At 36.9% G+C, this 72,089-nt stretch overlaps 4 protein-coding genes and 1 long non-coding RNA gene across 7 annotated transcripts in view; 2 read left to right on the plus strand and 3 right to left on the minus strand.

Annotated features, from left to right (window-relative positions):
• The first annotated feature begins 6,110 nt into the window (after nucleotides 1-6,110).
• LOC125870267 (uncharacterized) lies at nucleotides 6,111-29,920 on the plus strand. Of its 3 annotated transcripts, none has more exons than XM_049550659.1 (14): nucleotides 6,111-6,533; nucleotides 9,143-9,252; nucleotides 10,247-10,309; nucleotides 10,418-10,610; nucleotides 10,736-10,840; nucleotides 10,940-11,064; nucleotides 11,146-11,719; nucleotides 18,683-18,748; nucleotides 19,368-19,444; nucleotides 20,429-20,710; nucleotides 24,320-24,653; nucleotides 24,732-24,884; nucleotides 29,042-29,578; nucleotides 29,663-29,920. In XM_049550659.1, exons 1-14 carry the CDS (start codon nucleotides 6,273-6,275, stop codon nucleotides 29,840-29,842), a joined length of 3,060 nt encoding a protein of 1,019 aa, XP_049406616.1. In that variant the 5' UTR covers nucleotides 6,111-6,272; the 3' UTR covers nucleotides 29,843-29,920. The 3 variants fall into 3 exon arrangements, with proteins under 3 accessions (XP_049406616.1, XP_049406617.1, XP_049406618.1); XM_049550660.1 differs by having other exon boundaries at nucleotides 6,269-6,533; nucleotides 10,450-10,610; XM_049550661.1 differs by lacking the exon at nucleotides 6,111-6,533 and adding an exon at nucleotides 9,751-9,894.
• A 754-nt stretch (nucleotides 29,921-30,674) lies between these two features.
• On the minus strand, nucleotides 30,675-33,089 carry LOC125871699 (ras-related protein RABA5b). Its single transcript, XM_049552347.1, has 2 exons — nucleotides 32,601-33,089; nucleotides 30,675-31,254 (listed from the first exon to the last, which is right to left on the minus strand). The coding sequence occupies exons 1-2, from the start codon at nucleotides 32,920-32,922 to the stop codon at nucleotides 30,944-30,946; spliced, it is 633 nt and encodes a 210-aa protein (XP_049408304.1). The 5' UTR covers nucleotides 32,923-33,089; the 3' UTR covers nucleotides 30,675-30,943.
• Nucleotides 33,090-46,532: 13,443 nt separating this feature from the next.
• LOC125869678 (uncharacterized) lies at nucleotides 46,533-48,654 on the minus strand. The gene is made up of 4 exons (XM_049550134.1): nucleotides 48,589-48,654; nucleotides 48,265-48,516; nucleotides 47,490-47,708; nucleotides 46,533-46,616 (listed from the first exon to the last, which is right to left on the minus strand). Exons 1-4 carry the CDS (start codon nucleotides 48,652-48,654, stop codon nucleotides 46,533-46,535), a joined length of 621 nt encoding a protein of 206 aa, XP_049406091.1.
• Nucleotides 48,655-65,514: 16,860 nt separating this feature from the next.
• Nucleotides 65,515-67,559, plus strand: LOC125869679 (uncharacterized). Its single transcript, XM_049550135.1, has 5 exons — nucleotides 65,515-66,043; nucleotides 66,133-66,624; nucleotides 66,735-66,836; nucleotides 66,916-67,030; nucleotides 67,184-67,559. Exons 1-5 carry the CDS (start codon nucleotides 65,515-65,517, stop codon nucleotides 67,557-67,559), a joined length of 1,614 nt encoding a protein of 537 aa, XP_049406092.1.
• Nucleotides 67,560-71,063: 3,504 nt separating this feature from the next.
• LOC125871039 (uncharacterized) overlaps nucleotides 71,064-72,089 on the minus strand; it is a 2,316-nt gene continuing 1,290 nt past the window's right edge. The window contains exons 2-3 of the long non-coding RNA XR_007446967.1: nucleotides 71,296-71,386; nucleotides 71,064-71,104 (exon numbers count right to left, since the gene is read on the minus strand). This is a non-coding gene — a long non-coding RNA (uncharacterized LOC125871039). The remainder of the gene's footprint in view (nucleotides 71,105-71,295; nucleotides 71,387-72,089) is intronic.

Raw genomic sequence — 72,089 nt, forward strand, 5'->3', positions numbered from 1 at the left:
GGCACGCGAAATTACCATCAATGAAAATGCCACTGCATCCCGAGCGAAGGCAACAAAACTATCTGCAAATGGAGGCAAAAGCAAGGTCAAGGCGCCCGTGGTTGAGACACCGGAGGCAAGCTCCGATAGTGAGGGAGTATACGAGACACACCTCACTAGCTCTGACAATAGGAGTGACTTTCAAAGTGATTCTCCGGCTGCCATCTCTGAGCCGGAGGATGACCAACTATTACAGGCCCGAAAAGAGGAGTTACGCTCCAAGTCCTTAGATGATCTGACTAGGGTTCCGAAGCCTACTCCCCCAGCTCCCACAACTTTAGCTCCTCTTCCAGTACAACTAGTGGTCCAGGCACCACCAGTACATGGTCCTCCTCCCCAGTCACTAAACCGACTAAAGGCCGAGGGTTTGAGGACCATTTTAGAGGAGAAATGGTTATCTACCGATGGTGTGGTGTACAGATACCCAGAGGTGTGGAGAACTTTGAAATACCACAAGTTCTCTTCACAAAACCCCGGGGCCCCTACATTCCCAATTGGGTCCGGGAGTTTTATTCGGTCTATGGTGAGCTGGTCCCTAAGGGGAAGACGAAGGCTAGCATATTCATGTCGATTGACTTTGTGATGGTTAACAACAAGAAGGTTAAATGTCGTTGTTCAAACATAAATGTGGTACTGGGCTGCTCTTTGGATATTATGTATAGGTACATCGACTTGGTCTAAACGAAGACCTAGAAGGACTTTAAGGGGTGGTTGGATCCTCTTATATCCGATGCAGAGGTGGATACATGCAGGTGCCCCGATAGAGAAGAAGGACCTGAATGTTGCTGCCAAATACTGATTCAGGTTCATCAGTAGCACCATAATGCAGTCCCAGAATGAGTCCATACTTAGACACCCGAAAGAAGCCTGTCTAGGGTCTATCATTACTCGCCAGGAGCTGAATTTGGGGTAATTGATTGAGCAGGAGATGGCCATAAGGGCCAAGCAAAGACAGACCTCGCTCTCATTCCTGGTGTTATCACCGAGTTTTGCAGACGGGAACGTATTCCTAGATATAAAAAAATGGATGTGGAGGTGACACCCACCTCCTCTACTAACATCCGGTGTATTGAGGCGAGTATTTACGGGATGAGGCTGACATGAAGAGGGCAACATCGGTGAATACTTCCCCAGAGGTTGACGTTGACATGTTGTCGATAGAGGAAATTATGCCCCCTCAGGCTAGTGGGTTTTCAGGTACTTCTAGACATTTTGCTTTTAAGACTCCAAGTTCATTTGTTGCACCCTTTCCCCCTAGATCTTCTAATGCTCTTATTTCTGCTTCCCGACCCCTATCACCCAGGTCATGTTATATAAGATGGGCCATCTGGCTCATTCAACCGATGTGTGTGCCTCCCAGGTTGAGGCTTTTATGCCTGGGATGATAGAGAGGGTGATAGTTGCTGCATTGGCCCTACTAAGGAATGAGATGAGGGATCACAAGTTGGCACTGGATGCCCTTACGGTTAGAGTCGCAGCTTGTGAGAAGACCTGTGGTGCTATAGAGGAGGTGACATCCTTGAAAGCCAATATTACTAGGTTGAGGAAGGATGTGGACCAGCTGAAGTCCACTAATTTGACTATGTTGTTTGGGACGATGGAGATTCCCGACATGCCGAGTGTAGATATTCCAGCTTGTTCTGAGGTGCCTCCGGCTACTACCGCAGATGAGACTAGAGTTGATGATGTTGCTGCTGAGTCAGAGGCTGAGACATATGAGGAGCAGCTTGGTGTTCGTGAGGAGACAGTCTATGATGATTTGGTTGACTTGGAGGGTGCCATGTTTGAGACTGCTAGACAGGCATTGCTTCAGGACACACCTATGGTGGGCTCTAGTGGAGCCAATGATGCTGAGATACCAGGCACTAATACCCCGACAGAGGGAGCTATAGATATGTTGACTTCACCCTAGGCCTAGCTTGGCAGGATGATTTTCTTACCTCCTTCTCTGTTACTTTCTAAACTGTTTTTGTTTTTTGTTGCATTTGAGGACGACTACGTATTTTATTAGTGGGTTGAGGTATTTCCATACCTATCTTTTGTGGTTGTTTTATGAATATTGGTTTGCTTTTGATTGTGTTTTGTGAATATTGGAGTTTATTGGTTTATATTTATCTTGGTTGTTGGATTGTGGTTGTGGATAAATTGTGGCCCATTGTTTTAATTTGAAAATGATTTTGAACCAAGTTTTAAAATTTTGACACCTCTTTTGTGAGTGATTGTGGTTGTTCTTGTTCAAATTTGAGTGTCGATTGTGATCAATACTGATGACACAAATAGTGCTCTTAATTGAACAAAATGAATGTGCTGCTACTATGAGGCAAACTAAGTTACATAGGCAATATGTGAACTTTTAGCATCTCGTTGTGACTAGCCGGTTATCGAATGAGTCTCTTGTGATAAACATTGTATGCTAGCTAAAAAGTGTGGAGTCTTGTTTGATAATTGTATCAATGCCTTGTGTTGTGAGGTTACCTTGAATATTGTGCTTGATGACACCTAGAATTTGCCCCGTTGGTTCGATTGATTTGAGTGAAGCAAGCAATTGAAATGATCGTAGGCAAGAGTTTTGAAGAGTGAGTCAATTTGACAATATACCTCTTTGTGGCCAACCTTGTGAGAAGTGTGAACCTTGTTTGGCACCTTTTCAGCCTATCATTTTCTTTGGAAGAAACTTGAACAACTTTGACCTCTTTATCCCATCACCCATAACCTTCATGAAGTATTGGTTCGTTTGAATAGCCAACTTAGGCCAAAAGCCTAAGTTGGGGTTATGGTGAAAAAGAAGGAAAGTCAAGAAGTGTGAAAAGTCCCCCTTTGATGGATTGTTTTGAAAAAGATGGAACCCCTCCATTATAAAAAAGGAGAAAAAGAAGAAAGAAAAGCAAAAGACTGAAAAAAGAAAAAGTTGTGAAATAAAATGTGTGAAAATAGTGAAAGAAATGGGGTATCCAGTGATTCATGTTTAGTTGAATAATGGGGTGGATTATGAACATGTTTGAATGTGAAAGAGAAGGAGAAAAAGTAATTTTCAGTCCATACTTCATGAAGGTAGAAGCCACTAAGCCTAAATGACCATATATTTACACTCAGCCCCATTACAAGCCTTGAAAAAACCTTTGTGATTTTGAGTGAGCTGAAACGAATATTGATTGGAAAATAAGAGCAAGCCTATGGTTGGAGTCATGCATGTGTTCATCTTTGTGAGTGTGAGAGTTGTATGTGATTCCAGAACTTTAAATTGTTGAGAAATTTTGTGTGATTATGGAATCATCTTTGTTGTGAGGGCATTTGAGTACCTTTATTGAGCTTGAACTTGCATTTGAAGCAAGCATTTTGAGCTTGAGTACACTTGATAATGGTGAGTAACAATTTGAATCTTTGAGTGCACAATTGAGCATTGTATGTGTAGTTTGAACCTTTTGTGTGCATTCATGTTAAGTCTTAAGCAGCACTATTTGTAGACATCCTTGTTGAACCGATTAATCTTGAGTTTTACTTGAGGACAAGCAAAAGTTTAAGTTGGGGGTGTTGATGAGTCTGAGATTTGGACTCATTTAGGGCTTTGTTTTGATAGTTTTAGTGTCCTCAAATGCCTAATTTATGCTCTAAACTAATGTTAAAGTATTGATTTGCAGCTATGAAGGCTAAGGAGCAAGGCACGAACACTATCATACAAAAAGAGCAAACAAGCTGAGGAAGTGAAGAAAAGCGGGTGATCGCCAAGACCACTCGGCGAACCGTCGAGTGGCTTTTTAGCTCACCCAAAGTTACAGTGTGCCAGCCCTTGGGAAGAACCAATTTGGCGACAAAAGTGGGCAATCGGCGAATCGCTGAACGACTCCACGATGGCAACCTTGATCGCCTAAAGTCACAGAATCCTGAAGACAAAAGGCCAATGCAAACCGGCGATGGATTGGAACAAAGGGCGGAGCACCGACTGGTTCGGCAAGGCCCGACTTACTTCGCCCAATGGTCTTTTAGGACAAAAATGGGCAACTATAAATTGAAATTTTAAATGAAATTTTGGAAGTTCTTCCAGTTTTGATTCCCTGAGTTTGAGTTTTTCTCTGAGTTCTTGAGTTTTCATTGGAGTCTTTGAAGCTTTTGAAGCCTAAACTTGAAGATTTGCAAGTGGGTTTTGGAATTTATTCAATTTAGACCATTGTAAAGACTTGAGAACCTTTACCCAGATCATGGCTAATGTGTTTGGTAACCGTTTCTCTCTTTTTATGATGTGTAGCTAAAACCCAATTCTTGGGTGTGATCATGTGATTATTAGCTTAATTATCTTATGGATATTGTTGTTTAATGATTTAATTGCTGTTTTATTGTGTGTTTAATCATTAGTTGTGTTTTAATCCATGAATTGTAGTTGCAAATGCAATTCTAGCTTAGAGTTCTTGGCTTGCTTGAGAGAGAGGTTTTGGAACCAAAGCTTTAGATTAATGATTGTAGGTATTGGGTTGATATAGGTTCAGCTCGAGAGAGTGAATCCTAAACTCAATTCTACCTATCTAGCTTGAGAGAGTGGATACATTAAGGTTGTGGGCTTTTTATCTTGTTAAGCTTGTCGAGACCGAGAGAACTCGCCTGAACCGTAATAGTTGTTCGAGAGAAAACTATTGCACTTATAGCCTAGCCTACCCACAATGATTCAGTAAATTATTGTTAAATTTTAATTACCCATTTAGTGTAATTAGCTTATAATCGATCACATCCCAATAATTCCTCTTAATCTTGTTGAAACCCCTGTTTTAGTAATTGTCTTAGTTGTTACTTGACAAACCAAATCCCCTCAATCTGACATTTGTTGTCATCCCTTTCAATTTAATCGTATGTTTTTGATAATTTCTATTCCTACCACCAATTAGATTACATTCATAACTTTGTAACTGAATTCGAACTTGTACCTCTCCTTGTGGGTTCAACTCCAACTCTTCGTTTGATTTTATACTAGATAACAATCGCCCACACCTAATATTCGATGAGGTATGATTTAGCGTTCATCAAAAATGCATTGGAAGAACAAGTGATCAGTTGTTTCATCCTCTACCTCACATGGGGCACAATTCTTATTATGTATCACACCCCAAGTAGCTAGTTGATCCTTAGTATATAATTTTCCCAACATTGCTAATTGTTGTATGAATAACCATTTTGGACCGCCATCGTTGTTACATGTGAGTTTCCACCATTCCATTTTGGGAAGTCCCCTCTTAACTTGTGGTACATATGTTTAATTGAATAATGCTCCCGCCTAATAACGTCAACGTAGGAGAGTCCAACCCTTGGTTTCACCTTCAATATCTATTTTACTACCCATGATGCTTGTCTTGGGTTAGTATCCCATGTATTTCCCCCTTTGATGTAGTAGATGTAGAGACCCATTGGATCCATAATCTATTTTTTTTATTGCACAGGTTCCAAAGATGTTTTCCAATAGCCGCTTGATTACAAGTTTCTAAGTGCATAACATAACAATTGATGGACTATTTTAGAAATAAATGACAAGTAAAAGTGAATGAAAGGAGTAATAATTACAAATTATAATTTATATTATAATACTAATAATAAACGAACTTGATGGACTATTATGAATTATCCGAAACAAGATTCGTTTTTTGCTTATCCTACGACAAAAAGGAAAAATTACTTGGATGAGTACCTTTTAACAAAATAATTACTAATTTTAGCGATATTTTTTTATTTATTACCATTTATAGCAATACTATGTTAAATCTGCAATATGTATTAAAAGTGAATTATGTATGCAATATATGTGTATTATAGTTTATTTATTAAATATATTATGTTTATTTGGTAAGAAATTGACACATTGTATTTATAAGTATATTAAAATGTGTGATAAATATATTTTCCATCAATAAAACTTGTATTATATGTAAATTTTGTAATATGTATTAAAACTATATTATAAATGTATTAAAAGTGATCAAGTGAAAAAAAATATTTATTGCTATAAATGGTAAATATTTTTTTAATATAATATATTTATATAAGTTACCAAAAAAAAAAGAGGTTCCTTCTAGAAAAAAGAAAAAGAAAAGGTTTTTTAGTGTTGGGCATATGCGTTAACGATAACATTCTGATTCGGCATCACAATCGGGAGTTTACACGCAACTGGAAGCACATTCCGCCGCCGAGATATTCTTCAACAGAGACGCCATTGTCCTGGCGTTTAATTAAAGTGTGATTAGGGTTCCTGAACAATGGAGTCTTTACAACGCAGAGTTGAATCATGGATCAGAGGCAAAAAATCGAAGATGTTGAAAATCACTTGGCCACAGCAATGGAAGATGGTTGTGCGGTGGCCTTGGGTCGATGCCAGAGAGCAGAGGAAGCTGATGGAGGATGAATTCAAGAGGAGGAAGAAGCAACTTCAGGATCTCTGTCACGCTGTTAAAGCTGAATCTGTCGCTGACTTGCAAGATATCCTTTGTTGCATGGTGCTTTCTGAATGCGTATATAAGGTAAATTTGATTTCCTTTACTCGAATGTTCACTTTTGGCCTTTGAATTCTCATAACTAACCTGTTCTAATATAGTTACACTTCACTCTGACATGCCCAGATGATAGCAGCAGTATCAATATCATAAATAACTTAACCCTTAAGAGCAATCACTGTGGGAGAAAAGTTAAAAATTAAGACACTTTATCAGAAAAGTAAAACACTCACACTCTTTCCGCATGAAAGCTCACAACACATTAATATTGAAAGTATTCGAAGAACTTCCTCTTTGCTTACCTTCTAATTGAGCTCTAATAGATTGATATTCACATCAGAATGTCTCTTGTAAGAAATGGGACAATGAAGACAAGTAAGTTTAAATGAATAGTTGTAGTCATCACTTGGAGGGCACAACTTCGACAGAAGAAGTGATGCAGATGCAGTTATCTGCGAGAATTCTTAACCATATCTTACCATATCTTTGGAAATATCCGTTCATAGCACAATGGACACATCCAATTATAGAATGATGTGCTTTGCGGCTCCAGCTAGTGTTTCCCCGACTTAACAGGTGTCTCAAAGGCAAAAAGGATATAAAAGCTCCAATCGTATGCAGTGCTTTAAGTGTGAAGTACAATTAAAGAGTGATTTTAGTGAAGAAAGTGCTGATGAAGAAAAATAAAAAAGTATTCATATATAATGCAAAAAGAATTGTAAACACAAACAATGCTATATGAACCAAGGAAGTGATAAAATTCCAACTAAGTAGAATATATGAAGTAAAAACCATGCTAATCAAGTCCAGAACTATTGCAAATTTATGATTAGGATACATCTATGCAATTTAAGTTTTTAATTCAGATTAACGATTAGCTTTTTTGTACTAAATTCTTACTATCTTTTTTCTGATAAAGTAATAATCTTATTGATTTGGGACAAACTGTGTACAAGCGGTATAATACAAACTATGAAATTTTAAGTTTTAATTCAGATTAAAGATCTATTTCTTATACTTAATATCTGTTTTTACTTTTTGACAACAACAACATAGACCTTACCCTTGTGAGGTAGAGACTGTTTCCGATATATACAAACTCCATATACAATCAATAATTCAATATACTAAAAAACAGAGAACATGCACAAATTTGCAGTTCTCTAGGAGATTCCCAATTTATACAAACAAGCACTTCGTGCATGTAACAAAAATTAACCAACAGAAGGAGGGTATTCCCGAATGTACAAAGTTATTTCTACCCTTCAAAAGTTCTCATGTTCCTTTTCTTCCAAAGAACCCACATGAGAGCTAATGGGGCTACATTGATTCCCTGTATCTTCTTCTCTCCAGTTGTGTAGCAAGCCCTTCAAATTGAATCCAACATTGTCCACTCCATGCCAGATCAGTTCCAAGTTCCAACACAGTCTACCACAATTGGGTGCAACTTGCAGTGCACTAGTAAATGGTCCTTGTCTTCTCCCGATCATCTGGCACATGAAGCACCATTATTTTTCACTTTTCCATTTTATTTACCAACATATTCATAAATAGTGTGTCTGTAGCAATTAATATGTGCACTTTATTAGCATTACACTATTGAAGATAAAGCCTGTGTACCTTGGTGCTTCACAAATTGTCACCTAAGAGAGTAGAAGTATCTAGCTCTACACCTCTACTCAAAAGAAAAGTATCTAACCTACAATGCACCTAGTTTTAGGACTTAGCATTCATTAGGAAACTGTTGTAAGAAAAATAAAAGCTTCATACTTATCATGAAGGTATGCAAAGACAAGTGGATGCACACCTGAATCACATCAGCTGCTCAACATGTTCAAGGAGCTCCTTATTTTTCATGCTATCTGAGCTCCGATAAATTTGTAATCATGTTCTTTCTCATGCAAGATTTTCAAATATAAAAGGTTTTACGCTTCTCTTGGTTGGTGGCAAGAGAGTCATCTTCTAACCCAAGAGAATTTGACAAGAAAGGGTTTTCATTTATGCTCTAAATGCTGTCTATGTGGCTCAGAATCAGAATCCAATAGCCATTTATTTCTTCATTGTCCTTTTGTGGAAGCTGTTCCTTAACATTGTGGGTCTCAAATTGTCATAAAAAAAAAGAACATTGTGGGTCTCAAATGGCGTATGCTCTCTTAACACTTGTGACTTATTAAGGAGCTGGAATTATAATGGGGGGCATGGTCAGACAGAAGAAATGGTGTAAATTGGTTCCTGCTTGCATATGGTGGACAATACGGAAGGAGACAAACTCTAGAATTTTTTTGAAAACAGAGGCAGCTCCTTACAGAATCTTGAAATGAAGTGCTTTCTACTGTTTTACTTTTGGTGTATAGAAGGTTTTGTAGAGGAGGTTGAATCATTAGTAAATCGGATAGGCGCTCTGTAATTGTTAGATTACATTAACTGGTTATGCTCTCCTCTTTCCCTGTAAATATGGTTGTGTCACTACCCTAGTGCTTATTTTAATATAATGAATTCTAAAAAAAGAAACAGCAGATAGAGGCCACAATGGGGCAAACTGAAAAATATTTATCTTGATCAGTTTCAAATGAAAAATATTGAAGTAGTCGTAGACCATTTTTGTTGCTTAAAAATGTAACATCCTCTCATGACAGAGACCTGAAGCTGAAATGGTGCGGGCAGTGAATAAATTTAAGGCCGACTTCGGAGGAGAAGTTGTTTCCTTAGAGCGCATTCAACCTTCTTCAGATCATGTTCCACACAGGTTCTTTTAGATCATAGTAATCACATTATTGTTTTCATTTTTATTTTTTCTTTCTCCCGTCTCAGTGGTATTTTGAGTTGGAATTGACTGGTTAGAGCCGTTATTATATAATTAGCTGGATAAGATGGTTTGTTTATTTGTAAATTATTGATAAGTTGAAGGGTTGAGCATTCAGTGGCTTCATAAGATGTGAGAACTGGTAGTGGTTGTCATGCAAACAAATCTGTGTTGCAAAAGTTACTGCACATGGTTCTGTGTTTTACTTGGATAGTTGTGCCTGTTTCCGGAATCTGGATAACATGGAGAGGTTTATGATAAGAATGCCAGGAAGATGATTGATGTGCATCGTAAGTGTTATGTTTCATCCAATCTATAATATTCATTGCTCAAAGTTTGATGAAAACATGTTCATCCGTGAGTGCTTAACATAATATATTTTGAACTTCTTTTCTGCGATAGAGAAATCAGGTAGTAATGGATGTTTCAATCTTATTTCAGATTCCTCGTAGACAGATGAAATCGAATAATTCAATTTATCTCCATGGCCCCCACTTTTCTCACTCCTGTTTGACATCTACACCTGCTTGCAATCTTCCCTTTCCACTTTGTGTGGCCCTGCTACCCCAGTGGGTTGTTGAGTAGGTAAGGGAGGGGGAAGGATGATGGTTCCTGGTGTGTTAGTGATGTAGCTGGTAACCTAAAAAAGCTGTTTCCCATTACGAGAATTGATTTCTCAAAATTCAATTCAAGATCAATTACCATCTCTTTGCATTTTCAAAAAAAAATTAAAATCAATTACCATCTTTTTGCAGTTATCTTTTGTTGCATTTTCTGACCATATATTTTGTTTAATGCATTGCCAAGCAACAAAAAAAAAAAAAAAAAAAAAAAAAAAGATTTGTTTTTGATATGTGAGGTTTGCTGACATGGAAGCTACACTATTTCTCTTGCATCTCAGTGTTTTTCTTTTCCTATTTTGCCTTTTCTTTTATAGGTATCTTTTGGCGGAAGCAGGAGATACGTTATTTGCTTCCTTTATTGGGACCAAACAATATAAGTAAGTTTGCATGTTTGTTCTAGTTCAGATGCATCTGTATTTCTTGTGTTGTGACATAAGTTCTTTACACTTTCATTTTCTTTTATGCCTTTTTTTCCGATTATGAAGGGATGTCATGGCTGATGTGAATATATTTCAAGGTGCCTTATTCCACGAGGATGCTGTTGAAGATATTCATGGACTTGAACCTATTGAGTCTGGTCAGGTGGACACTCAAAGGAGCAACAGAGAGAGTCACTCTAAACTTTTGGAATCCAAGTCTAGGCCAACAAATCTGACTCAAAAACCTGCTGCTCATAGGGTATTAGAGCTCCCATTTACATGTCATTTTCGCGTGCCCCTCTCTCACATACACATACACATTGTTTCTTCGAGTTTCCAGTTTTCTTTCTTTGCTCCTTAAATTTTGGCAGCTACTGTCCTTAGGGTTTCATGGCACGTGCTAAAGGCATACCTGCATTGGAGCTTTACAGGCTTGCCCAGAAAAAGAAATGCAGACTAGTATTATGTGGGCATTCACTTGGTGGAGCAGTAAGTTAGCTTTTTCTGAATCCGCGACATTTGCTCGTGTCATAGTATGTGTGTCTGTTGTTTTGTTTGGAAAAATTGATTTAGGTGTTATCTTTACAGGTAGCAGTCTTAGCGACCCTTGCAATTCTGAGGGTTTTTGCTGCTTCATCAAAAGATAATGAAAAAGTTCAGGTGAAGTGTATCACGTTTTCCCAACCACCAGTGGGAAATGCCGCATTGAGAGAGTGAGTTTGATATTAATCTTTCTTGTTATTCTCTGTTTTTTTCAAAACGTAGTTTCTGGCATCTTACTTGATTATCTCCAGCTATGTGAATGAGAAAGGTTGGCAGCATTATTTCAAAACCTACTGTATTCCTGAAGATCTGGTGCCCCGCATCTTATCTCCTGCTTATTTTCATCATTATAATGCACGGTCTCTGCCAATACCTTCTGATGGTGGAGCTTCTGTATCTATGTCAAAATCTAGTGAATTGTCGCTACTGAAGCAGAAAACTGAAATAGCAAAAGATGATGAAGGAGAGCAACTGGTGTTGGGTGTAGGTCCAGTGCAGAATTCCTTTTGGAGGCTTTCGAGACTTGTGCCTTTAGAAGGTGTTAGGAAGCAGTTGTATAGATACAGAGGAAAGAAAGTTGAACCTCTCGAGACGCCTACTGATTCTGATCCAATGCCATCAGTCAATGATATAGCTGATACCCCTCAGTCTCTTGAAATTCAAGAAGGTTCTGATGGCATTTCTCTCCGACCATTGCCTACAGATCAAGATATTCTTGGTGAAGGTAATCTGGGTAAATCTGTAGCTGAAAGTAATATCAACAATGGGGACAAGAAGGGGTGGCGTCGCATGCCTTACTTACCGTTGTATGTACCATTCGGTCAGGTTGATTTCCCATCTATTTTACTTTTTTGGTGATTTATTCTGTACTGATTATTACATGCATGAATTATTATACTTTTTCTGCAGTTTTCTTGTCTATACTCCTGATACATGACTTATAATCTTATACTGTTTCTTTGTTGTTCTGTTTTCCTTATTCTTCAATTGCCTTCTTGTAATCTGTTACTCTTTTTGTTCCATTTTATATGGTACCCTTTCCTTTTTAGCTGATTCCAAAAAGAATTAAAACATTTTTATTATCAGAATTCTTTACTTTTTTTGTGAAACCGGTAACTTTTTGTATTCCTCAGCATTAAGGGCTATGCTGGCCACCTCCAAAAAACTGTTACAAGAAAGGGAAAAAAACTAAAAAGAAATACTTACAGAGAACCTATGAAGTCCACTAATTGGGACTCCTCTTCTATATCATGTTCTTTACACCAAAAACCTAAAGTAGTAATTACTTTCCATTTGACCTTCTGTATTGTACACTCCTTTCCTTCAAAAATTCTCTGATTCCTTTCTTTCCATATAATCCACCAAATACATGCTGGAACTGTTCTCCACCATCTTTTCTGACTTTTGCTGCCTCTCCTTTTGATCCAGCAACTAAGAAGGTCAGAGGTATGTTCAGCATAGTTCAATATTCATTGGCTATGCTTGTAAACAGAGCCCACACCTGAGCAGTTACCTTACAGTGCATGAATAAGTGTTTGTTAGTCTCCAGAGCTTCTTTACAAAGGAGGCATCTGGATACTATGTTGATGCGCCTCTTCTGCATTGCCTCATGAGTCAAACATTTTTTCCTAGCAACCAACCAAGTGAAGCACTTCACCTTGGCAGGAGCCACACTTTTCCATATTGTGTTCCAAGGTCCGATGGATCTTCCTGCACTTCTTTTAAGCCCCAGTTGTATAATCTATTCACAGAAAATACCCCATCTTTGTGATGTCCCCATGCTAATCTGTCTGGCTCTAGAGTAGTACCTGGGAATCCACCAATCAAGCCTAAAAACTCCACCATTCCATCAATCTCCCAGTCATTTAGTAGTCTTCTAAATATTAAATTCCAACCTTGTGGTGACCACATCTCCTCTATCTTGCTGTTGGTATTTGTGCATATTGAGAAAATAATAGGGAACAAGTCCCTCACAATCCCATTTCCACACCAAGCATCTAACCAGAACTTTGTTTTGTCTCCTCTGCCCACCACAATCTGTGAGTTGTTCTTTAGACTCTCCCAAAGGTTTCTGATGGTCCTCCACACCCCAACCCCATAAGTTTCATTAACTTCACTAGTGCCCAGAAGTCCTCTTGCCCAAATTTGTGATTTATTATCTCTTTCCATAGAGCCTGCTCCTCCTGATTATATCTCCACAACCATTTTGAGAGGAGGCTCCTGTTGTGAACTTTTAAATTCCTCACTCCCAGCCCCCCATTTTTCTTGCTTTGTTGTACTACAGACCATTTCACCAGGTTGAATCCCTTTTCTATCTTGTTCCCTTGCCATAAGAAGTTCCTTCTGAGTGCATCTAAAACCTTCACTATCCTACTAGGAATAGAAAAGAGGAACAGCACATAAGTGGGTAAAGAATCCAGAACTGAGTTAATTAGTGTAACTCTACCTCCCAGAGATAGGTATTGAGATTTCCATATAGCCAAGTTCTTCTCTGTTTTCTCAATAATGTCATCCCAAATTTTTTCTGCTTTGTGCTCGGAGCCCAAAGGCATACCAAGGTAAACTGTTGGGAGCTTCTCTATCTTGCACTTCAAAATACTTGCAAGATCCTCAATCTGTTGCACTTCCTTAATTGGAAAAATGCTACTCTTTCTCCAGTTTACTTTTAATCTTGAGCAAGCCTCAAAGACCACCAGGATCACTCTTAAGTAGCAAATTTGTTCATGCTCAGCTTCACAGAATACCAATGTGTCATCTGCATACAAAAGATATGTTAGTTCAATTGTATCATTTACCCTGTTCTTTATGGAAAAGCCCCTTATCCAGTTATTCTGAGAAGCAACTCTCATCAACCTGTCCAAACCTTCCATGGCTAAGATAAAGAGAAAGGGGGATAGTGGGTCCCCTTGTCTCAGGCCTCTTTCTGCTGGAAAAAAACCAACTGGTTCTCCATTTACTAATATGGAGAACTGAGTGGTTTTAATGCAGAAATTTATCCAGCTTAATTATCAGAATTCTTTACTTTGAACTTCCTTTTTACCCTTAATGTCATACTTTAAAAGTCATAGAAATATCATGGCAGGTCTAATGCCACAAGTTATAAGGGTACTTTTGATATGCACACAAATCTTTGTTTCTTTCTTAAACTTATTTACCCAGTCAAAGTGTCAAACACTGATTTATAGAATAAAAATGAGGGAGTATTATATCTTGTCATAGTTCTATGCATGTGGAAGTCTTAAACTTGTTGTATTTGTTATTGATTTTTCTAGTTGCTTTTCTCTATTTTGTCTTTTGGATTGGGTGAATATTCCATGTTTTAAGCTTGGGCAATGTGGTAGGGTTGCATTCCATCTTGGAGTAGTGACACCAAGCATCTCCATGATATATACTATGTACATTAGCATAGGGCGGTAAAAAGGCTTAATGATCTAAGTCTATAAAAACGGACATTATCATGTGCAGGCAGTATTCCTAGAAGTCATCCCTTTGTCCCTTAAAATGATGAAAGATGTGAAGTTAGGAGGTAAGACCATGCCCTGCAGAGAAGTGTGTCTTCCAGAGAATGACACAAAGTGATTGTGAGAAATATTGGGGAAGAATATTATTGAATTGTTGTTTTAATTATTACATAGATAACCCTATTTATAAACACTACAATACAATTCCTTAACAAATAGGAGACTAAACTATTCCTATTCTGTGTAGGATTGTGTGTACATATTCTATTCTAACACTCCCCCTCAAGCTGGTGCATACAAATTATATGTACCTAGCTTGTTACAAATGTAATTAATACGAGGACCGGTTAATACGAGGACCGGTGAGGGACTTGGTGAAGATATCTGCAAGTTGATCATTTGACTTCACAAATTTAGTAACAATATCTCCTAAGAGTATCTTTTCTCTGACAAAGTGACAATCAATCTCAATGTGCTTAGTCCTCTCATGAAACACTAGATTTGATGCGATATGAAGGGCTGCTTGATTATCACTCACAATTTCCATATGACCGATTTCTCCAAACTTCAGTTCTCCAAGCAACTGTTTGATCCAAACTAGCTCACAAGTTGCTACAGCCATTGCTCGATATTCTGCTTCTGCACTAGATCGAGCAACCACACTTTGTTTCTTACTCTTCCATGACACCAAATTACCTCCTACTAAAACACAATATCCGGATGTGGAACGTCTATCACAGGGTGATCCTGCCCAATCAACGTCTGTATATCCGGTGATATGCTCATGGCCTTGATCCTCGAAGAGTAGTCCTTTACCAGGAGCTGACTTTATATATCGCAGAATATGAATAACTGCATCCCAATGACTATTACAAGGAGAAGTCATAAACTGACTTACGACACTCACAGGAAAAGAGATGTCCGGTCTAGTCACCGTGAGATAATTCAACTTTCCAACCAACCGTCTATACCTCTCAGGATTATTGAGTTGCTCCCCCTGTCCTGGGAGGAGTTTAACATTCAGATCCATAGAAGTGTCAATAGGTTTACATCCCATCATTCTTGTCTCCTCAAGAATGTCTAAAGCATACGTGCGTTGAGAAATAACATTACCTGATCTAGACTGAGCAATCCCAATACCTAGGAAATACTTCAGTCTGCCGAGGTCTTTAGTTTGGAAATGCTGAAAGAGATATTGCTTCAAATTAGCGATACCAACTTGATCATAGCCGGTGATAACGATATCATCAACGTAAACAACCAAATAACGTTGTTTACGTTGATGATATCGTTATCACTGGCAATGATCAAGTTGGTATCGCTAATTTAAAGCAATATCTCTTTCAGCATTTCCAAACTAAAGACCTCGGCAGACTGAAGTATTTCTTAGGTATTGAGGTTGCTCAGTCTAGAGCAGGTATTGTTATTAAAGAGGTAAGATAGTAAAGGCTTTGTGATTCATGTCCTGTGCCAATCGTCTGTCCCGTACTGCGGTCTTGCATGAGAAAAAAATCATCAAAAAAAGTTATGCTACAATGTAGGGCACGTGCAAAACGACTAAAAGATGCCAGATTAAAAGGAGAACCAGGGACATAAAGAACAGAGTCTAGAGTGATAGAAGATAGAGGTGTGGCTTTTCCAACCCCTTTTGGTTTTGTTTGTATCCCATTGGCCAAAGTAATAGCAGGAGGAGATTGTGAATAAACAATATCTGACAGAAGTGATTTGTTACCAAAAATATGATCAGAAGCGCCCCGAGTCCATAATCCATGATCCATGAGTATTAGACTGTGAAACACAAGCAAAAGAATTACCTGCAACATCATGTTGAACAACCGAAGCTACTTGTGGAGACCTTTGCTTACTTGCTTGATATTGAAGAAACTCATCATATTCTGATTGAGCAATATGAGCATTATGGGATGTCGATCAGGCGGAGCAACAAATGCTTCTTGTGGAGATATTTGCTTACTTGCACGATTACGAAGTAACTCATTATATTCCTTTAGAACAACAGGATCATAACTGAGTCGTGGACCATGCAAATTATGACATATGTCAGGAGTGTGTCCAGACTTATGACAATAACTACACTTAGATCGAGGTTTTCCAAGACAACCTCCTCCTCGTCGATTCTCCATAGATGGATATGCTCGTTTTTCTATGGTTTGAGATGCGAGAGCAGATGAGTCAATGGTCGGTGATGAAACTACTTTGTGGTTGGGAGGCGCGGCAAGATGAAGTAGACGAGAGAATAATTCATCAATGGTAGGAATTGTAGGACTAGCTAAAATCTGATCACGCACTGAATCATGGTCAGTAGGAAGTCCAGCAAGTGTAAGAACTAGAAACAATGTCTGTCTGTGCTCTTGTTGTTTTTGCACGTCCGTGGTGACTGGCATCAATGTTTCAAATTCCTCCATGACTGCCTGTACTTGTCCCAAGTAGGTGGACATATCTGATTCTTGTTTCTTTAAGTTGGTCATACGAGATATCACATCATAGAATCGAGATATGTCATTAGTGTATAAAGCACGAGCCTTTTCCCAAACTGAATAACATGTTTGGAATGGACGGAACAAGGGCATCAACTTGGAATCAATAGATCGCCATAGGAGACTACATAATTGTGCATCAACCTTCTCCCATTGTGCTTTGGCTTTTGCATCTTCCCCACTTGCCTTTGCCTTTTCATCTACAACACAATCAATGTTCGTTAAGTGATCTTGGACACCTTGACCCTTGCACCACAACTCAACTGAGGAAGCCCAAGCTAAATAGTTGGAGCTTCCCATTAACGGTTTTGAAGTGATCATAGGGCTTGAACTTCCAATTCCTATATTCTTGGAGCCAAAAGTATCAATCCCGAAAGACATGTTGTGAAATTAGAATATGTAGCCAAAAAAATAAAAAATAAAAAAAAATAATAATAATAAACTGTAATGAGTAGCCAAAAAACTGGATTTGTTTTTTCTGTCGGAATCTGGAAAAGAAATAGGTTGTTACCGGAAAAGTAGATCTGATCACCAAATATTGGTCGGAATCAGGAAAAAATTATATGGTCAGCCTCGGAATGAAGAGGCGACCCAGATAGGAAAAAAAAAATTGTCGAAAAACTCGCCGGAGAAATTCCTCCGGCGGCGCGTGACGGTGCGTGTAGCACTGGTTTCCGGCGGGGACGATTGGGGTTTGCTCGCCGGGAAGTTCCTCAGCTTGTGGTGGTGTTAATTTTTGAAAACAGTGACGGAAAATATTAATTACCCGGACAGCCACTAGGTTACCGGAAAAAAACTGTGCAATTTTTTTTTTCTCTCACAATTGCTCTGATACCATGTGAGAAATATTGGAGAAGAATATTATTGAATTGTTGTTTTAATTATTACATAGAGAATCCTATTTATAGACACTACAATACAATTCCTTACCAAATAGGAGACTATAAACTATTCCTATTCTGTGTAGGATTGTGTGTACATATTCTATTCTAACAGTGATCGCAATGATGCTAAAATTAGTTAATTCAATTACAATATGATTATTATCATACTATAGTGTATTTTAATTTTCCGTGAATGGTGTGATTCACTTCAGAGAAGCGTACTCTTCTTCACCTGCTTTTCACTTCAAGTGCTACAGCCTTGTTGCTTTTTTGCACTTCTCTCTTTTAAGATCAGCATGCACACCTCATAAAAAATTGGATAAAAGTAGAAATAATACAAAGGGTGCAAGTAACACACATAGAGGATATATTGAGAGAAGGTGGTCATATGATTTATTTGGCCATAACCTACGTAAACCTCTAATGCTCCAGTTTGTAGGTTTGAGACTCCATGGTGATTGAAGGTGATAAAAGGGGATCAAATAGATCTAAAATCACATGGAAAAAAGCTGTCTCAAAAGATCTACAATTCCTCTAAAATTAGTGCTGAATTAACTAAGAATAGAACACAGTACAATAGAAGCAAATTATCCATTTAAGTCTTTACCAACTAGTTAGGATTAAGCTTAGTTGGTGTTACATTTACGTTTGATCTGGAAAAGGATTAGTGTGATATCTAGAAAACTTCTATTTGTAGAGAACTGTTAATTTACTTTAAATACAATTCACTCACCAGTATGGAATGAAATAGGCCTGAGTATACAGTATAGCAGAATGCATAGAGCGGATTTTGTCATAGTCCCCAGTCGGGGTTGAGACATAGTTCTTGCTATCTTGCCATATCAGCATGGACTGGTCTCATACTAAGTTTATCATATTGGTTATTTTGACTTATTTACCTTGAAGATAAGTATTATTTGGTGTGCGCTAAATATGTGAATTCAACAGCTTTATCTCCTGGAGAATTCATCTGTGGAGTTTCTATCTGGCGCAGAATACTCAAAATTGACATCGGTATGAGTTCTATCTACCTTTGAGTTTTAAACTTTTGATAAGTTCTTGGGGTTAAATTCAGTAGGAATGCCATCATCTCTCATCCTCCTCTTCTTGTAAAGGAAGAAAAGGTAAAAAGTCTCTCAAACCAGTGGAAAGATGAGTGAAGTCAAACATTAGAGGCAGTGTATTGTCTATTTACCCTTATCTCCCACCACATGCATGATGCAAAAGACCCTGCTTAAAGTTTTTGCCTGGGCTGTTTTTCTGTATGAAAAGATATGTTTGATGACTTTTAGAGGGTGTTTGGATTGACATAAAAGTTGGTCAAACCTACTTTTATGTCAGTTTTTGACTTCTGGAAGTGTTTGGCAAATATAAAAAATAACTTAAAATAAGTCAAAAATGACTTAAAATAAGTTAAGAAGTGTTTGGCAAGGTAAAATTGACTTAAAATAAGTTTAAAATGACTTAAAATAAGTCAAAAACCAAAAGTAGGTCTCCCACTACTTTTTATTTTTTGACTTAAAAGTCATTTCAGTTTGACTTTTTATTTTTGACTTAAAAGCTACTTTTTTTAAGCCAATCCAAACGGGCTGTTTCTCATTTTGGTTGCTTCTTATGGCAAAGACATTTCCAGGTCAGATCTGTACTTACTGAAGTAAAGGAAAGGTTTCAATCACATTCGATGAAGTCATACAGGTTCCGTTTTCAGAGGTAACATGTTATAATTTATAAGTTTGCTTTATCCACCTCTATGCTTATTTGTGAAAGGTGAGAATTATGTGGTCATGTTCTTCACCCTAAGGTGGTCTAGTGATCCATGGAGTAGGAGGAGAACAGTGAGGACTTATGATCAAATTCAAATACCTGTGGAAAAACACTTGGTGATTTCTCCATCCGCTTAAGCTTTGGTGGGCAGAGTTATGATACCTGTGTTGGTGGGAGGTAGTTGGTACCAGGTTGAATATTCTGCGTGTGAATTTGCATCGTCCTTGCGGGTGCTCTTAAAGTTCCCTTGTGTGATTTAGAGGGAGGGAACCTTTTGTTCACTATTATTCATAAGTTCAGGGTGGGAGAGAGGGAGGAAGAGAACCTTTTGTTCACTATTCGCCATTCAAGTTCGCTTTGCCCCATGATAGTTCTCCGCTCATGTATATTTATATTGCAATACTTTTCCTGAATGTTTAAACTCATTTTGCACCCCATGTTCACTTCTGCTAGTCCTTGTTTCTCTATTATTGATTAGTTTATGTTACCTCAAATCAACAAAAGGAAAGGTTATTCTATAATAAATAATGAAATCATTGCTAGAATATGTTTAAGAAAGCCTAATCAATTGGAGCGGGTAAGATAACTTTTATATCTTCTCCAACTGTGTTCCTTAGTTTGGGGGGGGGGGGTGGGGGGGGGGGATGATGAGACCATGTTGTAATTCATCATATTGCAGTACTGTGCAACTTGTTGGCAGGTACACCCTTGTTTAAGTGTATGTTTTAGGATGTGGAGTCAACTCTCTTGGGATACTCATTCATCCCTTGTTTTCCAAAACCTGAAAGAAATAATGATGTGGTAGATGCATCTTTTTTATTTTTTATTTGTGTATATTTTGTATTTATACCTATTTATTTATTTTTCTTTCTAATTAACTTGGTGCGATATGATTTTGGATGGTTACTGTGTTTCAATTTCAATTTACAGAATCTATGAACTTTGCATGAGCGATGACACAATACCTTTCCTGGGGATTGAACAAGTGCAGCAATTTCCACAGTTACAGAAATGGTTAGGCATTTCTGTTGGTGGAACTGTTGATCTTGGGCACATTGTGGAGTCCCCTGTCATCCGTACTGCCACTTCCCTTGTTCCACTGGGATGGAGCGGTATTCCATGTGGGAAGAATACAGATCCTTTTAAAGTTGACATATCTGGTTTTGGGTTACATCTGTGTACACTTGTTGAAGCCCGAGTAAATGGGCGCTGGTACGCCCTACATCCTGCTATAAGTGCATGATTATTGACATTTTTGTAAATTTTATTTTAACCATTTCGTTATACTTCCTTACATCTGTGAGCTTCTATCTGATAGTTGATTTTTGTAAGACACCTTTTATTTTGTGAAGTAGCTGTTTACTTTTCAATGGATCTTGACACACTGTAGCTGAATCCTCTAGGTTAAACATATGTTTTTCTGTATATGTATGTTAATAGGAGCTGTTTGCAATGTGTTTTAAGTGGCTTGTTTTCCTTACCTTTTGGATCAATCCTTAATTGTCCATATTGAACGTGTTATGTGTCTTCTATGGAAACACAACAACATACCCCGTGTAGTCCCACCAAGTGGGGTCTGGAGTGTAGAGTGAGCACACACCTTACCCCTACCTACCTTAGAGGTATAAAGGTTGTTTCCGATAGACCCTCGGCTAAAGTAAAAAGAACATGTAGTAATAGAAGTATAAAAATAACAGATAGTAATTGTACAATACTACAACGAAATAATATGATAGTTGAAGTACAAGAAACAACAAATAGTAACTGGAAACAAAGAACAAAAGTAATACTACGACAACTAGTATAGACAAACAAGACAATGCATTCTTACTTACTAACCTTCTACCCTTATTCGTGTCCTCTACATTCCTTATCTAAGGCCAGGTCCTCGATAAGCTAAAACTACATCATGTCCTCTCTAATCATCTCTTTCCAATACTTCTTCGGTATACCTCTACCTTCCTTGAAACTATTCATAGCCAACCTCTCACATCTCCGCACTGGGGCATCAGTGCGTCTCCTCATTATATTCCCGAACCATCTCAACCTTACTTCCTGCATTTTGTCCTGCACCAATGCCACTCCTTGTCTCAGATATCATCGTTTTTAATTCTATATCTCCAAGTATTTCCACACATTCATTGCAACATCCTCATCTCCGCCACAATCATCTTCTAAACGTGAGACTTCTTGATTGGCCAACACTCTGCCCCATACAACTTAGTTGGTCTAACCACCTCTATAGAACTTGCCTTGCATGTTTTTGGTGCCATTTCCTCATCACACAAGACTTTGGATGCGGGCCTCCATTTCATCCACCCGGCACCAATACTGTGAGTGACATTCTTGTCAATCTCCCCATTTCCTTGGATAATAGACCCAAGATACTTAAAAACTACCTCTCTTTTGGATGACCAGTGCACCAAGCTTCACTTCCACATCAGTCTCATGTGTTACGTCACTAAACTTGCACTTCAAAGTATTCAGTTTTGGTCTTGCTCAATCTAAATCCTTTGGGGTCGTTTGGTAGTGTATTAGCAAAAATAATACATGTATTAACTTTATGTATTAATAATACGTTGTTTGGTTCACTTTTCATGCTATGTATAACTAATGCAAGCTTGCATTAGTTATACACTCTATTGTGTGTTAAGGAGTATTGCTAATACCATGAATTTCTAGTTATTAGTAATGCAAGGGGTTTCAATGCATGCATTAGCATGGTTAAAGACCTCATTGCCCCTCAAAATCTTTTTTACATCTTTTCCAGCATTATTGTGAAGGGTGTCTTTGTAAATAAATATTTTTATACAATGCGCGTTTTTTAATACACCAAACCAAACAATGTATAAAAATTATTCTATGTATAGTTAATGCAAGCATTACTAATACAAACATTATTAATGCAAGCATTACTGATACACTCTATTTAGCATTTTTCTTATACATCCTACCAAACGACCCCTTGGACTCCTGGGTTATTCTCCAAACCTCCAACTTAGAGTCAACTCCGCCGCGAGTCTCGTCAATCAAACTATGAGGGTGTTTGGATTGACTTTTTAAAAGTAGCTTACAAGCTAAAAGGCATAAGTTGGGAATATCCAGCTTTTGACTTATTTTTATACTTTTGTGGCCTAAAAGTAAGTGCTTAAAAACTCTTTTTATCTTTCCCAAACACCACAAAAAGTAGAAGAGCATGAAACCCAAAAGCACTTAAAATAAGCCAATCCAAACACCCTTTATGTCATCTGCAAATAATATACACCATGGTACCTCACCTTGAATTTGTCGTGTCAATGCATCCATCACCAAGGAAAATAAAGGTGGGCTTAGGGTTGATCCCTGGTGCAACCCCATACAAACTAGGAAGTGCTCCAAGTTTCCTTACATTGTCCTTATCAGGTCTTGGCTTCATCGTAGATATCCTTGCTTCACCCTATTGTACGCCACATGTACACCTCTAGCCTCCAAGCACCTCTATTTAATCTCCCTCCCTGGGACTTTATCGTAAGCCTTTTCTAGGTCAATGACATCATGTGTAAGTCCTTCTTCCTCTCCCTATATTGCTCTGCCATTCTCCTTTTGAGATGAATGGCTTCTGTAGTTGAGCGCCCCGACATGAATCCGAATTGGTTCTTGGAAATAGCCACTCCCTTCCTCACCCTTATCTTCACCACCCTCTCCCACACCTTCATAGTGTGGTTTAGCAGCTTGATACCCTTATAGTTGTTACAAGTTCGAATGTGACCCTTGTTCTAGTACAACATAATCGTTGTACTCTCAATCTACATACTTCGGACATCTTCGCCGTCTTGAAAACAACATCAAACAACTTAGTCAGCCACTCCAGACCTACCCCGTCTATGCTCTTCCAAAATTCCACCTGTCTGGCCTTTCGATCTACCCCTATGCATCCTTGAACAACACCCTTAACCTCCTCAACCTTTATACGCCTACAATACCCATTACCCACAACCTCAACACCTCTCTGCATGCTTCAAATCCTCCAGCACAATTCCTCGGTCTCCCTCTTCATTCAAGATATGGAGTATGTCTGCCATCTCCACCACCAATACTTGTCGTCCTCATCTATAATGCACTTCACTAAGTCCAGATCACGTGTCCTTCCCTATCTCGCCTTGGCTAGCCTGTATAACTTCTTATCCCTGCCCTTGTCTTCTATGGAAACCTTTTGAGTATAAGCAATGCTTAAAGGTGGAGGTGATGGGCGGGGTGTACCTATTGTGACTTGACGTTTGTATTTTTAAGAATTAAAATAGACATAATAAGAGAGCTAAGAGGTAAGCTACAAAGATTATCAGTAAAGCCTAGGGTGAAGTTCTAGATGACTTGTACCAAAAGTTTGGACATGAGCCAAAACATGTCTTAGTGCATTTTGTTCTTTGTCGTTCCTGTCCCATAATTGTTATTCAAATTTGTTCTCTGCGGTTGGACTTTATGCTGGAGTCTTTATCATGTTTCTGCTTCTTCAGCTTGGCAGACCATTGGCTCCTACCTGGTCAGTCAAGACTAGGCCAAAAAAGATCTAAAGTAAGGAAAGGATAGATTAGTGAGGTTCCAAAAAGTAGTTTACTTGTATTCTTTTTGAGCTCTCTGTTCGATCATGCTCCTGAATCAGTTCCTTCCGGCCTCTCCCAATGACATGTTGAATGGATATTATAGGTTGTGGTTACCAGAAAAGTATAGTAACTTATGGTAATATTGAGAATTGCTTACCTAATGAATGTCTTAAACACTGTGGAGATGCATTATATGTCTCTTCTGATTAGATTGTATTTATTGTTAAAACATTAAATTTAGGTGTTCAACCTCCGTGGAGTCTTTTCCATCACCCCCTGTTCACTCACCAGATCATGGGGAACAATCAGAAGTTCAAAATATGCGAGTACTAGTTGGAGGTCCACTGAAACGACCCCCTAAGCACCATATGGTGGAGGATATACCTATGTTCTCTTCAATTGATTCATCCTATGTTGATACGAAATTAAAGCAAAATGTGTTCAAGGTAGAAGGGAAGAATCTCGTACTCCCAGATGGTTTAGATGATTTTGTCATATACTGTACGACTGATTTTTCTACTGTCTGGAAAGAGGTTAATCTGAGAACCCGTAGGGTTAGGTTGATTGGCCTTGAGGTATGATCAGTTTTAAATTAGATTTGAGACTTGATGAAGTTTTAGATTTCTTTGTAACTAATACTTGTGAATTTGTAGGGCTCTGGTAAAACCTCTCTTTTAAAAGCAATTCTGGATCGAGGCCGAAGTGCCCGCACCGAGAGTATTGAAAATCTAAATGCAGATGATGATGTTCAAGATGGAATTGCTGGTGGCTTGTGTTACTCTGATTCAGCTGGAGTTAATCTGCAGGTTCCTTTAACTTGTGTGCTCCATCTCTCTTCTTTGGGTGGTTCTTTCAGTATGGAAGACTTAAATACCTTCGTAATAATGTGTTGCTAATTTTTTTGTTTGTTTGAGAATGGCAACATATATATATAAAAACAAGGAACTACACCTAAGGGGTATTCCAGTAATAATTAGAAGTAGTAGTCAAAAGAGCAAAAACCCACCACCTATTTACTCATAAGTAATCGCAAACACAAGAAAGTCCTCAGCTTCTAAAGGATATTCATGCTTACACCAAAGAAGAAAAGCACTATACAGTCCTTTTTTAAGATTTGAAAAGTACAACTCTTATATTAAAAACAGCTCTGATTCCTCTCAGTAAATAGTCCACCATATGCAAGCTGGGACACTCTCCCATCTCTCCCTTGTGACCTGACTGATTGCCATCTCTATTCCAACAAGCTAAGGCTTCATGAATATTCCTTGGCATTGACCACCTGATACCCCCTAGGTTGTTAAAAAATTGTCAATGTTTCTCAGTCACTTTACAGTGTAAAAAAGAGATGATTTATTGTCTCAGCCTCAGCTCCACAAAAGAAACATCTAGAACACAAGTGAAGACCCCTTTTAATAAGATTATCTCGAGTTAAAGCAGTCTGTTTAGCCAGTAACCATGTGAAGCATGCTACCTTGAATGGAATCTTTACTTTCCATATTATCTTCCAAGGCCAACTACCAAGTTGTGTATTAGATCTATGCAAACACTTATAAGCTGATTTAACAGAAAATTTATCCGTCCTGTCTCTTGTCCAGACTAAGTTGTCCTCCCTTGTATTTAAGTCTTGGAACTGTTCCAGGATGCTATTGAGTTCTGTCAACTCACCCACTTCCCAATCATTTAGGGGTCTTCTGAACCCGAAGTTCCATCCTATGTTATCTCTCACCTCATTAACTGTTGCCCTTCTCTGTAGGTTCAAATTTTATAAAACAGTAAACCTGGTCTTCAAAGTTTGATTGCCAACCCAAATATCCTCCCAAAATAAGGTCTTCCCTCCATGACCTACCCTGATTTTGGAATTGCTAATGATCTTGGGCCACAGATTCCTAATAGTTCTCCATACAGCAGTTCCATAAGGATGTAGTACAGTCATGCTAGTCCAAAAATCTGCACCAACTTCGACAAGTAAAAAGAAAAATATATTTTTAGCATAAGGGACTTTAAGTCTTCCAATTTGACCATCTGAACCAACACTGACTGCATACACCCACCTGACCTCCAACAGTGCCTATGTCTGCTTTTCTAATTGTCCAGAAAATGCTGAGACTTGTAAGCCCTGACTGACTTCCAATATGAAGAAAAACTATTGAAACTGAAACAGGAACTTGCTGGGAATTGCAAAGGCTGGATATCGTTGGAGCTGGCGGGAACTTGGATGGATCTGGTTGGATTTGACCACGCGATCCCCAGAAAAACAAGAGATCTGCGAAGATGGAGATCGAAAAGCGTCTCATGCGCTTGCCATATAGACTGATGCATCGCCGGAGATCCTGTTGTTGTCGGCGTGTGAGAGCGTGTGCGAAGTCGATTAATGATGGGTTTTCTGGGGTTGGGTCGCCGGGGTTCTGTGAGCAAAGTAATGTTGTTGGTTGAGGTGCAATAACCACAGTTACTGGCAAAAAACCTGAGTCTTTGGAAGGACGTACAGTTACGAATTTTTTTTCTGGTCGCTGGGAAATGCACCACGATTAAATGTTCACACTAGCTTTGATACCATGTGAAAAAGCACAAGAAAATATTAATATTCAAGGTGATTGGGTCCTTGGGAAACAAACAACTGCATCCCAAAGGATGGAACTGGAGAGGAAGATGAAGATGCAAGAGTGATCGTGACTAAATCTCAGATAATGGAACTGGTAACACCTCAGAAATATCTAAGTCATCACTTGGGTATGTGAATATGGCTGGTTTTTAAAGACGGTAACATCAGTCGACATAAGAGACACCTGTCCAGGTCAATTGGGTGTATGCAGTCAAAGTTGGTCCAGATGGTCAAATTGATAGACTTAAAGTCACCTTGTTGCCAAAAGTTATACTCAGATATTTCATCTAAACAAAGCCTTTACCACCATTTTTACTGCTGGTACCTTACTTCAACCCCACGATAGGATAAACTCAATTTCATCCCCATAGCTGTCCACCATCTTCTATCCTCATCTCCTCCAATCCACCTTAAATAAATTGACCACCCATTGACCCAAAAATCAATTTTCCACCACTGCCACAGCCTCTCCAATAGACCAGATACCACCAACCAAAGATCTCCTCCACCTTTCTACCACCTTTACCATAACCCCACAGATTTCCAAAAACCGCAACTGTCACTCCATCTCAAACCACCCAAGGACGCCCCCCCNCCCCCCCCCCCCCCCTCTTCATCAACACCACTTTCAATCTCTCTTAAGAAAAGTCCCTCTTGACCACCGTGTTTACCTCCATAGCCACCACTAATCTCTTCACTTTTCATCTCCTCCAATGCCCCCTGGCTGGTCCTTCACTTCAACTACCAGTAGGCACCTCTGTTCCCCTTCGTTAAATTGGATTTCCAGAAAATGGAGAATTACTCAACCGCCTATAATCATCAGCTTATTCCAATGAAAGGTGAAAGAATCCCGTTTTCAACTAAAAGAAATTCCAACAATGAGGAAAGATATTGAAAACCATTAACTACAGATCAAGGTTCGATTATACTTGAATCTGTCAAAGAAAACCCCAGTTTGTCGATATTCAAGACCTTTATCAAAAACCCATGCGTAATGCTTGAACCTTGACTTAAAACCCAGATGTAGACATGTATAACCTGAAGCAAAAATTAGATCAATATAAGCTTCAGGATTATTTTTTTGACAAAGAAAAAAAAATAATCCTGAAGCTTATATTGATCTAATTTTTGCTTCAAGCTTCAGGATTAAATTCAGAAGAAACTCACCTTTTTCGAATTTGCTCCTCCACTAAACAATCATACCGAATGGGGTTTACAAATAAAGTATTATATTCCCACGCCGCCACACACTCTCTTCAATTTTCAATAATTTCCAAACCAGAGATGAAATTTTTAATGAAAATTGAAATCCAAAAGAAAAAAGTTGTTTTTCTTTCCTTTTTTGGGACAGGTCAGAATCTGGGAAATAGAGTAATTTTGGAGATGCTTACAGGAGGAGGAGGAATGTGCTGAATAAATTTGGGGTTCTTGATTTGTTATTTCTTAAAAATCGTGTAGTTGGAGGCTGTCTTTGGTTATTGGTGGAAGGAGGTGGTGAATCAGCAGTTATTTTTATGAAGGTGTTGGACTGGAGGGGCGAGGAGAGCTGGTAAGGAAAGGGGTGGGTTGAAATTTTATCATGTCGGGGACACATGGCAGCCCCAGTTGCTAATCACTACGTTTAAAATCTTATTAGGACCAACTAACACTCAATCTGTGAATAAGGGCATATTTGAGCAGTTGAGCTCATTTGGTAACTGCAGGGTAACAGGGTACATTTGACCCCAACTATTAATGGGGGATAATGTTTGATGATTTTGCATAATTGAGGGGGAAATTGTAATTTCATGCACCTTTTCCAGGAAAAAAAAGTAAACCTTTGAAAGTTTTGGCATAACTTTGAGTTTTTTGTTTAGGAGAAACTTTTATCTGGTAATCTATTTTTATATGCTCACTGCTCCTGTAATATGAGTTTTGATTTTGCATTTTTTTCCTCAATCAATTTATGTATGCTTGGTATTCCTGTCATGAGTTATGATTTTGCAAGTTATATCTTGGGTGCCATTTGAGTGGGAAAACATACCTAGTTAAACAAAAAACACATCATACATCTTCCAGTATCCAGAAGCAAGCATTTTATTGCAGCAAGGGTTTGGAGAGAGTGGGTAATCATGAAGAGGAGCTATGAAAGGGGAAAGAACTTTGCCCGAGCAATCTTTCTTAGATATGTTGGCTAAGTTTCCTTGGAAACGTTCCTAAATAGGAAGTTCTTAAAAAATACAAAACTTCTCACGTACATTGTCTTTCTACATGGATGGTCATGTATTCATTGGTAGCTTGCTTTATTTGTCATTGCTTGGATTTATTTGGTTTTATTTTTTTCAAGTGCTCAAAGTCTTGGCCTTATGTTTTGTTTTGTAGAATCTGAACATGGAGGCAACACATTTCAGGGATGAACTGTGGAAAGGAATTCGTGATCTTTATAAGAAAACCGATTTGATTATACTTGTGCATAACCTATCTCATAAAATTCCTCGCTACAACGACTCAAATGCCTTGCAACCACAACCTGCCATGTGCCTTCTCCTTAATGAGGCAAAATCTCTTGGAATACCTTGGATACTTGCCATTACAAACAAGTTTTCTGTCAGTGCACACCAGCAAAAGGTAGCTATTAATGCTGTTGTGAAGGCATATCAAGCATCTCCTAGCACAACTGAGGTTGTCAATTCATGTCCTTATGTTACGTCCAGTGCTGCTGGTGCTCCTCAATCTTGGTATACAGAAGGGAAAGATCCAGAGTGGATGTTTGGTGCCCAAAAGCTTTTTTTTGCTCCACTTGAACTAGTCCGAAGGCCTTTCCAGAAGAAAGCAGCTGTTCTCCCCATTGATGGGGTATCTGCTCTGTGTGAGCTTGTCCACCGTGTACTTAGGAGCCAGGAAGAAGCTGCTTTACTGGTAAGGATTTGAAAGTGAACTTCTTAATCCTCCTCCCCCCACCCAGTTGTTCATGACACAGATGCGTGGTTTTGTTGTCTCTAGGAGTTTGCCAGAGATAGGCTTTTTGTGGAATTGGCTCGGGAGAGAGCAGTTGAAATTCAAGATTCCCAGACAAAGGTCAATCCTCTGAATGCTGCGGCTGTTGGTGCTTCACTTGGTGCTGGTTTGGGCCTTGTATTAGCTGTTGTCATGGGTGCAGCTTCTTCTTTGAGGAAGCCATAAAATCTTCTGTTGGGAGCTGTGGCCCGTGGGATCGGCTATTTAGGGTGTATAGGAAGGTTTAGTTGCCTTAAATCTGTCGTGGATATGTAGCCATTCTTTTAATTTTATGACTACACAATATTTAATGATGATTGATTTTTCAGTAGATTCTTTGTTTATATTTCTTAGGCCTCTATTGGAGCAGATCTAGTAGTATAGATCTGGGCTCAGTTGAACCCATAAAACTATTAGCCAAGACACAGATTTGTCTATGTAGAACACACTGGAATTGCTGAAATGTTAAACTATGATAAGGCGATGGATTCAATGGTTAGAACCTGAATCCAATAAATTGTAATCCTGAGTTTGCCTCTGCATTTTTGTGATTCACTGCTAGGTGAAATTAAAATCCTTATCTTTAACCTATAGATGCGCTCTTGCTAGCTTATCTACTCATGTTCCTATCGGATCAAACTAGTTGAAAAAGACTGTCTATTGATTTTTTGAAGGTTTACGTTTGATTAACCATCGAAGATTGTTAGAATTAATATTAAAAGGTTGTATACCAAATTACCAATTTTAAAGAAAAAATGTATTGGAAATCTTTTTACACAGCAAGTTTTAACGACCCGGCTAAATTTTGTAGCATTTGTTAGGATGCATTATCATAAGTCTGACATAATACTATAAGATTTATAGCCAGATTTGGCGATATAAGGATTTTACAAGAAATGCTAACATTTTTGTGACAAGAGAAGTTTTACCCGTCCTTGGTCACAAGTCACAACTTGCTGCAAAATCTTGGCCACAAATCCATTCTTGCAAAAGTTTTTCTAACATGATCACAAGGTCATTGTCTCAACGAAGGATTAGAACTTGACGAGTTATGTAAAACTCAATCATTTCTCAATAATATTTATCTCGTAGCCTTGTAAAGATACAATTATAACCTATTGGGGTATTGTGTACTGCTCCCCTTAGTTGCAAGACTGCAAGTAATACAACAATTAACTAAATGCAAACAAGACACGCCCTTGAGCAACTGCCCAGCTTAAACTGAGGGCAGAGCAGAATATAAAGGTAAAGAGAGAAAAGATCAACATAATGAGTTATGGAACAAAACTAGCTGGAACAGCACGACGTTTTTTGCTTTGACATGTCGGTTCCATTGGCAAGGCTAACCCGATTGACAGATAATTCTGCCTTGTATGAATCAGAGTTGAGTACTTTTCTGCTCAAGTTTTTGTATATCTCATGGATGACAATTTCAAAGGCTGTTTTCACATTAGTAGAGTCGAGAGCAGATGTTTCAATAAAGAACAATCCTTCCTCTTCTGCAAGGTTTTTTCCGTCCTCTACACTCACATCTCTGATATTCTCCAGATCACACTTGTTCCCAACAAGCATTCTTGCAACTGTTGTATCACAATGGGCTGCATTACCACTCAAGATGTGTCAGATGAATTTCCAAAAAGGGGGCAAGGCAATAAAACTAATTCGGGTATGATTCCAAGTTGAGAGAAACAAAATTTGATCTGAGCATCCGGTAAGATAGCAGGAAGAACAATTGAGGATTTATTCGAATATTTGAGTTACCATGTTGAATACTGCAGTGTATGTGCAGAGCTGTAGTGCGCGGGAAGATTCAAATATTGAGGGGATAAGAGTTAAGACAAATTGTCTTCTAACGAGATGATATTTAATGTGAAGCCTGTGAACAATTGAATAAAATAACATAGAACATATAGCATCATGCTATCTATGGGAAATTTCAATCTGCAATTCTTTTGAAAATTAGCTCATAAGATGTTAGAGCTTCAGATTTTAGTCACTTCAACAACTCAATTCAAACTAGATGGGGTCGGTTGTATGAAAATCAGACAAGTCCACGACTTCCAGCAGAATTTTCTTGGTAGCACAACTTCAAGTGGAAGATGAGCAACTTTTAAAGCAATGCTGCTTAAAGCCTCCGCAATGCCAAAATTCAAACTTATAGTTTGCATTTCTTCTCAACACAGAAGCACAGGGAAGGCTGGAATAGGAATCTCTTCACCCTAAATATTGATACAACTAATTCTCTAGAAACTGTATATTTATAGTTATTTTCAAATCCGTCAAGCTACACACGCACAATGGCCTTACCAGTTTCATTACATTTTCGCAATCATACCTAGCAAAAATTTGTTTTGACACAATGAAGTCAAAAGTATTTTACAACCACCAACCTAAAAACAGCTCCCTCCAAAACAGGAAACACATAATATGAACAAATGCCTCAAACTTACAACATGATCAGCTTCAAGAAGTAAGACATGAGCTCATACACACAAAATCAGTGCTCAGGAGTGAAATTAACAGCATAATAGACACTCTTTTCCGGTAATCCGTGGCACAATTGCCAATTGATACTCTTATAACAAGCTTATTACACTTAAAACTTATGTAATAGTACACAAACTGCTACTTCCGCAGAATCAGACAAAAACCCTTTATACTTTCCATGTCTAAACAATTGGGTAAGCAATTTAGTTAATCAAGAATGCATACTCCCTATGGGATTGCTGGACACTTTTTCCAGGTAACAGGGATGAGTTATGCCCAAAATTTTTGAGAACTAGATAGAACCCGCGTTAATTGGTCTACAAATGAACAAATCCATGAACCAAAAAGGGGGAGAATTGCAATGCTATTCGAGTTCATAAATCAACAAAGTAGGGAAGCAATGAATCCAGATCAGGCAAAACAAAATAGAAATACAAAGAAAGCAAAAGGGGCTTACTGTTGAGTTCATCAAGCCATCGTTTGATATTGTCGAAAGTAGTGCTCCTAGTGATGTCATAAACAATGAGAGCACCCACAGCGCCTCTATAATAAGCAGAAGTGACAGCCCGAAAACGTTCTTGACCAGCAGTATCCCAAACCTGGGCCTTAATTTCCTTACCATCAACTTCAACAACTTGCGTTTGAAACTCAACTCCAATGGTGGCCTTAGAGTTATGGTCAAATTCATCACGGGCAAAACGGGACAACAAGTTGGATTTGCCAACAGCAGAATCCCCAATCACCACAATCTTGAAAAGATACTCTTGTTCCTCCTCCATTTTTCTTCTCCTCTTTGTCGGTCGGAACTACTTGATGCTCTACTCAACTCTACTCTACTCTACCACTAGTGTGAAATGTGAATGGTGTAGACAGAGATGTTAAGATAAATAAAGGGGTGGAAGGTTATGGCACTATTTATATAAGAGAAAGTATTGAAAATATTTGAGTTTAGCATTAGTTTCAATCCTAAACTATTGAAAATACCTATTAATTAAACTTATATACACCTCAATCCCACGTGACAAGTGATCTCAAGCTTTTGTAAGAGCATGAGATTCATTATAAAAAGTCGAGAGATCAAAAACATTCTAAACTTGACGGTAATTTAGGAGTCTATTTCTCATGTTATAAGATCGGAGGTGTATTTAAGTTTAATTTCAAGTAAAAGAATGTTCTTAAAACTATCAATAATTTGGAGATGAAACTAATAATTTGCGTCAAATTTAGGAGTATGTTCGATACTTTTCATATACTCCATCTGATCCTATTTATATGTCATACTTACTAAAAATAGATGATTTTTAATACTTGTCATTTTACAAAATCAAAACTACATAAATAATAATATTTTTCGTATTTTACTCTCAAGAGTTATTAACCTTGAAATTATGTATTTGACCAATATAGAAAAATCAAATGAGTAATTTATGTTCATTGGTCAACTTAATTAATTTATATTTATTTATTGAAAACTTGACTTTAGAAAAACATTAAATAAGAATACAATAATAAACTTACTTAATTTTGTGATATCTAAAATAATGATACATAAATAAAAACGGAGGGAGTATATATATAATACATATGGAATTTAATATAAAAAGAAGACAGGAAGAAAAATGTTGTGCTTTGAAACGCGTGGACTTTGGGTGAAGTTAGCAGCGATACACTGCGCAATTGACGACATTAATGGGAACCCGTTGTCTGATCACTCTTCGTAAGTCACGGTCACCCAAATTAGGGGGTGTTCACGGAATTTAATAATTTTTAAATTATTAAAATCAAATCAAACATAATAGTATATATTTATTGACCGATTGTTATCATTATTCATTCAATTTGATTTGGTTATTCGGTTATTAGTTATATATGAAAATAAAAGTGATAAAGGTCTGAAAAATACCTCAACTTTAACTGAAATTGTTGTTACGATATCAAACTTTATTGAGGACCTATTACCCCCTGAACTATTTAATAGTGTATTTTAAAGGTATATATGTGCCCACGTGGACACATTACTATTTATAATTATGCATTATTTTTTATGTCCACGTGGGCAAATATATATGTTTAAAATACGGTATTAAATAGTCTGGGGGTAATAGATCCTCATTAAAGTTTAGTATCGTAACAACAATTTCGACCAAAATTGAGATATTTTTCAAACTCTTACCCCTAAAATAAAATTAAAAGATGAAATAGGGAAATAGAAAAACGTACATATTCAGGATACATAAATGTTTAGAATACTTTTTGATCGGAATACATACATGATGTTGGAAGTACATTTTGTTTTCAACCTTTTTACTTTCATAAATAAATTATAAATATTTTTTTATGAAAACATATATAAGATATTTTAAATTATTCATAAAAATAATGACTTTTTTGCTTTTATAAATTAATTATAAATAAATTTTGATCAAAACATATATACGATATTTAAAATTATTCATAAAAAATAATATATTATGTATATATTATAATAGAAATATGTATATAATTTTTCGATTCACTTATATTTAGTAAACAATGTCGATATTTATAGAAGAATAGATAAAAAAACTAATTATTATTCATGTAAGTAGGATATATTCTTGACTCATTGGTTTAGACTAGTTTTAAGCTAGAAGAGGTCTTAGACTCTTGAGTTCAACTCTACTTAACCACATTTTTAAGCATAAGTATGATATATTTTGCAAAAAAAACATGCTTTAATTTGGTTTTGAACCTCCATACTCAAACATCAAACTCAAGAACTGAATCAACACGTCAATGAATAACTTCTATCAAGTAATGCTATTTCGTTTAATATATATCTTGATGCATAGTATTATATGTATGTATTGAGTAAAATTTTCGAGGAAGGAGTGTCACTTGACACCCTTCCATCAACGTGGGTCCGCCCTTGACCAAATCAAACTCAAACAAAATTAATTTATTTGATCAGGTTGTCTATAGTATTTTGCTATGATTGTTTTCATTTTCATTATTTTTTTTCTTTATATTACTTGGGACTTTTCTTTTTCTTGAGCCCAGGATCTATTGGAAACAACCTCTTTACATCTAAGGTAGTGATAAGTGTAAAACCTCACAAATTCTGCGCTACGGATCCGAACCATTCATTGTAAGCATATAAGCTTGAACAAGACGATCTCTTACTTGTACATGTGTTTTAATGTCCTTTTACAAGTGTAGAAAGTGTATCAGATGTGATTTAGGGTCATAATGGACCTCTAGCACTAAGTTGAGTTCATAACTTTCCTATCGGCTAAGTGATACTCCCAAATTACACTTCCCAAAAGAAGTATAAGCGGTCATTGTCAAATAAAGAACCCAACTTGTAGTTTGGGGTTGATCCCACGGGGAATATGGTTTAGACTTAAACTTAACTTACGATTATTTCTTTTTAGTCAAACTATTTCCGAGGAAAGTAAACAAGGGGGAGGGGGGTTGCAAATAAAATAACAGTTTGTTAGTTTGAATTAATAAGTAACAAGTAAGCAAGTTTCACAATTGAGATATGAAAACTAGGGTATATGTGTTCCCCACAAACTCTTAACGTATTATTCATAATAATTGTAATTCTATACAAGTGTTTGACATGCAAGGCTGATAAGTTAGGTATCCCTAAGTGATTGGTAATCCAAGTAGGAACTTTCACTCGTAACTTGGTAAGTCTACGGGTGTGTGCTTTACTAACCCTTACCTATTTACCCCGGTTTAGTTATGTGTTAATTGAATTGGGTATTCACCCTCACATCAACTGATTAAAGTCAGACTATTAGATAGCAACAAATCCTTAACTAAATCTCTGTTGTTTAATCCTTTTCTCATTCATTACCCCCTTGGTAAGGCAAGTAGGAACGAGGCGAGTTCTGACGTTGTGCACTGCTAAAAAGACTTTTAAACGAAAAGATTAACAATACATGCATAACACTTTTCAAGAAATATTACTTAGTTATTAATCATACGTTGTTAATTGCTCATGGTTCCCACAACCCTAGTTGTGGATTAAGCTACTCATGCTTGAGAATTCACAATTCATATTAGGGTTACTAAAACAAATCATGAACTTACAATTAGAATAGATGAAAATCGAAATCTTGAATTGAAATTAAAAGTGCAAATTGCATAAACTAGCTTCCGGAATTAAAGTGCCAAATTGTTTGCAAAATAATTCCAAAAGACCAAAACAAAAGTCTCCAATATTGTCTAACTCCCCAAAGCGGAAATAACAACTAGTATTTATAAGAACTAAATACTAAACAAAGCAGGAAAACAAAATAAGGAAAATCGGGTCAAACACGGTTTCCATTTATGACACGACCTACGGACCGTAGATCAACCTACAGTCCTTGGTTCACCTTTGTGGTTCAACACTTAGAAAATATTTCAGGACCTTCAAACGACGGTCCCACCTACGGTCCGTGGATTGGACTACGGTCTGTCCTGTCCCTTCGTGGTTCAAGTACTGGAAATCAACTTTTTTATCAGAAACGACGGTCATGCAGGACGGTCCGTCATTCACTCTACGGGGTGTCGTTTGCCTCCGTGGTTCCACACTTGTTCAGACTTCCTTGAACTCACATCCACGAGCCATCACCTACAGCCCGTCACTGGACCTACGGTTCGTGGTTTGGCTCTGTCGATTGCCACTGCTGCCACTTCAGTTCTTTTCCCTCTCAACCACTTCCGAACCAATTTCCTGCAAAGATAACATAAAACCATTATATCTACTAACAAAACAGCCCAAGACACACACAAATTCTAAGTGAAATGCATAAAACATATTGTAAACTGACGGTATATCAACACCCTCAACTTAAACTTGTTGTTTGTCCTCAAGTGACACATTAAAAACTCTAAACGACACTCCATGTAGAAGCAAACATACAAACTCAAGCAATCACATGGCTTTCTCAATCAATTCTATCACTTAGTGCAAATTTTTTCATTTAGACTCAACAAGCTAACTCATGCGGATCAAATTATGACATACACACACAAATAGATATCACCACATACACTTTCAACAATCACCAAGGTACCAACTCTCCAACAATGTAACTAGTGCCCTTACTTCAAAGAAATCATTTTTCACACAACAACTCTGATTTTTAAGCTTAAGGATTCAGTTAACACTCACGCTCAGAAGTGAATTCAAATACAGTTAGTGCTCAATATCATAGGCTTGCCCTTATTTTCACTTAACATACTCTCCAAGCTAGTCACTAGGATCACTATAGGACTTTATTAGCTTGTAACGTAGGCTTAGAGTCAGGTAGGATACATTTGGAAACTTTTAGTGACTTTTCTACCCTCCTTGACATTACATTGGCTATTTACCTCTTTTCTCAACCAATTCTAGAATAATTTTTTATTTTCTACTCTACTCCTTGCTTTCTTCAGCACAGATATGACTTGACTTTTTCATTCTTCTTTTTCCACTTTTTCTTTTTCTTTTACTTCTTCTTTCAATGTTTTTCAGCATCATTATCATTCTTTTTGTTTCTCTTGAATTTAGTCACACCTTTTTATATCCCTTTTCTTCTTCTATACACAACTATTATACACAACTATTTTCATACCCTTTTCTTTAAGTTTCCTTTTTCATAGCCACCCTCAACTTATGTATATTGCATGAGTTGAGGTGCACAATATCTGAGGTCGGACCAGGGCCAAGATTAAAGTAACTTTTGAATTAGCCACCCTCAACTTAGCCTTTTGGGCTAAGTTAAGGTGCACATGTCCAATGAGGGACCAGGGCTAAAACAGTCTTTAAGGGAAGGTGAGTTAGGTGTATTGAATAATGTGGTATTCATTAGGCTCAAACAATTGGATCAAATGGAGCATTTATTTCTTTTGGTTGGATCTTTCTAGGCTTAAGTGGACTTATTTGAACAAGGGCCTATGATCATTTCTCAATTTCTAGCCTAGATTATCTTAGCAGGACCAATGAGGCAAGTTCTAGATTGACACATACTGCATGAACATACAATTTCCTCACACACACACTTGGCACGTTGATTCATTATCGAATTATTGAAGCACCTAGTTCAAGTTTTAGCTTAAGCCATGCTATTCTACCAGTTCATATCATGTCATATCAAGATCCAACACATTCAACTAATTAAGCCCATAGATCTAGCACATTTCATTTTTTTGGATAGGTATCAATTTCATGTTCTTATGACATCATGCTTTCATTCTTTCTATCTACTTCTACACATACAATCCTACACAGGCCGGTTCAACAGAAAACTAAAACAGACCCTTGGGGAAAAAGAACGCTGGCAAGAAAACCCCAAGGGAGGGTTATGAGTTGGGTTACTCAGACTTCACCCTATCACACTCAACCTATTTACCCCACCCCTACGAAAAAAATGGTGCAATTTCCCTCAATGCACAAAAAAAGAAAAATAAAGCATAGGGTGAAGCAAACCTGTGGCGCATACACGTTGATGACCCATCAAGAAGCGGTGGGTCTGATTTTCCGAAACCCACTGGATCAGCAATAGGAACGCCATCTGTAACACCCTCATCAACAATGGGAACATCCTTAGTAGTGCTCCTCGACCCAGATGGGACAACATCTATCTCACGAGCCCATTGCTGCCGCAACTCCTCATCAATAATGGACTGCTTCTAGGCTGCCTCCAACTGTTGTCGCTATCTATTTTTTGCCCGTCGGGCCTCCTTAGTGTCAGAAGTATGATCAGAAGAGCGATGGCTCTTCCCAGTCGCACAGGAAGGGTCGAGTGGTGGCATAGTGTCGCCAAAGAGTGAAGTCATCACCTCCTCAACCTCAGGTGCGGTCTTCGATACAGTCTCAGCAGGGGATAGAAGAGCATCAACATCAGAACGAAGCCTAGCCAACTCCGTCCGGAAAGTGGTAACATCAATGGTGGGTACATGCCTCTCCAAGACTCTCAACTTGAATGCTTCTAGCCGCTTGTGGACCGCCCGAATCTTCGCGTCCATCATCCGTTCCATACGAGCCTTTGACTCCTCAATAGATCGTTGCATCCAGGGCCTCATGTGCAGCAAGGTAGCCATATTCTTCCAAGACACCCAATGCTTGCTTCTACCTTCATTCTTGTTATTCCAAAAGAATCCAACAAATAATTTGTGAAGGTCATGAACAACACACTTGGGTGGGTTTATAATTGAAAGGAGATGAATTGGCATATTCGGGTTCATTTGCAATTAGCACAACCTTACCTCCATAAAAAATAATGTTTCCTTTACAAGCTTGAAGCTTGTTCTTTACCTTTTTAATGATATCATTATAGAAAAATATTTTTTTCTAGCATGAAAGATGGGACACCCAAGATATAATAAAGAAAATTGACCTCTATTGAATCCAGTGATCTCTGAGACTTGATTGACTATGTTGCCAAAGACCTTATTGTACATGTAGAAAAAACTTTTATGTTGATTGATTTTCTGACCATATATTCCTTCATACTCATTTAAGGTATTCAAATCTAACGTTAGAGAATACTCATCGGCAGACACAAATATTAGGGTATCATCAGCATATGCTAAACGGTTTAAGTAGGGATAGCAAGGGGACGGGGACTGGGGGACGGGACGGGACGGGGAACTCCGTGGTCGGGATTTTGGGGGGATAAAAATTCATCCCTTCTCGTCCCACTATATATACAGGATGGGACGGAATTTGGCGGGACGGGATGGGATGGGACGTGGAATTTTTATTTTTTTATATGTTTATTTATTTGTATTGAAATTATATGTTATTGAATAGCATTTTTAGTTTATTTAGTTAATTAGTTTTCAATAACATTTTTTGCTAATAAAAAATGCTTAAGTTTTCAAATTTAAAATTTTAAGTTTCAAGTTTCAAATTTCAAATTTGAGAAGTTCAAATTTGTATTTTAAATATTTTAAAAGAATTTAACTTGAAATTTCAAATGTCAAATTTCAATTTTTAAATTAAGTATTTTAAAAATTAAAATTAAAATGCAAATGCAAGGCAATAGTTATATAAAAAAGACTTGAATAAAGCCTTCAAATTTATTCAATAAAATCTAATTGCAACTTAGAACTTAGAAGTTACAATTTACAAATATTAGTGGAATAACTAATTTACGCAGCCACCTTCTAGGAAGGGTTCTGTTTCAATAAATTCTCATATGTAAAACTAATATTTGTTACAAATATTATATGAGTAATTAATTTACGCAGCCACCTTCTAGGAATGGTTCTGTTTCAATTAGTTCTCGGATGTAATCTAATATTTGTATTCTCTTTTAAAATTCAATTATAATTGTCACATCATATCAACGGTAACATCCTCCGGTGTTGGCAAACTTGCTAGAAACTCTTGTGACTCTAATTCATCATCACTAGATCCAATTACCGCATTAATCTAAGATTCTTGTTTGGAACTTAACCTTGGCAAATTATGACTCCTCCTCTCGGCGTTGACTCAGTCTCTAAATAAAACTAATGTTTTCAAACTTTCTTCCGCCAATGAATGTCTATGATCACCAAGTTGAAACCTTGTCGCACTAAAAGCAGACTCCGATGCAACTGATGAAGCTTGAATAGCTAGAACATCACGAACCATTTTGCTCAAAATTGGAAATGTAACGCTCCGCCTCCTCCACCATTCTAATAAATCTTCATTGCCATCTCCGTCTTCCACTGTTTCTAAAGATTGATTAAGACATTCTTCAAAATCATCACGGTTAGTAGAATTAAGACCAAGAAAACCTCACATATAACTTGAAATTCGAGCTTTACACTGAGGATTAGAAGTTTGACCAACTTCTCCTTGAGTATTTCCTATAGTTATATATTTTTCATATAAAATTTTTGCTTCTACTTTTATGCTAGACTTACACATTTCACAAGTTGAATTTTTTACCGGTAAAATTTCTAAAGTATCATAAAAAGTGTCAACAAGTCCCTGCACACCTCGTAATTTATAATCAGGATGAAGTAAAGTAACAGTTAAAAAAATTTGAGGAATAGGAAAAAAAAAATTTAAAATTTTTCAATCATACCTTCAATTGCAACTCTAAAATTTTTATTTTTTTGTATTTAGAAAATTGAATTGAAATAGCACAAATATTTATTAATACTGATGAAATAGTATGATAATAAATTCCAGAAAACATGATTGTAGCATCATAAAAAAGTCTTAAAAATTCTAATAGTTCATTAGTTTCTTCCCAATCTTCTTCACAAATTCTCTGTAATGGGTCAGCATTATGAGCATTAAACACCATTTGTATGGGTTTTTTATATTCGTAAGCAACTGAAAATATTTTGTAAAAAGAATTTCACCTTGTTTTAATATGTCTTGGAATTTTTCTTGGTGGCAAATCACATAGTACATAACGCTCATTAAATTCCCTAATTCTAGCAGCTCTTTGAGAATAAAAAATCCAGGCAACAACATATTCAATTTTCATACAACCACATTTAAATAATGAAATACCATCTTGTACAACTAAATTTAATACATGTGCAACACATCTAACATGAAAAGGATTATCATCAATTGGACATAATCTAGTTTTTAACATACTAGCAGCGTTTATATTATTAGATGCATTATCTAATGCGACAGACATTACTTAATCTATAAGCATGTAATAATCTAGAACACTCAAAATATTTGAAGCTAATTATGCACCCGTTTTTTTCTCTACACATTCTTTATAACTTAAGATTCTTTTTTGCAAATTCCAGTTATGATCAATCCAATGTGTTGTAACAGTTAAATAATCACGTCTATTAACATTACAACCCATGTTTGAAGTTATAGACACTCTACAATCTACTATGCTAAATATACAACGAAGATATTGACAATGTTCACCTTGATATACAAAAACATCAGATTTAACAATATTTCTTGAAAAACCTTTATAAGTAGTATTATAAGTTTCAATATATTCAATAAAACCGGGATGTGAAGGAAAACTATAAGGCAAACCACAAATAGAAACCATGTTAGCTAAATTTTCGCGATCTCTTTCCTTATTATATTTACGTTGTGTTAGTGGACCACTGGGGTTAGAAGGATCTAATGTTCCTTGAACCATGTTAGAAGCCCCTACCGATTCATTAACATTAATATCAAAATCATTAACTGGAATTCCTTTTTTTCTATCAGCTAATGATTTAGCTTCTTTATATTGAATCGGCACACAAGATAACAAATGTCTATTTAAGCCCCCCGTCCCACCTTGACCTCCACCTTGTTTATGTTTAAAAGGTTGCTTACACTTATTACAAATAGCAATAGAGTTTTCCTTATTTAAAGTCATAAATTGCCACACAACAGAAGTTTTAGGGCGTTGATACTTCACCTTCTCCCTTGTAGGAGGTATAAGGGGTGGGCATCCACAATTTTGCTCCGTTGAATTTGTAGTTTCATTTGGAACTTCTGTCACCGGACTAGTAGGTGTATCTTCTAATTCCTCTTCTCCCGAACCAACTTCTACTTCTTCACCTGAATTTTCATCAAGATAAGGATTAATATCACCATAAATTTTTTGTAAAATTTCATGATCGAGTTGAGCATTTGAATCAATATCATAAGAAGTATCATCAACATAAGTAGAATCATTAGTATTAAATATAACTCTAGACATTGATTTAGAAGAAGTACCACCACATTTACTCTTATTTTTTTCCTTACTACTTTTTTTATTAAAATTAAATAATTTACTAATGTCACTTGGTTCTTTCTCTTTTCCTTTACCAGTATTTTTTTTGCTAAAACTCATATTTAATTATATGAAAGTGTAATATAAAAATAATAATAACACAAAAATTAATGACGAAAAAAAAATATAAATATTATGAAACAAATGTACCAAACGTCTGCGTTAATAGCAGACGTTATAACCGATTCTTGAAGCTTGTAGTTTGTTGTAACTTGTAATTTGGAACTCCAATACTTGATAGCAAATATGAGAATTATATATATTATGATATAATATGAAAATTTAGAATTGAAATATATGTATTATGATATAATATGAGACTTAAATGGAATAAAAAATTGAGACTTGAGACTGAGAGGATATAGAAAATATATGAGAGAATAGATGATTTTGTAAGAAATAATAAGGGATAGAGGGGTATTTATAATATTAAAAATGGGTTAATGTGTATTTATGATAAGTTGAGGGTTTAAATTAAAGTATTAAAAGTAGGGGGGGTGGTAGAGGGTGTTGGGGAAGTGAAAAAGGTAAATAAATCCGTTGGGAGGGCCCCACTAGCCGTTGCCCCAACGTAACCCCAACGGATATAATTTTAAAACAAATAAAAATTAAAATTAAAATTGAGGGGATTCCGCGAAACCGGCCGGTTCGACTGGGACCAAAGGGTGAACCGGCCCCCTATCCCGAACCACTCCCAACCCGCGATAACTTACGGGACCGGGTCCGGCGAGCCGGTTCTCGAACTGGTCGCGGGACCGGGCGGGCCGAACTGGTCCCCCTGCCAGCCCTAGGTTTAAGTCAGAACTCCACTTCGGCATTCCAAACCCTCTGAAGGATATACTCCCTCTATTTCTAATTACTTGTCCACTTTTGAATTGACACACTTATAAAGAAAATAATGATTGACAAACTGAGTTTATCATTTTACCCATATTAATTATGAATTAGATGAATTAAAAATTTAAGATTTTCAAGAAATTCTACCTTTTTAAAAGTAATTAATTGAGGATATAATAGGTAAATTTTTTTTTCTTGTTTTTTCAAAATAAACAAGTAAAAAAGAAAAATTGAACGAATAATTACGGACAGAGGGAGTACTATAGAAGTGTGTCTATTTTTATTTTTTTTTACTTTTGAGTTATTTTCTTTTCCAAATTAGCCAACGACTTTGAGATCATACGGCTGCAATTCAGCAAAAATGACTCCAAATCACATGGTAAGAGAAATTATAACTTCTTTCTTATTTTGTACTCCTAAATTCATCAAAAACACAGCCCCTAGCTCGAGTGACAAAAGGTGGAGGATTTGTGGTTCAGGTCACAAGTTCAAGCCCCACACCAAGCAAAGCGAAACCCAATATTTAAGGGTAGAGGGGCAGGCCCGTTATCCATCGAGTTTAGAAGGCTGTGATTGGTCCAAATGACGGATCACAATCGAGTTTCTCAGTTATCAAAAAAAAAATCACCAAAAACACAAAAAAATACTACTCCCTCCGTCCCATTTTCTATGACACTTTTCGAATTTCGAGATTCAAACAAGTTTATCTTTGACAGTAAATTGTTCATAGATCTTTTAAGCATTCTGAATTATCTATTATTGTGACTTATAGTACTTTTTACATAGTTTACAAATATATAAATTTCATTTCAAAAAAATTGAAGATTCGATACGCAAATTTCCGATCAAACTTAAATTGTTTAACTCTCGAAAAACAAAAAGTGCCACATAAATTGGGACAGAGGGAGTAATTCTTTTGGTTCCACTTGCTGATGATTATCGATTTAGTGTTTGGGGAATTTAAATGTACTCAAATAAATTCATAAAGTCTTTTCTCCAAAAAAATATATAAAATGAATTATGAAACTATCTCAAAATGTAAACATGTATTGTCCAAAAAAATTAAATACAACACAAAATTTTGAAATATCTAAATATTTTAATCTGAACTATAATTTTATTTTTATTTCTACCCATGTTCGTGTCCACATTGGAGTCCCAGTTAAATTTAGATTGCGCACTGCAAATTTGAGGTTCTTGTTGCATTAAATTTAGATTGTGCACTGCACTTTCTATTGACATGTACCAAGAATAAAGAAAGAATATCAACTCCCAACGCGCTTCCAAGCGACCCCTAGCTCAAAATATTCAATTCCCACACAATTTCAAGCCCAATCGAACCTTTAATGGGGTAGAAGTTTTAGATAAATGAGGAATCCAACAATATATAGGCCTGTGCCACCCAAAGATCCCGATCACGATGGTCAAGAAAATTGACCTACAGGAGTGCGGCTCCAAGCTCGAGAACGTGAAGAGCAAACCATGGTGCACCAACAAAGGTTGCACCAACTGAAGCTTGAAGTTGAGAAATATTTAGACGGAGTGCTCGTGATTCATTCAAAACCTTGTGCACATAAATGAACTATGCTACCCTACCAAATTTGATATGTTGTCATGTTTGGAATAACTTATCCCACTACTTGTAGCATAGAGATGGGATAAGTTCTCCCATATACATGGTGGGATAAGTTATCGCAGGATAACTAATCCTGGGATAGCTTGTTCTCAACCAAACGATCCTTAAGAGTGCTATAGAGCGAAAATTGGCTAAGTTCTTATTATAGCATACTGTGTGCATTCAGAGTTCATAGCAACTATGATCTTTCCTTACAATGGTAAGTTTGTAGCCACGTAAAAAGTGCTGTAAATGAATTTGTAATTACTCCACATTTTCATGAAGTTGAAAGGCTACAACAGATGATCTTTCCTTACAATTATATTATGTGTTTCTATTTCAAAGCTAATCAACATTTTTTTCAAGTTGAATATCTGAATAAAATGAATATAATGGCTTTGATTATGATCCGTTAGCATTTTTGAAAAGGCTGGAGTTGTGACACATGGTGGACTCGTGAAGTTCATATACCCGCCTGAAACTTCTCATCGGGCATGAATTACTCTGTCTAAAGCAGTTTTTATCGAACATGCATCACTCTCTCCTACACGATTTTTATATCGAGCTATCACATGTAAGAGTGCTCCATATAATATGAATATCAATCAACCATATCAAACGATCTGCCAAATCACAATTTCGTGAATCATCACAGAATGTAAGTACGGATGATCATATAAATCATGAGTAACATATGCCCTCATGTGGCAAAGAAGCTGTACTAAAAAGTTAACTTAGGCAATTCAAGTATCACAAATGTATGAGATACTCAGAGTGATGCATAAACAAACAATCAATTGATCTGTATATATCACCTGGTACCCGTAGGTGTTCGTCACCTCACCTATATGGTACCCCCTTATCATTATTTACAAAAATATCTCTCAACCGGAGTCTAAAAAGTCTAAAACTTACCGCAATATAAAGCACCGTAAATCATAAAACAGTCTTCCCCTTTGTCAGTGCCTCTGAGTGTTCCCAATCTATCAAATACGAGTTCTACATAAGTATTCGAGTCCATTGATACCCATATTGACATAAATGAACCAATAAAAAAATCAACTGCACATCATACTACCAGAACTACTAAACTCATAATATTGCAAATTTATGCTTAATAAGCAACTAGTATTTTTGGGAACCACACTATTATCATCATCAAATTTCAACCAAATATTTTAGCTCAAAATGCAGCTAAGGGCTCACAAGAATTTATAATTAAGAGACCTTACTTCTTTTCAGATGCTTTCACAACCATGGCTTTCTGCTGCTCCACCACTTTTGATTTCTTCAACGGCAGTGAAAGCTCACCCTTATCATTCACTGAAGAACATCATCTTCTACATTCTGTAAATAGAAACTAGCTCCATTAACACAAACAATTGAAAAAAAAACAGTACTCCTCGACCCTCCCTCTCCCAAACCAATAGAAAGGACCAAGAATAGCATTTTACAGCCAAAAATAATAAAAGGAAAAGACATACAAAAATTTCCAAATGGGTATCTGACAAATTACTTATTCACTATTCTACATTCTGCAAATAGGTTCATTAATGCATACAAGTGATAAAATCAATACCCCTCAACCTCCACTACCCACACCTAGAAAAGATAATCAGGAACCAACATTTTGATACCAAATGGGAAAGAAAAAAGCATCTTTCCAAATGGAGAACTGTTGAACTACTTATTTATCTGCCTAATTCCAAAGATAGAAAATAGGTCCATTTTTCAATAAATATAAGTGAAATAATCACATCATTCAACCCCCAACCCAACACCAGAATCAAGAAACAACATTACGAAGCAAAAATATGGGGAAAAAGACAATATTTTTCAATTGGATATTTGAGATCAGGTGAACTAATGAGAAACAAACCAGAGTCAGATGAGCCTTTGAGGTATCTCAATAAATGTAAGGCAACTTGCATGTGGGGAGCATAAGAATGCTGCATAAAATGGCTCAAGTGTGTGTAAGGAAGTTTAGCTTGCCAATCAAGATCCTGTAAACTCAACTCTCTTTCACTACTGTCAACTCTCTCTTGATTTTGAAATGGTCATGAAGAAAGGGCTTGAGAGCATCTGTTTCAGTTAAATCAGTGCTAGTGAGAACAATATCATCTACACATACAACCCCTACAATAAAAGAGTCCCAGACACCAAAGGCTGAGAAAGCTTAACATACCACTGTCTGGAAGCTTGTCTCAGACCATATAGACTCTTTTGTAATAACAAACTGAAGGATCAGAAAAAGAAGGGGGAAGAAGGAACCAAGAATAGGAGGAAGTTTCATAAAGACTTCCTCATCCAATTCACCATGTAAGAAAGCATTGTTGACATCAAGCTGAAAGAGAGGCCACTGTTGTTTGATGGCAACACCAATTAGACACTTGACATTGGACATCTTAACAACAGGAGAAAAAGTGTTATGAAAATCAACCCCCTCAACCTGTATCCCCCCTGACCACTAATCTGGCTTTATACCTCTCAATGGTCCCTTCAGCCCTACATTTGGCTTCTTTTTTTTTTTAGGCTGGTAACATTAGTCTATAGATATCCACAGGTATACTACAACCAAAAGTGTAGTTCCCCTTCAAAAAAGTATTATATCTTACAGAATCTTTGACTTAATCAGATTGATGCCTATAAACAATCTAGTACATCAAAGATGTCTTCTGTTCTAGCTAAAATATCTTGTTTACACCAAAAATAGAAAAGAGCTAAGCAATTCATTCTAAACTTCTGAAGGCTATTCTGTACATTCTCAAAGCTCCTATTGTTCCTCTCTTTCCAAATTGTCCACCAAATGCATGCTGGGACAAACTTTCATCTCTTTTTCTTCTTTGAAGCATTGTCATCCCTAATCCAGTTACTTAAAACTCCTTTGCTGCTTCCTGGTTTCACCCATGTAATTCCTTTCAGGCAAATGAGCATTCTCCATGGTTGCTCAGTCCACTTACAGTGTAAAAAAGATGATTGATCGTCTCTGCTTGCTCTCCACACAGAGTACATCTAGAGGCAAATCGATATCCTCTTTTCTTCAGATTTTCATGGGTCAGAACTGCTTCTTTTGACAGCAACCACAAAAAGCAATTCACTTTGTAGGGCACCTTTGGTTTCCCGATCATCCTCCATGGCCAGTCCGTCTCTTGGTCTGCAGTCTTGAGTGCCCAATATGCTGAATTGACTGAGAATTTACCATGAATGTCACTCTGCCAAACCAGTTAGTCCTTCTCCTCCGTAAGATTGCTAAAATTATCTACTGAGTTCTGGAGTGCAATTACCTTCTCTATTTCCCAGTCATTTAGGTGTCTCCTTAGGAACAAATTCCAGCCTTGACCAATCCACATTGTGGCCACTGTTGCCTGTTGTTGTTGACATAACATGTATAGTTCCGGATGCAGTTGTTTCATGGGTGTTTCTCCATTCCATTTGTCCTCCCAGAAGGAGGTCTTTTGACCATCTCCCACTTTGATTCTGGATCTGAAATACAACATAGGCCACAGTTCATGATTGCTCTCCATACAGTGCAGTTGTATGGAGTGTTAACCACTTTTGTCATCCACTTGTCCTCCATGCCATACTTTGCTATGATGACCTCCTTCCAAAGCATATGATCTTCATTGGCAAATTTCCACAGCCACTTCAACATGAGGCTTTGGTTTTGCTTCCTTAAGTGCCTGATGCCTAGGCTACATGTATCCTTGTTCACTATCAGTTCCTGCCATTTAACTAGGTGGAACTTCTTTTCGTCTACACTCCCTTGCCATAGGAAATTTCTCCTAAGGGCATCAATGCTCTTAGATACACTTGCAGGCATTGGAAATACTGACATCATACAGGAAGGTAATGCATCAAGGACACTATTGATTAAAGTTAGTCTGCCTCCCAAGGAGAGATACTGACTTTTCCAGTTGGTGAGTTTCTTTTCACATTTCTCTAGGACCCCATTCCAAATACCTTTGGACTTGCTTTTAGCTCCCAGAGGCATGCCTAGGTAGGTTGTTGTAAGTTCCCCAATTTTGCCTCCTAGCTTACTAGCCAATCTTTCCATCCCTGTCAGAGTGTTGATAGGATAGATAAAGCTCTTTCCCCAATTGATATGGAGTCCAGAGACTGCCTCAAAAATGACAAAAATAATCCTCAAAATCAAGATTTGGTCTGTTTTTGCTTTACAAAACACCAATGTATCATCTGCATATTGAAGGTGAGTTACCTCCAAGTGCTTGGAATCCTTTGATTCATCCTTTCCTTTTTGCTGTGTTGATCAAGTTACTCAACCCTTCCATGGCTATAATGAACAGAAAGGGAGACAGTGGGTCCCCCTGTCTCAATCCTCTTTGAGAAGCAAAAAATCCAGTAGGTGCTCTATTGACTAGGATGGAGAATCTCACAGTGCCAATACAATGTTTGATCCAGTTGATCCATTTAACTACAAAACCCATTCTAACCATTTACAACCAATAGGTTTCTTACCACTAGGTAACCCCACAATAGACCAAGTGTCATTTGCAGCTAATGCCTCAAACTCCTTACCCATAGCCTCCTGACACTCAGGCACAGTAGCAGCTTGAGTGTAAGTGCAGGGTTAAAAAACATGATGCTGACTAAGAGTCTAAGACTAGATGATTCAAAATGGGAGCAATCAACAGACTGAAAAGCATTACAAAGATACTACTGGAGGTAAACACGTTGATGAATGGCCTTAGTAGATATTCTAGGTGCAAGAAACGAAAGAGGAGCAGAGAAAGAAGAAATGGGAGGAGTAGAAGATGAAGGAATGGAAGCAGCAGAAACAGGAGACGTATGTGGACATGAGGGAGAAAAGGAATCTGAAGGAGGATCAAAAGAAGGAAAAGAAGAAGCAACATGAGTGGGGTCATAAAAACAGAAAGAGAAAGGAAAAGGACATAACTGAGAAGATTTAGAAGACTGAAGAGAGTGAAAAGGTGTTCATGGAAAATAACATCCCTGGAAATAAACAAGCCTTGGTTTCTAGGTTATAAAGCTTGTAACTTTTATTGGCAAAATGATAGCCAACCAAGATGCAAGGAATACCTCTAGGTTGAAATTTATCCCTATGAGATTAGGGAGTGGTAGAATAACAAAGACAACCAAAAGTTCCGAGATGAGCATAAGTAGGTGGCCGCCCATAGAGTAACTGAAAAGGGTTATTGTGATTCAGAAGATGAGACGGGAATCTGTTTATGAGATATGTAGCAGCGAGAATGCCCAGAATCTGATAGGGAGGTGAGATTAAAAAAAGTAATTTCCTGGCAGTAATCAGTATCAAGTAAGTGTCTATGCATCCTCTCTACCACCCCATTTTGTTGTGAGGTGTGTGAGCAAGAAATCTCATGCACAATCCCTCTATCAAGAAAAAAAAATTAGAACCAGAAATAGAGCTCCCAAGTTATAGTGCATTGTCACTTCAGACAATTTGGACTTTGGTATGAAATTAGGTGTCAACCATGAAAACTAGGACCTTTAAGATATCAAAGGCATTAACTTTGGCACCCAATAATGAGTCCATGTTGCCCTGGGGTAGTCATCAAACAATGGTCAAAAAGTATCTCATCATAGGTAGGAACATGGTATGGCCCTCATGTGTCAACATGAATCAGTTGGAAAGGGGTGGTAGTTTGTATAGAGCTATCAGGGAAAGGTAGTCTGATTTGTTTGGCTAGAGAGCAAATGGGCCATGTGAAATATTGTTTAGAAGACAAAGAAGTACCAAAGCCCAGAAATATATTTCATTTTAGAGAAACGCATATGCCCAAGTCTTTAATGCCAAAAAATATCCACTTCATTAATATCAGCCAAATGTGCATCAGAGCGATGTTGCTCAGACTCGGGTGCAGGTACCCGAAACGGGTGCGGATCTGAGAGTCAGATTTGGCAAAAGCTAAATTTTAAGATTCAAGGTTACGAATCCTAGTATAAATACAGGACCAGGAATTAGGCTAAAAATTAAGCATTATAAAAATAGTGTTATAAAGATATTCTAAATTTGAGAGATATTTTGTAGAATTCAATCTTTTATTTATCCTAGTCTTATCTCTTAACGAATTATAAAGCTAAAAAAATATATGTAGATGATACATATTGAGATTTGTGGTCCCAGTGAATATTAGTCCAACGAAGTGCAGAATACTGATTATACAAACAATAGTCCCATGAAAGGTAAAATGTCATTAAAAGTGGTCAGGCCCAAATGTCGAAATAATTTTAGTTGCAACATGCAGGCCCATATAAATCTTTTAATAACCCTAGCTTCATATATTCTGTTTCATTCACAGTTCACACGCCACTGCCTCTACGAAATACATCAAAACACCAACCCTAGCTCACATACTCCCTCTCTGCCAAAATGCAGCCGACGTTCGATCCATCTCAGATCGTCGAGGTTTCTGTCCGAGTCACCGGAGGTGAAGTCGGAGTGGCAAGTTCACTCGATCCATTGCAGATCGTCGACGTCTTTCCCAAAGAAATTTATCAACTCTAGTCAAAGTATCCGTATGGGATTGACCGGATCTGACACACACCTCGCACCCACTCCCACCCCAATGTTGCGTCGAGATGGGTTCGGCAGCAAAATCGAAGAGTCCACGCAACATAACATCAGAGGCTACATTTTTATACTCATGTGAAACATCTATGCCAAGAACAGTTGAGGCAAGAGAAGAAAACACAGTTCAAAAAGTATTAGAAGAGATAGAAGGGAGAACAGTAGAGATTAAGAAGAAATACTAGGAGCAAACCTGCAAGGAATATGAGAAAGCTTGTACAGTCCACACTCTGGTCTACCAAAAACAATATTTGGTGAAGGGCCTCTAAAGTGCAACCAAATTGGTGAACTGGACAATATTTCCAGAAGGTTCGACAAGTTTTGAATCAGAAATGAGGTTATGCTAAAAGTTAGGAATGTATAATACATTGTACAAAGTACGATCAGGAAACAGTGTTAACGAGCCAATGTTAGAGACTTTAACTTTGTATCCATTTAGAAATGAAACAAGACAAGGAATAGGTAATGTTACCTGTAAAGTTAGCAGATGCTATGAGGATTACTGAGTGGTGAAAGATGAGAGTGCTGCAAGTGGGACAGTATGTGGAAGTACTGATCTTTAGTCAGACTAGCAACAGTGACTGGCAGGTTAGAAACACCAGATAAACCAGAATCTCAGATTATGCACCTGTATGACCAGGACTAGACGTCTCAAATTAAGCATGTGCTGCTGTCTTCCTTGGACCAGTATTCTTAGGGTCACCAGTATTCTCTGTGAACTTCAAATGAGAAGGATAATAGTTTAGCCTGTAACATTTCTCAATGGTGTGATTCGTTTTGCAATACAAAAGAAAAGAGGTTGGGATAGATCAAAGGAGACTTTAGACAGGAACTGTGGTTTGGAGACTCTAGAGGTGAAAGAAGCAGAATTGGATCCCAAATGAGAAGTAGAGGAGACTTGTCTCTGTTTCTATTCAACCAACAACGAAGTGGTTTCATCATAAGAAGTTAGAACAATCCTTCTCACTTGTAGATAAGTCTAATTGAGTCCCATTAAAAACGGAAAAAACCTTTAGTTCCTCTTCAACCTTCCTGTTACCACCACAAGTACACACGGTCAAATGATTTGCAGAAATAGAATATCTCATCCCAAAGCTTTGTGATTTTGTTGTACTATGTAGCAATGTATAAAGATACTTGAGAAATGTCGACGAGTTCTTCTTAAGCTCAAAAACTCTAGTACCATCAATCTTACCATATCTTTCTTCCAATTCATTCCAAATATCTCTAGCAAGTTCAAATAGTCAACACGCTGAGAAATTCCTTTGATGAGGAAATTAGCTAACCAGGTTCCTATTAAGTCATTGTAACATTGCCATTGTGTAGACAAAGAATCATCAGGAGGTCTAGTTGAAGTTCCAGTGATGAAACCCAACTTGTTTCGAACAGATAAAGCTACTAATATTATACGTCTCAAACTACTATAACAAGAATAATCAAAGGATCAGAAACCAAAGAAACCCCCCACAACATCAGATGGATGAGCATAAAGAAGATGGCATGGATGCATATAATCAATCCTTGGGGTGAAATACAACACTTTCGTGTTTTACTTGATTTCCGCTTTATGATTACTAAAAATTAATTGAGTGATATTTGGGGTTTGCCTATGGGAGGGTAAGTGCCTTCATGGCTAGCTTGTACTTTTGGGTCATGCCAATTTGGTATCAAAGCATGGTTCACAGGTCTCATGAATACAAGATCAACGTCTAGTAGAGTCTTGCAAATTGTTATAAAGACGTTTGTTCTTGTCTTCGAGAGGCTACATGATATTAAGAAAATTTCTATTCCACCATTCCTTATCAAGCATAGAGGTTCTGTGCATTTGCAGCTGGAGACTAGGAGCCTACACCGACACCTACTGCCAAGGTCTTGGAAGGTGGTAGAGCCAGAGCCCTAGTCGCAATGCTAGTGAGAGGTAGAACATTGTGTTGCTCAGGGCCATGCTCAACCAGCGTCCCCAAATATTTATGATATTCTAGATAATGAGACGATTCCCTCTGGATTTATTGCTATGCTAGTACTTCAAGACACTCTTGTCGACATGCTTGGATTTCTTGAGGGATGGCATAGGTGAATATTCTACTAGTCACACCAGATGGCTCATAGACCAGGATGGGAGGTTAGATTCCTAATCATATGACTGCTCCAATGTTCCATCCTCCCGGGGCTGTGGGTTTACATGCACGTTCTTATCGCTATCGTTACCTCTAACCCAGAATGAGTGAAATGACAGTGGTGATTTTGCTCTTTTGTTTTTCATTGTTCTAACATGTTGAACCGACTCTGAAGGCCATTGTAATGGTATGCTTAGTGTGCTTGAACCTTCTGCAACGTATCTCTTTTTGTTGATCGATTGGATGAGATAGAACATGATTCATGAATTCTCGATAGCCACGAACAATTTTGGGGCATAGAGGACATTGGAGTAGCAAGAGATGAGTCGACATTTCGTAAACCAAAATTGAAATGGAAACAGCATCAACAATATTATTAATTGTGGTCAAACAACATAAAAATATAACCTAAAATGGCCAATGCACCTATTTGATTTGTTTGGAGTACTAAGATGAGATTGAATTGTGCATATCAACTCTTCTTTTTCTTTGGATTAATTGTCCATATCAACTCTTAAAACTGTATGAAGAATTTATAGGCCAGTACTCACCTTCACACTTGTAGATTTCACATATCTTGTTATGGTAATTTTGATTGCAAAGCTATAACTTTTGGAAAAGCTGCCATCACAAGACATGTGAAATCTACAATTCTGAAGGTGAGCAATGACCTATAAATTCTTCATACAAGTTTTCACAGTTGACGTGCACAATTTAGTCTCATCTAATCGCTCCAAACAAATCAAATAGGTGAAGTTGACCTTTTTTTAGGTATATTTTTTTATGTTCTTTGACTTAAAATAATAATCATGTCGATGTTGTTTCCATTTCAATTTTGTTTTACAGAATGTCAGCTCATCTCGCGCTGCTCCAATGTCCTCTAGGTCCCAAAAATTTTCATGGCTATCAAGAATTCATGAATCATGTTATATCTCATCTAGTAGATCTACAAGAAGAGACATATGTTGCAGAAGGCTCAAACACACTAAGTGTACCATTACTAAAACCTCTAGAGTTTGTTCAACTTGTAAGAACCATGAGAAACAAAAGAGCAAAATCACAATCACCACCCTCACCATCGGCATTTCATCCATTCTGGGTTAGAGGTAATGGTGTGGTAAAAATGTGCAAGTAAACCAACAGCTACCACCTACGTCACCGCCACCACCATCATCACATCCCGCCCGATCGGTTCGACGTAAAGAAGATGGAAGAGGTGAGCATGCAAACCAACAACTAGTAGCACCTCCACCGCGCTCATATCATATGCTAATTCAATCAAAGGTATCAATGATGGCGACGTGTGCATACAAATCATCAGATACCACCACTACCACAAGCATATCATCCTCCCTCACTTAGAGAAAATGCTTATGGCGAAGGTGTACAAGTAAACCAACAGCTACTACCACCACCACCCTCATATCATGCCAACTCAATTAGAAGTAACAATGATGGCAGAGGTGTGCATACAAACCAACATATACCACCACCACCACTATCATATCGTCTTCCTTCACTCGGAGGAAATGATTATGGAGAAGGTGTATATGCAAACCAGAGGCAACAAATGTTTCAATCGACAAGAATGGCCTATGTCTGAGGTTCAAATTCAATAGCTATTAACCAAAATGAAGATGTCCCTATTTTGGAAAAATCTTATCCATCTGAGTCGAAACTCGAATCTCAATTAGTTTGTGATAATGAAACTAGTGGGCTGGATCTAGCATTAAGGCTTTAAAGCCAAGAGTATCCATGCTTAAACCATTTGCGGTCTTTTCTATCAAAAATTGTCTAAATCACCAATTGCTTAGATGTTCTTTTAAGTATTCTCCTTATTTATAAAGTTGTATTCCTCCTGAATTCAAATAGAACTTTTCTTGTGTCATTGAACTTTTTTTGTGTAATCACGATATACTTAAATCTAATATCACATCTATTGGTACCATTTATTTAGAATTTTGTAGCTCACATAATTTTTTCTGAGAACATATAAAAACACCAAATAGAAGCTGCCATGATCTATGTCAAATGTAAGGTGTTAGTATGCATACATACAACCCTCTCTAAATGCCACTTGTGGGATTACATAGAGTATGATGTTGTTGTTGTTCTTTTAAGTAATATCTCCATTGCACAAAAATTTACACGTCTAACAACCTTTAAACAACTCAAATATGTATCGACTGAAATTAGACTTTAATAATTTCATGCCTAAAATTGTTTCGAAGTGATTAGAAGTGCAAATTTTTTTAAAAAAAAGTACAAGCTAAATAGTGGTGTCTAAATAAAGTACTCACGAAATTGAGTCACATGACACATGACATATTTTGGATATTGAAATGAAATAACACTAGATTTTAGTCTTGAAACCAATTATATGCAGTAAATTACACTTAATGACATGTATTGAAGCCCCATGGGCAAACATTTCAAGGTGAAAAGTCATAACTAAAGTTTAGTCCATGGGACAAGCAAGGTCAAAAGTTCAAGATTAGTCACCTCCAATGTCATTCTCAAGAATCACTCAATCAAGTGGGTCAGATTTTGCCAAGTCCAACTTAATGGCCAAGATAAAATATGACTTTAAATTTTATTGAGAAAAGACATAAAGTCACCATTGAAGTTGTTTCGAATTTTAAAAAAGACACCTTAACTTTGCAACCGTCCTATTACCCCACTAAACAATTATGAATTGATACTATTATATCATTTTTCGATCAACCCCAGATTTTAAGAAGCAAGTGTGTTCACACACCAATCATTACACGACACTTGTTAATTTAATAAAAACAAAATTCATTTCAAGTTTTTTTTTTATCTCTCTTAATTTTTGACTTATTCTTTTAATTTTTGACTCATTTTAATTTTGATTTCATGTTCCACCCCCCACTTTCAAACTAATCCATCCCTCCATTTTCTTTCTTTTTCTTCACCTTCCACCCTCACCCCACCCCCATGTCAAGTTGAACCCCTCTCCCTTTTTTTTCTTTTCTTTTTCTTCTTCTTCTCCAATTATATTCTTTATTTCAGTGATTTTTTTATAAAAAAGAAATCACACTATTTATTAGACTTTATTGAATTATTGATAACAAAATTAATTATTTTTCTAAGAAAATTTAAAATCTTGAAGGTATCATCAATTACTCCTTTTCATATAACTTCAAAATTAAAAATGATAATTTTAAAAAAATCAAAGAATTCCCCGAAAATTGAAAGAACTTGATTGAAATCGGATAAAAAAAACTATATCTCCTAATCATCTTGAAATCATATGGATTTATCAAATTGTTCGAAATGTAAGAAAATATTTAGATAAAGTTTTAAAATTAAAAAAAAGAAACTAATAGTAGTAAAAAAAGGAAGGTGAAGTTACGGTAAAAATGGTGACATTGAAAGTGAGAAGATTCAATGGAGATGACAATAAATTTTTGAATAAGAAAGAAGAAAGAAAGAGAAAAAATAATAAGGAAAAGAAGTTAAAATAATAAGAAAATATATTTTATAATAAAATACTTGTAAATATAAAATTATATTAGTTATTTTAAGGTTGCTCACTCTCTTTTGAGAGAGTCCACACACTAGTTCAAGATTATTTAGTGGGGTAATAGGACGCCCACATAGTTAAGGTGTCTTTTTGAAAATTCAGGACAAGTTCAAGTGTCACTCTATGTCTTTTCTCAATTTTATTTAAATACTAGATGTGTAATCGCATGTGTAAGCATAAGTCCGACAATACAAATCTTTTGTACCTCTTTTTTCTTTGAACTAATTCAATTAGGATTTCTACTACATATGTTTTAATGAAAAACTAAGAACAAAGAACAACATACAATAAGTGCTAAACTGATTATCCTCTTTTTAACTTGACACAACAATATATCTTGATACTCGCACAGAGTGAGCCTTAAGTAATGGATACAAGTTACTCTTTGCACCATTTAACAACTAGGTCTCTTCTATTTCTTTATGGACCAACATATTGATACGGCTCAATACAAATGGGCTTCTCCTAGCTGTGTTTCTAGACCGGAGAAGCGATTTGCATAACATATTAATTGGGCTAAAGATGGTCAAATTGTTGACACACCTTTTATGGAATTACACTTAGCAATCCAAAAACATTGTTAGCACGCACATCCTACAATATGTCCCCTGCCACTCCGCCACCCACCCCTATCCCAACCCCCAAAATAGTACAAAAAAATAAAAGAAAAATACAAAAGAGGAAAAATATTATATCACAATGTTTAAAAAAAATTGACAAATAATAGAAAAAAACATAAATAACATTCCAATTAACAATAAATATAAAGATCAAAGAAATATAAAAATACAAGGACAATAGTATGTCCAAAATGGAAAAAATATCAATAACTTCCAAATTTTGGTTGCAGTGTTGTAACATTTTTTTTTTTGATAACCGAGAAATCCGTCTGTGACCCGCCCTTTGGACCAATCACGGCCTTCTAAACTCGGTGGATAATGGGCCCGCCCCTCTACCCTTCAACACTTAAATACCAGTCTTCGCTTTGCATGGTGTGGGGCTTGAACCTGCGACCTAAGCCACAAATCCTCCACCTTTTGCCACTTGAGCTTGGCCTTGGGGGCATGTTGTAACATTTGAAAAAGTTACCATAACAAGACGTGAAATTTACATTTCTAAAGGTGAGCACTGGCCTACAAATTCTTCGTACAGTTTTAAGAGTTTATATGTACAATTCAATCTCATTTAATCGCTCCAAACAAATCAAATGGGAGAAGTTGACCTTTTTATTAGGTAAACAATATCCACTTCATTAATATAGGCCAAATGTGCATCAGAGCTATGTTGCTCGGACTCGGGTGCGGGTACACAAAATGAGTGCGGATCCGAGAGTTGGATTCGACAAAACCTAAATTTTAAGATTCGGGGGTATGAATCCTAGTACGGATACGGGTGCAGGGATTCGGTTAAAAATTCAACACTATAAAAATGCAGTTATAAAGATATTCTAAATTTGAGAGATATTTTGTAGAATTCATTTTTTTATTTATCCTAGTCTTATCTCCTAACCAATTATAAAGCTTAAAATTTATATGTAGATGATACATATTGAGATTTGTTGTCCCAATGAATTTTTACACTACACACTAGTCCAACAAAGTGCAGAGTACTGACTCTACAAACAGTAGGCCCATGAAAGGTAAAATGTTATTAGAAGTGGTTAGACCAAATGTTGAAATAATTTTAGTTCCAACATGCAGGCCCATATAAATCTTTTAATAACTTAATTCATAAATTTTGTTTCATTCACAGTTCACACGCCAATGCCTCTTTGAAATCCACCAAAACCTCAACCCTAGCTCACCTACTCCCTCTCTGCCAAAATGCAACCGACGTTCAATTCATCTCAGATCGAAGTTTCTTTCCAAGTCACCGGAGGTGAAGTCGGAGTGGCAAGTTCACTCGATCCATCTCAAATCATCGAGGGTAAGATACCCCAAATTTTTCTCGACTATAGTAAAAGTATCCGTATGGGATTGACCAAATCTGACACGCACCTCGCACCCACACCAGCCCCAGTGTCACGTCGAGAAGGGTTCGGCAGCAAAATCGAAGAGTCTGTGCAACATAGCATCAGAGGCTACATTTTTATACTCGTGTGAAAAATCTATGCCAGGAACAGTTGAGACAAGAGAAGAAAACACAGTTCAAGAAGCATTAGAAGAGATAGAAGGAAAAACAATAGAGATTTAGAAGAAATACTAGGAGCAAAACTGCAAGGAATATGAGAAAGCTTGTACAGTCCACACTCTGGTCTACCAAAAATAATATTTGGTGAAGGGCCTCTAAAGTGCAACCAGAGTTGGTGAACTGGACAATATTCCCAAAAGGTTCAACAAGTTTTGAATCAGAAATGAGGTTATGCTAAAAGTTAGGAATGTATAATACATTGTACAAAGTAAGATCAGGAAATAGTGTTAACGAGCCAATGTTAGAGACTTTAACTTTGTATCCATTTAGCAGTGAAACAAGACAAGGAATAGGTAATGTTACATGTAATGTTAGCAGATGCTATGAGGATTACTGAGTGGTAAAAGATGAGTGTGCTGCAAGTAGGACAGTATGTGGAAGTACTCATCTTTAGTCAGACTAGCAACAATGACTGGCAGGTTAGAAACACCAGATAAACCAGAACCTAAGATTGTGCCCCTGTATGACCAGGACCAGAAGTCTCAAATTCAGGCATGTGCTGCTGTCTTCCTCGGACCAGTATTCTTAGGGCCACCAGTATTCTCTGAACTTTAAATGATAAGGATAATAATTTAGCCTGTAACATTTCTCAGTGGTGTGATTTGTTTTGCAATACAAAACAAAAGAAGTTGTGATAATCAAAGGAAACTTTGGACAGGAACTGTGCTTTGGAGACTCTAGCAGTGAAAGAAGAAGAATTGAATCCAAAATGAGAAGCAGAGGAGACTTGTATCTGTTTCTATTCAACCAACAAGGAAGTGGATTCATCATAAGAAGTTAAGAACAATCCTTCTCACTTGTAGATAAGTCTAATTGAGTCCATTAAAAATGGATAAACCTTTTGTTCCCCTTCAACCTTCTTGTTACCACCGCAAGTACACACGGTCAAATGATTTGCAGAAATACAATATCTCATCCCAAAGCTTTTTGATTTTGTTATAGTAAGTAGCAATGTATAAAGATACTTGAGAAATGCCTACGAGCTCTTCTTAAGCTAAAAAATTCTAGTAACATCAGTCTTACCATATCTTTCTTCCAATTCATTCCATATATCTCTAGCAAGTTCAAATAGTCAACACGCTGAGAAATTCCTTTGGTGAGGGAATTAGTTAACCAGGTTCCTACTAAGTCATTGCAACATCGCCATTGTATAGACAAAGGAGAGTAATCAAGAGGTCTAGTTGAAGTTCCAGTGATGAAACCCAACTTGTTTCAAACAGATAAAGCTACTAATACTATACCTCTCAAACTACTATAACAAGAACAATCAAAAGGATCAGAAACCAAAGAAACCCCCAAAACATCAGATGGATGAGCATAAAGAGGATGGCATATATGCATATAATCAATCCTTGGGGTGAAATACAACACTTTCATGTTTTACTTGATTTCGCTTTATGACTTAAAATGAATTGAGTAATATTTGGGGTTTGCCTATGGGAGGGTAAGTACCTTCATGGCTAGCTTGTACTTTTAAATCATGACAATTTGGTATCAGAGCATGGTTCACATGAATACAAGATCAATGTCTAATACAGTCTTGCAAATTGTTATAAAGAGATTTGTACTTATCTTTGAGAGGCTACATGATATTAAGAAAATTTATATTCTACCATTCCTTATCGTGCGTAGTTTACTTTATCAAATTATAAATCTCTTAGTTTCACTCTTCTACACTCTTCTACAGATGGTGAGGATCTATGCATTTGGAGCTGGAGGCCAGGAGCCTACACCGACACCTATTACCAGGGTCGTGGAAGGTGGTAGAGTTGGATCCCTAGTCACAACACTAGTGAGTGGTAGAGTATGACAATTGCTCAGGGTCGTGCTCGACCAACATCCCAAGATATTTATGATATTCTAGATAATGAGACGATTCCACCTGGATTTATTGCTATGCTAGTACTTCAAGACACTCTTGTCCACATGATTGGATTCCTTGAGGGATGGCGTGGGCAGATATTCTACTAGTTACACCAGATGGCTCGTAGACTAGGATGGGAGGTTAGATTACTGATCATATGACTGCTCTAATGTTCCATCCTCTCGGGGCTGTGGGTTTACATGCACGTTTGTATCGCTATCATTACCTCTAACCCAAATGAGTGTAATGAGAGCGGCGTCGGTGGTGATTTTGATTCTGCTCTTTTATTTTTCATGTTTCTTACATTTTTAACCGACTCTGAAGGTCTTGGTAATGGTATGCTTGAACCTACTGCAGCGTATGTCTCTTTTTGTTGATCTATTGGATGAGATAGAACATGATTCATGAATTCTCGATAGCCTCTACAATTTTGGGACATAGAGGACATTGGAGTAGCGAGAGATGAGTCGACATTTCATAAACTAAAATTGAAATGGAAACAACATCAACAATATTATTATTAGTGGTCAAACAACATAAAAATATTACCTAAAAAATGGTCAACTCGCCTATTTGATTTGTTCGGAGTGATTAGATGAGACTGAATTGTACATATAAACTCTAGAAACTATATGAAGAATTTATAGGCCCGTACTCATCTGCAAACCTGTAGATTTCACATATCTTGTTATGGTAACCATAGATTTCCCCTTTTGGTTGCAAAGCTATAACTTTTGAAAAAATTACCATAACAAAACATGTGAAAGCTATAGTTCTGAAGGTGAGCAATGGCCTAAAAATTCTTCATACAAGTTTTTCAGAGATGATTGCTCCAAACAAATCAAATAGGTGAAAGTTGACCTTTTTTTAAGGTAAATTTTTTATGTTGTTTGACTTCAAATAATAACATTGTTGATATTGTTTCCATTTCAATTTTGTTTTACAGTATGTCAGTCATCTTGCGCTGCTCGAATGTCCTCAATGTCCCAAAATTGTTTAGGGCTTTCAAGAATTCATGAATCATGTTCTATCTCATCTAGTAGATCTACAAGAAGAGGCATACGTTGTAGAACGATCAAACACACTAAGAATACCTTCACCAAAACCTCTAGAGTTTGTTCAACTTGTAAGAACCATGAGAAACAAAAGACCGAAATCACAATCACCCCGCCCCCACCAGTGTTATCAAAAGCGAGAAAAAGCGCGCTTTAAGCGCAAAGCGAGGCGAAGCGCACCTACTGCGCTTTTCTTCCCTGAAGCGAAGCGACAATCAAAAAACGATCACTTCAACAGTTGAAGCGAGAAGCGCAAGAAAAGAAAAGGCGAGAAAAAGTGCGCTTAACTTTAAAAAGCGCTAATTAGGGTTTTTTTAAAAAAAATTATAAGTTTTTTTTTTTTTTAATTTCTGAAATATACTTTTGCTACTTAAAATATTTCCTTTTGCGACTTCAAAATATTTCCTTTGGACTGTTGCGAGGATGCGACTGCTGCAAGGTAAATTCTCTTCTTCTCTTCTTCTTTTCTTCTTTTTGGTTGCTGTATCTGCGACTTTTTTTCCTATTTCTGGTTGTTGCTGTGTCTTTTTCTATACTTCTATTGCAGCTCTGTTTTTTTCAATTTCTATTGGTGCTCTGTTTTTTTTCTATACAGTGTGATGTGTATGGCGTATGCTGGTTGCTGCACTTAACAATCTTTATTTTGTTTTTACTTAGTTTATTTGTTGTTTTGTTACTAAGTTACACTTCTTCTTTTTTTTTGCTTGTAGTATCTAGTAAAGTTGATCCTTTTGTGATTTAATTATGTTTTTGCTTTATATGTTATGACTTAGGATTATTGACTTTACTTTTAATCTAAGAATATGTTATCTCTATTTAGTTATTTAATATTTTTTTTATTTTTATACTAAATACTGCTTTACTTTAAAAAAGCGCGTGCTTCGCTTCTCGCTTCTCACTTCAGTGAAGCGAGCCCTCGTCGCTTTTTTCCGCTTCTCGCTTCCCAAAACACTGCCCCCCCACACACACATCCCATCGGCATTTCATCCATTCTGGGTTAGAGGTAATGATAGTGGTAAAAATATGAGAGTAAACCAACAGCTATCACCTATGTCGTTGCCACCACCACCATCCTCACATCCTGCCCGTTCAGTTCGACGTAAAGAAGATGGAAGAGGTGAGCATACAAACCAACAGCTACTAGCACCTCCACCACCCTCATATCATGCTAATTCGGTCAAAGGTATCAATGATGGCAAAGGTGTGCATACAAACCATCAGATACCACCACCACCACAAGCATATCGTCCTCCCTCACTTAGAGAAAATGCTTATGGCGGAGGTGTACAAGCAAACCAGCAGCTACTACCACCACCACCACCCTCATTCGTGCCAACTCAATTAGAGGTAACAACGATGGCAGAGGTGTGCATACAAACCAACATATACCACCACCTTCATATTGTCATATCGACCTCCTTCACTTAGAGGAAATGATTATGGCGAAGGTGTATGCAAACTACAGACAACAAATGTTTCAATCGACATGAATGGCCTATGTCTGAGGTTCAAATTCAATAGCTATTAACCAAAATGAAGATGTCCCTATTTTGGATAAATCTTATCCATCTGAGTCGAAACTCAAACCTCAATTAGTTTGTGATAACGAAACTAGTGGGCTGGATTTAGCCTTAAGGCTTTAAAGCCAAGAGTATCCATGCTTAAACCATTTGCGTCTTTTCTATCAAAAATTGTCTGAATCAGTGTTCTTAATGGCGCTCACCATTCGCCAAAGGCGCAATGGCGAGGCGAGGCGACCATGTCACGCCATTTCTCAGTGAGGCACGGCGAGATCAATTAGGCGACGTGAGGCGACGTAATGGCTACTGTAATGGCGGCGCCTTTTAGTTTTAAAATTTTAAAAAGGTCTTGACTTAATAATATTAGTCAAAATTAGGGTTTTTTTTCATATTTCCAAACTTGGGACTCAGTCGCGACTTGCGTTTCTTTTCCTCAACCTCACGATTATCTTCTTCTCCTTCAGTCGACTCGCGCGAATTGAAAGGTATGGCCTCTTTTCTTTCTTCTTCTCTTCTTTTCTTCGTTTCTTCTCTTCAGTCCTCTTCTTCTCTTACTTTCTTCTTTTCTTCTGTTCAATTTCTTGTGAAGTGAATCTAAAATTCTGAAATCTGAAGTTCTGAACTGCCTTCTCAAAAAAAAAAAAATTGAGATACTATTGCTTGCTGCCTTCTCTGCTTTGTTTTCTTCACTGCTCTGTTTTTTTCCTCTGTTTTCTTTGTTCACTGTAAAATGCTGCTGAATGCTACTGCTTTCACAGTGCTGTCTATTATTTTTAAAAAAAATTAATTCTTCTATTAATTAATAGTAATTAATATAGTATCTGTTGTATTGTACAATAGTGAATTCAATGGCGGATGCTAGCAAAAAGAGGGACATTGGATGGAATTATGGTACTCAAGGAGCAACGAAAGATTTGGTTACTTGTAACTTTTGTGGGAGTACTTTTAATGGTGGAATAACTCAACACAAGCAACATTAAGTGGGTGGTTTCAAGAATGTTAAACAATGTACAGCTTGTCCGTCGGCGATTAGAGAAGAAGTAAGGGCTTATATCCAAAATAAAATCGCTAATAATCCCAAATTTCAAGTGAGGCAGCCGGAAGAATATATTGATATTGATGATGTTGATGATATGGATGAATATGCGGAAATGATGCCTCCCTCCAAAACTCCAAAGATATCTTCTAGTGGAGGTGCATCATCCACCGCGCGGAATGTGACGAAAGGCCCTATGAATGTCTATTTTCCGCAGAAACCAACATAAAAAGGAGGCTTTGAAAAGGGAGGAGGAATTGATGAAACAAAGAAAATTCTAGGAGAGCGTGTGGTAAGTGCTTTCGCAATATGGATGTATGATGCGGGGCTTCCTTTTAATTGTGTCAATCACAAATTGTTTGATAAATTTATTGAGACAGTAGGACAACATGGCCCCGGAATGAAGCCTCCTACATTCCATGAAGTTAGAGTTACTCACCTAAAACAAGAGGTGGAGAAAGTGGAAAAAATTGTTGATGAGCATAAACTGCAATGGACAAAGTTTGGATGTTCCATTATGATGGACAAATGGACGGCTCGAAATGGTAAACTGATCATCAATATTTTGGTGAATTCTCCAATCGGTAGTGTATTTCTTGGTTCTATTGATGCTAGCAATGAATCTACCGATTCCACCAAAATGTACAAGTTGTTTGAAAGCACTATTGAAAGAATTGGACCGGGAAATGTTGTACAAATTGTCACCGATAATGCTAGCGAGAATGTTAAAGCGGGAAGCATGATGATGGGTGCGTACCCATACATTTATTGGACTCCATGTGCTGCTCATTGCATCAACTTGATGTTTGGTGATATATTCAAGGTTAAGCCATATGCTTCCAGTAATATCACTCTCCTATCCTCTTAACTTTCTTTATAGTCAATATTTAATACTCATTAGCTACTAATTACTATAATCTTACTTTAACAGTTTTTAAGAAGGTCATCAGAATCCATTCTTACATTAGTCAAAGGCCATTGTTGTTAAACTTGATGAGAAAATTCACCAAGGAAAGAAATTTGGTGAAACCAGCCAAGACAAGATTTGCAACGGCCTTCTTGACTTTGAGAGCTATGTACATACAAAGAAAAAACTTGAGAACTTTAGTCCTCTCAACCGAATGGACTTCAAGTAAATTTGCAAAGAAAACTTTAGGGAAAGAAGTTGACAATCTTATTATTTCTGCCCACTTTTGGGATGATGTTGTTCGAGCACTTACAGTTTGTGGCCCTTTGACAAAAGTGCTTCGTTTGGTGGATGGGGAGAAAAAACCACCAATGGGCTATATTTATGAAGCAATGGATAGAGCCAAAGAAACTATTGCACGGGGTTTTCGTGGAGTTAAGAAGCAATATGAGAAAGTGCTTGAAATTATTGATGCAAGGTGGTCAGACCAACTCCATCGGCCTTTGCATGTTGCAGGCCAGTTTTGAACCTAGGATTGTATTATAAAGCTCAAGAAGAGGGAACTTTACTACAGAGTCTGTGGACCGAGTATTATGCATGTGTTGAGAAGATGATCCCCGATACAGCAATACAAGATTTACTAGTCGCTGAGCTTCCTAGGTACAAAATGGCGGATAGACTATTTGGTTGTGGTCCGGCTAAAAGAGCTAGAGACACAAGGTCACCGGGTAAGTGAGTTGATTTAGCTCTTACTTAAATTATTTGACTTACTTATACTCATTAACCTTTAAATTTATTTTATTATAGTTATTCAGTGGTCACTATTTGGTAGTGAAACACCAAACTTGCAAAAGTTTGCCATGAAATTATTAAGCCTAACTTGTAGCTCATCTGGATGTGAGCGAAATTGGAGTGCCAACACGTAAGTAAAAAAAATTATATCCTAATTTCCATATTATATTATTATCAATATATATTAGTTAATATCTATAACTTATGCGCAGATTCATTCCAAAAAGAGGAATAGGCTTGCACTATTGCGTCTCAATGATCTAGTGTATATTAAGTACAATAGAACATTGAAACGTCGTTATGATGCTCATGATCTCATTGATCCAATTCGCTTGGATAACATTGATGATTCAAATGAATGGTTAGTTGGATGCCCCGAAGATCAAGAAGATGAACTAGTATATGAGGATGATGATCTTACTTGGGGTAGTGTTGCTACGACAATTGGAGCTGATGAGAGTATCTATCATCTTAGGGGACTTTCTTCAAGATCAAGAGCACTTGACAAGGGCAAAGGAGTAGAAACTACATCTACAAGTTCAACTTCAAGTAGGACTCGAACACTAATTGATGAAGACTACGAGGAGGAAGATGAGGAGAAATATAATGATGTAGAGGATGTTGATCTTCAAGAGTTGGATAGTTTTGAAGAAGAATAGACTTTTAGAGTTCTAGTATATGTTATTGACTTATTGCTATTGAGATTTTGGATATTTATATATGCAATTAAATATTTTTAATTTTTGGTATTAATTGGCGCCTCGATTCAAAAAGGCGAGCGGCGAGTCGCCTCTCGCTGTCCAAAACACTGGTTTGAATCACCAATTGCTTAGATGTTTTTTTTTAGGTTTTCTCCTTATTTATAGAGTTGTATTCCCCTAGAATTCTAATATAACTTTTGTTTGTGTCATTGATTTTTTTTGTGTATTCACGATATACTTAAATCTAGTATCACATCTATTGGTACCATTTATTTAGAATTTTGTAGGTCACATAATTTTTTCCGAAAACATATAAAAACATCAAATAGAAGCCATCATGATCTATGTCAAATGTAAGGTGTTAGTATGCATATATACCACCCTCTCCAGATCCCACTCGTGGGATTACATAGAGTATGTTGTTGTTGTTGTTCTTTTAAGTAATATCCGCATTGCATAAAAATTTACACGTCTAACAACCTTTGAACAACTCAAATATGTAGCAACTAATAGAAGACTTTACTAATTTCATGTCTAAAATTGTTTCGAAGTGGTTAGAAGTGCATAAAAAAATTTAGTGTTGTAGTGTTGTAACATTTAAAAAAGTTACCATAACAAGACATGAAAATTTACAATTCTAAAGGTGAGCACTGACCTATAAATTTTTCATACAATTGTCAGAGTTGAATGCACAATTCAGTCTCATTTAATCGCTCCAAACAAATCAAACAGGTGAAGATGGCCTTTTTATTAGGTAATTTTTTTATATTGTTTGACCACAAATAATAACAGTGTTGATGTTGTTTCCATTTCAATTTTGTTTTACAGAATGTCGATCCATTTCTTGCTACTCCATCACCTACTACCCACCACCACCACCCTTATATCGTGCCAACTCGATTAAAGGTAGCAACGATAGCAAAGGTGTGCATACAAACCAATAGATAACACCACCACCATATCGTCCTCCTTCACTTAGAGGAAATGATAATGGCTAATGTGTGCATGTAAACTAGAGGCAACAAATGTTTCATTCAACAAGAATGACCTATTACCGAGGTTCAAATTCAATAGCTATTAACTAAAATGTACCTATTTTGGATAGATCAAAGCCATGATCCATTTGAGATGAAATTCGAACCTCAATTAGTTTGTCATAATGAAACTAGTGTGCTAGATCTAACCTTAAAACTTTAAAGTTAAACGTATCCATGCTTAAACCATTTGCTTCTTTTTTATTAAAATTGTCTGAGCGATCAATTACATTGATGTTTTTAAGCTTTCTCGTGTTTTACAGTGTTGTATTCACTTTTCCCTTGAAATTTTGATATAGCTTTACTTTGTGTCATTGAAATATTTTTTGTATTCACTATAAACTAAAATCTATTATCATATCTAGTGGTACCATTTATTCAGAATTCTGTAGGTCACATGATTTTCTTCTAAAACAGACAAAAACACCAAATTGAAGCCACCAGCATCTATGTCAGACGTAAGGTGTTAGTATGCGTACACACCACCCTCTCCAGACTCCACTTGTGGGATTACATTGAGTATGTTTTGTTCATTTAAGTTATATCTGCATTGCATAGAAATTTACAAGTCTAACCACTTGAACAACTCAAATATGTATTGATTAAGATTAGGGTTTACTAATTTCATGTCTAAAATTGTTTCGAAGTGGTTAGAAGTGCAAAAAAAATTAAAAAGTAGGTACAAACTAAATAGTGAAGTCCAAATAACGTGCTCATGAAATTGTGTCACATGACATAATTTGGATATTGAAATGAAATAACATACTAATAGATTTCAGTCTTGAAACCAATTATGCGCATGAAATTAGACTCAATGGCATGTCTTGAACACAGCTTACCCCATGGGCAATCGTTTCAAGATCAAAAGTGAAAACTAGTTTAACTTGTAGTTTTGTCCATGGGACAAGCAAGGAGAAAAGTTTAAGATCACTCACCTTCAATGTCATTCTTAAGAGGGTGTTTGGACTGACTTAAAAGTTGGTCAAACCTACTTTTAAGTCAGTTTTTAACTTCTGGAAGTGTTTGGCAAATATAAAAATAACTTAAAATAATTAGAAAGTGTTTGGCAAGGTCAACAATGACTTAAAATAAGTCAAAAACCAAAAGTAGGTCTCCCCCTACTTTTTATTTTTTGACTTAAAAGTCATTTCAGTTTGACTTTTGATTTTTGACTTAAAAACAATTTTTTAAGCCAATCCAAACGGGCTCTAAGAATCACTCAATCAAGTGAGTTAGATATTGCAAAGTCCAATTTAATGGCCAAGATAAAATAGGACTTTAAATTTTGTTTAAATACTAGATGAGTAATTGCATGTGTAAGCATAGGCCCAATAATGCAAATCTTTCCATAGCTCCTTTACCTTTTATTTTTATTTGAACTAATTCAATTAGAATTTCTGCCTCATATGTTTTACTGAAAATACCTAAAAACAAAGAAAAACATACCATAAGAGTTAAGTTGATTATCCTCTTTATAATTTAAAGGAACAATATATATTGATACTCACATAGACTGGGCCTTAAGTAATGGATACAATTTACTCTTTGCACTTACTAACTAGGTCTCTGCTATATCTTTATGGACCAACATATTGATACAGCTCGATAGTAATTGGGCATCTAGCTGTCTTTGTAGACCCAAGAAGCAATCTCATGCACTGTTGCACCTGAATTTCAAGCTTGTTCACTCCAAATATTGTTTTGGTCAACCCTTAGGCTTTCCAAGTTTCTAGTTTTTGGTTTTCTTCATTGGCACGCATGTGATTGCCTCGAGAACCATACCACTAGTCCCAACAAGTCATAAACACGGTTTATGTCTATGTAAAAGGTCATTTAAGGGAAAGGATCCTAATACTCAAAATGAATAGACAAGTCGTTACATATAATGTTTGTTAGTAATCAACCAAAGCTTGATGTTAGTTTTCTTTTTATTTCATCATTTTCCAAATGACTCAATTTCTACTAAGGCCACCAGGATACTCTAAATATCCTATTCATCAAATTTGTCTAGGTCCAGATCTTCAACATGGTTTAGTGAAAATAGTCAGATTTACATTTTTTTTTCTCATGGAACAATGCCTAGCATACTAATCATCCACTATTATTTCCATCATTTTTTTCACAAATTGATTACCCTTTTCTTCAACATTTTCCACAATATGATTGACAAACAAAATGCAAACATGTGTACAATTTCGTACTATCATACATAGTAATTTCACTAACAGGTTAACTTGAAAACATTCAATCCAGATCAACTGCACGTCATACTACCAAAACTACTAAGCTCGTAATCTTGCAAATGAATGCTTAATAAGCAACTAATATTGTTAGGACCACGCTAATAATAGAATCAAATTTCAACCCAAAAAGTTTAGCTCAAAATTCAGCTAAAGACTCATAGGCATTTATAATTAAGAGATCTTACTTCTTTTCAGATATCTCCACAACCTCTGATTTCTTCAACGGCTGTGAAATTTCACCCTTATCAGTCATTGAAGAACACCATATTTTACATTCGGTCAATAGAAATGAGCTCCATTAACGCATACATTTGAGGAAAAAAACAGTACTTCTCGACCCTCCCTCCCCAAAACCCAAAAAGTTTTGCTCAAAATTTAGCTAAAGACTCATAGGCATTTATAATTAAGAGAACTTACTTCTTTTCAGATATCTCCACAACCATGGCATTCTGCTTCTCCACAGCCTCTGATTTCTTCAACGGATGTGAAATTTCACCCTTATCAGTCACTGAAGAACACCATATTTTACATTCGGTCAATAGAAATGAGCTCCATTAACACATACATTTGAGAAAAAAAACCAGTACTTCTCGACCCTCCCTCCCCAAAACCAATATAATAAACCAAGAGTAGCTTTTGCACCAAACATGATAAAAGAAAAAGACATAATTTTTCTCCAAATGGCTATCAGATAAACTACTAATTTACTCTACATTCCACAAATAGGTATCATTAACACATACAAGTGATAAAATCAATAACCCTCAACCCCCATCCAGCCCACAACATTTTTGAGACCAAAAGAAAGGAAAAATATTCACTTTTTCCAAATTGGTTTCTTTTTTTTTGAGAAAGGTAACATTTACTTCTATATATATACTACTTCAAAGTGTAGTCCCCCTCCAAAAAGTTTTACTTGCATCATTCCTAAGATCTTCTAGTTACAGTCAATAGTATTAAACACATTTTCAGCATCTCCTATCACTACTTGCTTACACCAAAAATAGTAAAGCCCTAGGCAATTTGTCTTTATCTTCTGGATATTGTTATGTTTTCCTTCAAAACATCTTTGATTCCTTTCCTTCCGAATTGTCCGCCACATGCAAGCTGGGACAATCCTCCATCTCTTCTCTTTTTTCCTGCATTTCCATCCCTGTTCCAGCATTGTAGGACTTCTATAATTCTCCCAGGATTTGTCCACTTAATCTTCC

This window comes from Solanum stenotomum, chromosome 7, assembly GCF_019186545.1.
Source record: "Solanum stenotomum isolate F172 chromosome 7, ASM1918654v1, whole genome shotgun sequence".
Classification (NCBI taxonomy): Eukaryota; Viridiplantae; Streptophyta; class Magnoliopsida; order Solanales; family Solanaceae; genus Solanum; species Solanum stenotomum.

Bases quoted from the DNA above. Each gene is read 5' to 3' on its own strand.
- LOC125871699 (XM_049552347.1), bottom strand. From the start codon at position 32,922: ATGGAGGAGGAACAAGAGTATCTTTTCAAGATTGTGGTGATTGGGGAT. The intron at 31,255-32,600 runs GTAAGCCCCTTT...GTGGTAATGCAG, and splicing joins ATGGCTTGATGAACTCAACA to CCCATTGTGATACAACAGTT.
- LOC125869678 (XM_049550134.1), bottom strand. From the start codon at position 48,654: ATGTGGATTGGTCAAGGCTGGAATTTGTTCCTAAGGAGACACCTAAAT. The intron at 48,517-48,588 runs GTAATTGCACTC...CTGGTTTGGCAG, and splicing joins ATGACTGGGAAATAGAGAAG to AGTGACATTCATGGTAAATT. The intron at 47,709-48,264 runs GTAAGTGGACTG...CCTGTTGTTAAG, and splicing joins TCAATCATCTTTTTTACACT to ATGTCCAATGTCAAGTGTCT.
- LOC125869679 (XM_049550135.1), top strand. From the start codon at position 65,515: ATGTATGATGCGGGGCTTCCTTTTAATTGTGTCAATCACAAATTGTTT. The intron at 66,044-66,132 runs GTAATATCACTC...TTACTTTAACAG, and splicing joins GGTTAAGCCATATGCTTCCA to TTTTTAAGAAGGTCATCAGA. The intron at 66,625-66,734 runs GCCAGTTTTGAA...TCCCCGATACAG, and splicing joins TCGGCCTTTGCATGTTGCAG to CAATACAAGATTTACTAGTC.
- LOC125870267 (XM_049550659.1), top strand. From the start codon at position 6,273: ATGGAGTCTTTACAACGCAGAGTTGAATCATGGATCAGAGGCAAAAAA. The intron at 10,310-10,417 runs GTAAGTTTGCAT...CCGATTATGAAG, and splicing joins ATTGGGACCAAACAATATAA to GGATGTCATGGCTGATGTGA. The intron at 10,611-10,735 runs GTATTAGAGCTC...TACTGTCCTTAG, and splicing joins AAAAACCTGCTGCTCATAGG to GGTTTCATGGCACGTGCTAA.